The following is a 70,178-nucleotide window of genomic DNA, read 5'->3' as shown; positions in this document are numbered from 1 at the left end:
GCTGCTGTGCTCCCAGGGAAGAGTCATCTCCAGGCAGGGAGAAGCAGGACCTGAAAAGGCCTTGGAGAGTGAAGACACAACTGAAGCCATGAAACTTGCAAGCAAAGAGCAGGAGAGGCACTACAGGAAGCCTGAAGAGACCTGCCAGTGCCAACAGACAAACTCTGCTGCACACCCAGCAGGAAGCAGGAATCCCTTCCCTGGACATGTCTGCTGGACAGAACATCCCATAGGAGCCCTGCAGGAGCCCTGACCCTTGGGTGGTGCCAGCCAGCAGGTTTCTGATGAGGTGGCAGCAGGGCACCAATGCTGCAGAGCCCAGCTGGGCACGACCCTCACACTGAAGTTCAAGGCAGCCTTGTGTCTGTGGGCATGGAATGCTGCAGCCCTCCAGTGACCCTGCAGCTGTGGAGGTGCAGAGTCTAAGGCCAGGCCCTCATAAAGGAGATTTACTCATGCTCAGCTGACTGCTGGTGCCCTTTGAATGGACACATCAACAAGATGAGCTCAGCTGCCTCACCCACTTCCACCGACCCCCCCTCCCCTCCCCCACTACCACTCTGCCAAAGCAAACTGGAAGCAGAGCTGAAAACTCAGACCTGCCAGAGTGAACTTTGCCTGTGGGGTGAACTCTTTACCCTCACAGCTGGACAGCATCACTGCCTGCATCCCAAACCAGCATGACCTGATGGGCTCAGGTGACATCCACTGGCAGTGCAGCACTGGGGAGGGAGCCTGCCACGCACCAACCACTGCCCCTGAGCTGCAAAACCAGGGGAACTGGGCTGCAGCCAGGGAAGGAAGAGAGCAGCACAGGGAGGGATTCAGCCCTGGGTTGGGGCAATCCCAAGCACAGATCCGGGGTGAGGAGTGGCTGAAAGCAGCCTGCAGGAGAAGGCCTTGGGGGTGTCAGGTGGTAACAAACTGCCCAGGAGCCAGCAGTGGTCCCTGGCAGCCCAGCAGGCAGCTGTGTGCTGAGCTGCATCCAGAGCAGGGAGAGCAGCAGCACAGGGAGGGGATTCTGCCCCTCTGCTCTGCTCTGCTCACACCCCACCTGCAGCACTGCCTCCACTGCTGGGCCCCCAGCACAAGAGGGACCTGGAGCTGCTGCAGAGGGTCCAGAGGAGGCCACCAAGATGATCAGAGGCTGCAGAACCTCCCCTGTGGGGCCAGGCTGGGGGAGTTGGGGCTGTTCAGCCTAGAGAAGAGAAGGCTCCAGGGAGACCTCAGAGCAGCTTCCAGTACCTGAAGGGCTCCAGGAGAGCTGGGGAGGGACTTTGGCCAAGGGCTGGGAGTGCCAGGATGAGAGACAATGGCTTGGAGCTGGGAGAGGGGAGATTGAGAGTGGAGAGGAGGAAGAAATTGTTGGCAGTGAGGGTGGGGAGAGACTGGCACAGGTTGCCCAGGAAGGCTGTGGCTGCCTCCTGCCTGGAGGTGTTGAAGGCCAGGCTGGATGAGGCCCTGAGCAAGCTGTGCTGGTGGGAGGTGTCCCTGCCCATGGCAGGGGCTTGAGGCTGGATGAGCTTTGAAGTCCCTTCCAGCCCAGCCCATTCTGTGGTTCCATGAATCTACAAACACCACTCAGCTGTGCTGTGCTCCCCTGCCCAGAGAGGTCACAGGCAGGTGCAGAGCTGCAGTCCCATGTCACTGGTGTGCAGGACAGGGCACTGAAGGATGTGCCCAGGGTGTGACATGAGCTGTTTGCAGCCCTCACTCATGCCTGATGGTACAAACTGTACAGAAGCTGCAGGCTGGCATCTTGCCCCCCCAGGCTCTGTCTCTAGCACAGCAGCCTCCTAGGACAGCTCTGAGCTCTGATACCTTGCACTGTTCTCAATCTGTCCTTCAGAACTCTGGAAGATTTCCCAGGGTGGCTCAGCTGACAGCAGCACAAATCACAGCTTGTGCCCAGAGCCTCCTTTGTGTGAGAGGCAGAGGTGGAGCTGTGGCTGCTGCTGTCTCAGGGCTTGCCTGGAGCAGGGCTGAGCAGCCCTTAGCACACAGCTCACTCCAGTTTATTCCCCTAACAGCTGCACAACTTCAAGTATTTGCTGCAAAAACATTCTGCTCTGCCCTGGAGAGGCCACACCTGGAGTGTTGTGTCCAGTTCTGGGCTCCCCAGGGCAAGAGGGACAGGGAACTGCTGGAGAGAGTCATTGGAGGCTATGAGGATGCTGAAGGGCCTGGAACACTGTGTGAGGAGGAAAGGCTGAGCCCTGGGGCTGGTGAGCCTGGAGAGGAGAAGGCTGAGAGGGGATCTGAGCAATGTCTATAAATATCTGAGGGGTGGGGGTCAGGAAGGGGCCAGGCTCTGTTCCGTGGCAATGGACACAAACTGGAACCCAGGAGGTTCCACCTCAGCATGAAGAGAAACTTCTTTGGTGTGAGGCTGCTGGAGCCTGAACCAGGCTGCCCAGAGAGGTTGTGGAGTCTCCTGCTCTGGAGACTTTCCAAGCCCTCCTGGCTGTGTTCCTGTGTGCCCTGCCCTGGATGCCCTGCTCTGGCAGGGGGTGGGACTGGATGATCCCCAGAGGTCCCTTCCCAGCCCCTGCCACTCTGTGACTTTAGTTTGAGCATCATCCCAGCACAACCCTTCTGAAACCTTCCTTCTGGCACACCAAGATAAAGAGTAACACTCACTGGTGCCAGCCACTGCTACCCAGCCTCCCTGTGCACCACTTTCTCAGGACTGCTGCTGATCAGACACCTTCCCCTGCCCTCCTCCTCCTCATGTCCTTGAGCACTCTGCTCATTATTCCTTGGAAGCCTTCCCAGAGCAGTTCAGCTTACAGCAGGGCTGAGGATCCAGCAGATCAGGAGGGGTTTGTGTCAGATGGGCTGAGATACAGCACATCAGAGGCTGCTTTGGCACAGGCTCAGCTCTACTACAGCCTCTCCTAGGTACCTGAGGGGAAAAAACAAACCACTAAAACATACCCAAAACACACCCAAAACATACCCAAAACATACCCAAACACCAAAACATCCCCAAAACACCAAAACATACCCAAAACACACCCAAAACACCAAAACATACCCCAAACACCAAAACATACCCAAAACACCAAAACATACCCCAAACACCAAAACATACCCAAAACACACCCAAAACACCAAAACATACCCCAAACACCAAAACAACCCAAAACACCAAAACATACCCCAAACACCAAACAACCCAAACACCAAAACATACCCAAACACCAAAACATACCCAAAAACAAAACAACCCAAAACACCAAAACATACCCAAAACACCAAAACATACCCAAACACCAAAACAACCAAAACACACCCAAAACACCAAAACATACCCAAACACCAAAACAACCCAAAACACCAAAACATACCCCAAACACCAAAACATACCCCAAACACCAAAACATACCCCAAACACCAAAACATACCCAAAATACCAAAACATACCCAAAACACCAAAACATACCCAAAACACCAAAACATACCCAAAACACACCCAAAACACCAAAACATACCCCAAACACCAAAACATACCCAAAACACCAAAACATACCCCAAACACCAAACAACCCAAAACACAAAACATACCCAAAACACCAAAACAACCCAAACACCAAACATACCCAAACACCAAAACAACCCCAAAACACCAAAACATACCCCAAACACCAAAACATACCCAAAACACCAAAACATACCCAAACACCAAAACAACCCAAAACACCAAAACATACCCAAACACCAAAACAACCCAAACACAAAACAACCCAAAACACCAAAACATACCCCAAACACCAAAACATACCCAAAACACCAAAACATACCCCAAAACACCAAAACATACCCCAAACACCAAAACATACCCAAAACACCAAAACATACCCAAAACACCAAAACATACCCCAAACACCAAAACATACCCAAAACACCAAAACATACCCCAAACACCAAAACATACCCCAAACACCAAAACATACCCCAAAACACCAAAACATACCCCAAACACCAAAACATACCCAAAACATACCCAAAACACCAAAACATACCCAAAACACCAAAACACACCCAAAACACCAAAACATATCCAAGACACCAAAACATACCCAAGACAACAAAACATATCCCCAAAACAGCAGAACATACCCAAAACAAGAAAAGAGAGGATGGAAGGAATAAAGGAAGAGAGAGGCCAGCAGCAGGAAGCTGCAAACCCTTCTTCCTGTGCTATCCACGCTGCTGGTTTTGGACCTTTTCCTGATTCTGCAGCCTGGGAGGCTGGCTGCAGTGGTTTGGCCTCCTCAAGACCTCCTCAAGGCCTCCACAAGCCCTCCTCAAGGCCTCCTCCTCCTCTGGTTTTCCCTACATGTGTCACTGGAAACACAATCAACTGCTAGGGAAGTGGTCAACCTGCAAGGCCATATCTGAGCCTCTGGAAGCTGCTGGGGCTAGAACTGAGATCTTCACCACAGCAGCTGCAGATTCCTCAGCTGCCCCACGTCCTGTTTTGCCTGACCACTGTCACCACAGTGACTGCAGAAGCTGCTGCTGAGCCACCCTGCAGGACAGGACACGGTGCTGGGAAGTGACTTCAGCTGGGGGAGCAGTGATGGAGTCCTGGGCTGGGGACAGAGCATTGGGAGCAGCCTTGGGGTGCACTGTGTGGAAGAAGCGGTTGGAAAACTCCAAACTGGGAGGGGAGGCTGAGACACCAGAGGCTGTGTGACCAGTCAGAGAGACCTGGCCAGGCTGAGAGCTGGGAATAGGGCAACCTCAGGAGGTTCAACCAGAAAAAGTGCAGGGTCCTGCCCATGGGGAGGAACAGCCTCCTGCAGCAGGACAGCTGAGGGGGGACCTGCTGGAGAGCAGCTCTGTGGAGAAGGACCTGGGAGTGCTGGGGCACAGTAAGTTCTCCACAGGAGAGCAATGTGGCCTGGTGGGCAAGAGGCAAATGGGGTCCTGGGGTGCATTGAGAAAAGAGTGGCCAGCAGGGCAAGGGAGGTTCTGCTCCTGCTCTGCCCTGCCCTGCTGAGACCAAATCTGGAGTATTGTGTCCAGTTCTGGGCTTCCCAGAGCAAGAGGGACAGGGAGAGAGTCCAGCAGAGGCTATGAGGATGCTGAAGGGCCTGGAACACTATGTGAGGAGGAAAGGCTGAGCCCTGGGGCTGGTGAGCCTGGAGAGGAGAAGGCTGAGAGGGGATCTGAGCAATGTCTATAAATATCTGAGGGGTGGGGGTCAGGAAGGGGCCAGGCTCTGCTCAGTGGTGCCCAGGGACAGGACAAGAGGCAATGGACACAAACTGGAACCCAGGAGGTTCCACCCCACCCTGAGGAGAAACTTCTTTGGTGTGAGGGTGCTGGAGCCTGGAGCAGGCTGCCCAGAGAGGTTGTGGAGTCTCCTGCTCTAGAGATCCTCAAGCCCCACCTGGCTGTGTTCCTGTGTGCCCTGCCCTGGGTGCCCTGCTCTGGCAGGGGGCTTGGACTGGATGATCTTTGGGGGTCCCTGCCAACCCCTCCCACTCTGTCATTCAATGCAGTGGGCAGAGGGCCAAACATCTTCACTGAACACCAGGCCCAGAGGGCACTCAAAAGTCCTGCAAGGGTAGGAGAGGAGTCAGAAGGTGAAGGCAGAGGAGCTGAAGGTGAGGAGAACGAAGGCAAGCAGCAGTGACAGCAACAGAGCAAAGGTGGCTGGGCTGGAGCTGGAGGAAGCTGATTCATCCCCCAGCCCTCACGCGTGTGCACTGCTCCCTCTCCTGGGGCAAACCTGCCCCAAAACCGTTAAAAGGAAAATCAACACTCCCCAGAGCACTCCTGAGAGCCAGCAGTGCACCCGCAGGGCTGGCAGGCAGGCAGGCAGCCCCGGCTTGCAAGTTCGAGCTGGACATGCAGGGTGCAGGACCACCACACTGCCCTTCCCAGGGTGCAGGACCCCTATGCTGCCCTTCCCCCTGTGTTCCTGCCCCGGCTGGAGGACCCTCGGTGGTCGGAGAAGCCTCAGCCTGCAGGCTGCAGCGCAGAGCTGAGCACAGACTGCAGCAGCACTGCCTGCTCCCTGCGGTGCTGCTGCTGCCAAGCACCTCCCAGCCTGTCCTGCACCCTCCAGCCAGGGCAGCTGCCCATTGGCACAGGAAGCCGGGAGTCAGGAGCCCTTCTCAGCCGGGATGCTGGGGTGGGAATGCTGCTCTCCTGGGAACTGGTCAGGGATCAGCAGCTGCTGGCACTGGTAGCCAAGGGAACAAACCTCCGAGTCTGTGAGCAGGGAGAAAGGACAATCCTGAAATGCACTCTGGTGGTGAGACACTCACAAGCCACCCACTCCTTGAGTTGAAAGCTGTGGTTAGCTCAGACCTTGCACTAGGATGAGGAGCAGCTGGTGAGAAATGGCCTCTTGCAGCAGGCAGCAACCCCCAGGGGCAGCAGCCCTGCAGGAGTGAAAGGCTGCACTGAGCCCACAGCTGCCCCACACTGCCTGAGGCTGGGCTGTGCCTGAGCCCTTTGGCCTCTTCCTCTGAGCCCTTGTCCAGGGCTCTCTGCTGTAGAAAGGTTGTAGCTGAAATGAAGACATTGGAAATGGGGAGAAGAATCATTTCCCTTGTACAGAGAGGGGAGGGGGGGGGCCAGCAGGGTTGCTGGCAAGCAGGGAGCAGTGGCAGGGCTGTGAGTAACCCTAACACTTCCCAGCTCCTTGGAGTATGACCCAAGTCACCCACCTTGCCCAGCTCCATGTGCTCTGCCAGCTCTGCAGCTCTCATCCTGGTGGGCCAAGGATGTGAAAGAGCCTTGCTGGGTCCTGAAGAGTCTCTGGGAGTCATCACATGATGCCATGTCAGGCCCTCAGGAAGTTTCTAAGGGTCACAAGACCTCCTTGCCATTCCCCTGGCAAGCTTGGCAGCTGCTTTGCACAGCCAGGACTCCTCCTCCTCCTCACACCACTTTGCAGTCAAATGCAGCAGCCTGGGCAGTGCCCCTCAAGCACTGGGCAGCCACACCATGACATCTGGGCTCTGGAAGGGGCACCTGGGCTTTTGTCTACCAAAACCTGGTGGAGCAGGCCCAGAGGAGGCCAAGAAAATGCTCAGGGGGTTGGAGCAGCTCTGCTATGGGGGCAGGCTGAGGGAGCTGGGGGTGTTCAGCCTGGAGAAGAGAAGGCTCCAGGGGGACCTTAGAGCTGCCTGCCGGTACCTGAAGGGGCTACAAGAAGGCTGCAGAGGGACTGCTCCCAAAGGCCTGCAGGGACAGCACCAGAGGCTTCAAACTAGAGCAGAGCAGATTGAGATTGGATGTGAGGAAAAAGTTCTGCACCAGGAGGCTGCTGGAACACTGCAACAGGTTGCCCAGGGAGGTGGTTGAGGCCCCATGCCTGGAGATCTTGAAGGTGAGGCTGGAGAGGGCTCTGGGCAACCTGATCTGGTGGAGGATGTCCCTGCTGAGTGCAGGGGGTTGGACTGGAGGAGCTGTGGAGCTCCCTTCCAGCCCAGAGCACTCTGTGGTTCTGTGACACCACCAAGAGAACCAAAAATCTGATCAGCCTGAGCAGATCCTCACTTCCTGCAGCTGCAGCTGCCTGCCAGCACAGAAGGGATGCAGGTCTCACTCTTATAGCTGGGGTTTGGGGTGGGGGAGGACCTTTTCCAACAGATAAAAAGGATGGAGGAAAGTTACTGCTGTCCTACATCTTTAGCAAGCTAAAAGAGGAATAAGGTCTTCTAATTATTTTGCTCCTCTAACAATAGGAGTCATGGCCACCCAATTCAAGCCTCATCAGGCATCATCAACCTTTGCATGACTGAGAGAAGTCCTTGTCCTGAGGAGCTGCTACAGCTTGGTTAGGCTGGCAGGTAGGACCAGCCCTGTCTTGCAGACAGGACGCAGAGCAGGCACACAGCCTCAAAAGCTTCAGTGCTGTGTAAGGTGAGCCTGGTGGAGGCAGATGTGAAGGACACACAACAACAAAAGTCATCTGTAGGCTGGTAAGGCTGAGACGAAAAACTCCCACCCTCAGCCTGCCCTGAGCCAGGCAGCCAATGCCAGGCACTCAGGCAGCCAATGCCAGGCACTCAGGCTGCTCCTTCATGGAATCACAGAATGGTCTGGGTTGGAAGGGAGCTCCAAAGCTCATCCAGTCCAAGCCCCTGCACTCAGCAGGGACATCCTCCACCAGATCAGGTTGCCCAGAGCCCTCTCCAGCCTCACCTTCAATAGCTCCAGGCATGGGGCCTCAACCACCTCCCTGGGCAACCTGCTGCAGGGTGCTCCAAATCCCCGAGCTTCCCTCATTGTCTATCAGCAGAGGCCTGAATAGAGGAGAGAAGGTGTGAAGCTCTCCCCCCTGCCCTGATGACAGCATCCCACAGGGATTTACCGGTGGGGAGAAGCCCTCTGGGATTTGGAAGTGTGGTAAGGAGGAAAGTTCAGACCTTGTCCTGGACAGATTGTCTGGGAACATACAGCAGGGTGCTCAGAGAGCAGTCAGGGCTCTCAGTCTCACACGGCTCACCCCCGTTTCGGGGATTGCTCATTTCCTCTCTGCCGTTTTGGGCACTCATCTCTTGCCGCTCTTGCTCACTTCACCCCGGACCAGCCCGGCCTGGGACCTGCCCGGTGCCAGCCTGGGACCCGCCTGATGGCAGCCTGGGACCTGCCAGGTGCCAGCCTGGGACCTGCCTGCCACTGCCAGCCTGGGACCTGCCTGGTGCCAGCCTGGGACTTGCCTGCTACTGCCAGCCTGGGACTTGCCTGCCACTGCCTGCCTGGGACCCGCCTGCCACTGCCAGCCTGGGACCTGCCTGCCACTGCCTGCCTAGGACCTGCCTGCCACTGCCAGCCTGGGACCTGCCTGCTACTGCCAGCCTGGGACCTGCCTGCCACTGCCAGCCTGGGACCTGCCTGCCACTGCCTGCCTAGGACCTGCCTGCCACTGCCAGCCTGGGATCTGCCTGCCACTGCCTGCCTAGGACCTGCCTGCCACTGCCAGCCTGGGACCTGCCTGCCACTGCCAGCCTGGGATCTGCCTGCCACTGCCTGCCTAGGACCTGCCTGCCACTGCCAGCCTGGGACCTGCCTGCCACTGCCAGCCTGGGACCTGCCTGCCACTGCCAGCCTGGGACCCGCCTGCCACTGCCAGCCTGGGACCTGCCTGCCACTGCCAGCCTGGGACCTGCCTGCCACTGCCTGCCTAGGACCTGCCTGCCACTGCCAGCCTGGGACCTCCCTGCCACTGCCTGCCTAGGACCTGCCTGCTACTGCCAGCCTGGGACCTGCCTGCCACTGCCTGCCTAGGACCTGCCTGCCACTGCCAGCCTGGGACCTGCCTGCCACTGCCAGCCTGGGACCCGCCTGCTACTGCCAGCCTGGGACCTGCCTGCCACTGCCAGCCTGGGACCTGCCTGCCACTGCCTGCCTAGGACATGCCTGCCACCGCCAGCCTGGGACCTACCTTTCACTCCATCTCGGAATTCCTACTCCGATTTCCATGAGTAAACCCTGGCCTGCTTCTATCTCCCTAAGGGTTATTGGTCAGCCTTTGATTTCTAAGTGGGTGAAGCTATTTGTGACTTAGCCTTTTCCAGTCTCTGAACTCTCTAATTGTGTCCAAAATTGCTGTAAGCATCCTGGAAGGATTCAGGACCGAACAGAAGCTGTAAATCATTGTTTTCAGTTTTGTACAGAGTTTTGGGTGGGGTTTTGGGGAAATAAAAATAACTAGATTTTTATAATTCCTGCCTTGTTAATTTGACCCAAACTAATACACCTGCTCCAGTGTTGCAGCAGCCTCCTGGTGCAGAACTTGTTCTCACCTCCAATCTCAATCTGCTCTGCTGTAGTTTGAAGCCATTGCCACTGGTCCTGTCCCTGCAGGACATTGCACGCAGTCTCTCTGCAGCCTTCCCACCTGGGGCTGTCCCCTCTGCTGCCAGGGATGTGGCATGGGATGGCAGCCAGTGCCCTGTCCCCCAGCTCTGCTGAGACCTCTGCCTGCCAGCTGGGTGCCTGAGGTGGGCTGCAGGCTTCCTGCTTGGCTTCCTTCTCCTGGCAGAGACATTTCTCCTGCTAAGCTCTACCGTCCCGCTAAGCTCAGCTCTCAGGACCGTTACCCAGTGGCATCTGTGGCTACCTTTTCAGTGATGAGGAGCATCTACACATGCTTTGGGTTTGGCAGAGCCTCCTCTGGCTTCACCTCCCTTCCTGAGGCTCCCTCTGACTTTTGTGGATCCAAGCTGGACCCCCAGGGCAGAGCAGCATTTGGGAACTGCTCTGCTCTGTCTCTCTGCAAAAGGAAAATGTGGCTGCTGGGGCCCAGCTGAAGGGCACACAGAGAGCTTTGCACAGCCAGCCAAGCTTTGCTGCAGCTCTGACCGCTGTGGTCCTGCTGGACAAGCCACTCAGTGCCAGGGCATGCTGGAGGCTGCACAGCAGTGCCACAGGGAGGCCTTGCTGTGCCCTCTCAGCAGTGGAGAGCAGAGCAGAGCCATTTCAGAGCTCCCCTGCAGGAGCCAGGTCATATTTCTGTGCCCCAGCTCTTTGCCACTGTAATCCTGAGCTCCTTCCCAGATCACTGTGCTAGGTGGCAGCTTACTGCTGCATTGTTCCTGGCAATTCTGCATCCAAACGAGGCATGGGCAGCACGGGGAGGCCTGAAACTTAAGAGACCTAAGCTCCTTGTGAGAGCAGCAAGCCAGGGCTGCAGAACAAAGAGTCACAGAATAGGAGGCATTGGAAGGGACCTCTGGAGATCATTGAGTCCAAGCCCCTGCCAGAGCAAAGTCAGCCAGGGCAGGGCACACAGGGACACAGCCAGGTGGGGCTTGAAGGGCTCCAGAAGAGACTCCACAACCTCTCTGGGCAGCCTGCTCCAGGCTCCAGCACCCTCACACCAAAGAAATTTCTCCTCATGCTGAGGTGGAACCTCCTGGGTTCCAGTTTGTGTCCATTGCCTCTTGTCCTGTCCCTGGGCACCACTGAGCAGAGCCTGGCCCCTTCCTGACCCCCACCCCTCAGATATTGATGGACATTGCTCAGATCCCCTCTCAGCCTTCTCCTCTCCAGGCTCGCCAGCCCCAGGGCTCTCAGCCTTTCCTCCTCACACAATGTTCCAGGCCCTTCAGCATCCTCAGAGCCTCTGCTGGACTCTCTCCAGCAGTTCCCTGTCCCTCTTGCCCTGGGGAGCCCAGAACTGGACACAATACTCCAGATGTGTCCTCAGCAGGCAGGGCAGAGCAGGGGCAGAGCAGGAAGGTTCAGCTGCATCTTTCTCTCTTTGTATTTCACCACAGACTCTATTAAGAATTCCCAGAAATCCCCCCCTGGAGCAGCTCAGACACCAAATGCTTTGCAGTGTGGGGAAGAGTTTGAAGTAAACCAAGCAGGAGAGTTCAGTACTGCAGAGGGAGGTGCTGAGTAGGTGGCCAGGGCCTTCCTGCTGCTGACAGCACTCAGCAGGGAGCTGCAGGCCCTGAGCAAGCCCTGGTTTGAGAGCCTTGCACAGCCCTGGAGCTGGCAGCTGGCAGCAGCCAGCTTGCTCTCAGTGGCTTTTGGGAGCTGTGAGCCCAGCCAGCAGCCCCTGCCCCCAGCAGCACAGGCAGCATTCCTCAGGCAGTGTTAATGCTGGATCCTGACCAGGGGAGCATTCCTGCAGGCTCAGTGGGATGCTGCCCTGCTTGCCTCTTCCCACTTCCCCCCTAGCCTCACTCTTGCATGGCTCCAGCTCCCAGGACCTTTCACAGGGTGCCAGCAGCACTCAGGCCCTGCCTGCCCATTGCAGGACTGTGCTGGCTGATGGGCAGAGCAGAAACACAAGCAGCAGGGAATCACAGAATCAGTAAGGTTGGAAATGACCTTTAAGGTCATCACTGAGTCCAGCTGTAACCCAGCTCCCATGACCACTCAATTACATCCTGGAGCACCTACAGCTTCTGGAACACCTCCAGCCATGGGGACTCCATCACCTCCCTGGGCAGCCTCTGCCAAGCCCTGACCACTCTTGCAGCCAAGAACTTTTTCCTCAGCTCCAATCTAACCCTCCCCTGGCACAATTTCAAGCCAGTTCCTCTCCTTCTGTCACCTGAGACTAAGGAGAAGAGACCAAGAGACAGCAGCAGGCCCATGGATAGGGCTGGGAAGGGGGAACCTGCTGTTGGGGCCATGCAACAGGATCAGAAGGAGCCAGAGCAGGGCTGCATTCAGCAGGCAGTCCTTCCCTGAGTGCCCTCAGGGAGCACTGCTTGGAGCATCCCCTGCCTGCAGACCATGCTGGCTGGATTCTGCCCCCAGCTACCACTCAGGGGCACTCCTGGGAGGTCTCCCTGTGAAGAGCAGTAAGTGACCAACAGCTCCTCACAGAGGAGGGCTGCAGGGCTGGGCCATGCCTGCCTTGGAATGTCAGTGCCACCTTATGCTGGGAACAGCAACAGGCAGTGGAGAAAGAGCACAGGAGGGAGAAGATCCAGAAGCCATCTTTGGAGCCAAGCTGCATCAGGAGTTCAGGCCTCTGGAGATCTTTCCTCCTGGTCCCCACCAGCAGCACTCTGTCCTGCTGGAAGGCAGATTCTGCTTTGGGAAGGGACAGGTGGGCTGCTGGGAACAGAATTGTTTGGGTTGGAGAATGCCTCTAAGATCATCAAGTCCAACCCTCAACCCAGCATGGCCATCAGACATGTCCCACAGTGCCATGGCCACAGGGCTCCTGAGCACCACCTCCCTGGGCAGCCTGTGCCAGTGTCACAGACTGGGCTGGGCTGGAAGGGACCTCCAAAGCTCATCCAGCCCAACCCTCTGCAGTCAGCAGGGACACCCTGCAGGAGATCAGGCTGCCCAGAGCCCTCTCCAGGCCTGTCAGAGTCTCCCTGAGAGCAAGGGAAGCAGCAGACCTGCGTGGTGGAGCAGGGAGCTTCTGAAGAGGCTCAGGTGGAAGAGGGAAGAAGGCCCTGGCCACTTGGGGAGGTTACAGGAATGCTGCTGGAGTGTGCAGGGATGAAAGGAGGAAAGCCAAAGCCTCCTTGGCACTGAACCTGGCTAGGGATGTCCAGGTCTCCAGGAAGGGTTCCTTCAGCTACATTGGAGGCAAAAGGAAAACTGGATGAGAGGTAAGGCTGCTGAGGAATGAGGCTCTGTGGGGATGGAGGATGCAGAGAAGGTGAAGTTCCTGAATGTCTTCTTTATTTCAGTCTTTGCTGCTCAGGTCAGCCCTCAGCAGTCTCTGGCTTTGGAGAGAGCAGAAACAGCCTGGAGGAAGGAAGCTTTGCCCTTGGTGGGGGAGGACCAAGTCAGAGATCAGTTCAATCAGCTGGACACCCACAAGTCCATGGGTCCTGGTGGGATGCATCCAGGAGTGCTGAGGGATCTGGCAGGAGCCATGGCTGAGATGCTCTCCACAGTGCTTGAAAGATCCTGGAGAGAAGGAGAGCTGCCTGGAGAAAGCCAATGGCACTGCACTCTGCAAAGGGGGCAAGAAGGAGGACCCAGGGATCCCCAAAGCAACCTCACCTCCATCCCAGGAAGGCTGAGGGAGCAAGCTTGTCCTGAGTGTCACAGCAGCACAGAGGAAGTCAGCAAGGACTGAGCAAGGGGAAGTGATGGCTGACTCATCTGACAGCCTCTGCCAGGGCTTGGCTGGTGGAGGGATGAGGGGAGGGCAGTGCTGGTGTCTGCCTTGGCTTCAGCAAGCCTTGGGACAGCATCTCCCACAGCATCCCCATGGGCAAGCTGCGGGGCACGAAGGGACAGGGGTGGGTTGGAAACCAGGGCAGAGAGAGAGCTCAGAGGGTTCTGGTCAGTGGCACAGAGTCTGGATGGAGATCCATAAGAGGTCAGGGCTGGGTCCAGTCTTGTCCAACATCTTCATCAGTGGCCTGGAGGAAGGCACAGAGGGGACCCTCAGCAGTTTGCTGGTGGCTGAGCTGTGCTGCCATCCACACCTGGACAGGCTGAGGGCTGGGCAGGGGGAACCTCAGGAAGTTCAAAAAGGGCAAGTGTGGGGTCCTGCACCTGGGCAGGAAAAGCTCCATGGATCAGAACCAGTTGGGGCTGACCTGCTGGAAGGCAGCTCTGTGGAAAAAGACCTGGGAGTGCTGGGGGACAGCAGGATGCCCATGGGCCAGCAGTGTGCCCTCATGGCCAAGAAGGGCAAGGGTGTCCTGGGGTGCATCAGAAGAGTGTGGCCAACAGGGCAAGGGAGGTTCCCCTCCCCTCCTCTACTCTGCCCTGGTGAGGCTACACCTGGAGTATTGTGTCCAGTCGTGGGCTCCCCAGCTCATGAGGGACAGGGATCTGCTGGAGAGGGTATAGCAAAGGGCTCCAAAGATGAGCAGGGCACAGGAACATCTCTCTGATGAGGAAAGGATGAGGGGTTGGGGCTGTTCAGCCTGGGGCAGAGCAGCCTGAGGGGGAGCTCATCAGTGCTGATCAATTCATCAAGGGTAGGGGTCAGGAGCATGGGACCAGGTTCAGTGGTGCTCAGTGCCAGAACAAGAGATGAGAGGCACAACTTGTACACAGGAACTTCCATCTGAACTTCTTTAATGCAAGGGTGACAGAGTCCTGGAGCAAGCTACCCAGAGAGGTGGTGGAATCTCTGGACTTGAAGCTCACCTTGATGCCATCCTGTGCAACCTGCTCCAGGTGAGCCTGCTCTGGTGGGGGGTTGGACTCCATCTCCAGAGGTCCCTTCTGACCCCTCTCATCCTGTGATTAGCAACCAGTGGGAGCACTGCTCAGGGCTCTGCAGGAGCAGACACAAGCTGTGAGGTGCTCATCCCAGCCGCAGGGCTCCTCTCTCCTCCACTCGCAGGGTAGCAGCTCCAGCTGGCTGCAAGGGAGGGCAGCCTGGTGTTGGGGGCAAGCAGATGGGAGCAGGTGGGCTGTGTGAGCCTTCCCAGCTGGAATGCTGATGCCATTGGTGTGGTGTCCATCAGCTCTGCCTGCAGAGCTGAGAGCAGTGTACCCAGACACTCTAACTCCTGGTTAGCCTAAGGACACTGCTCAGAAGAGCTGAGGGCAACACTCCTAGTGCCAGCACGGCTCAGCCCGGGGAGGAAGGCATGGGACAGCCACCAGCTCAGCCTTCATCTAAGCTGTGTCCTCCCCAGCCCACAGCAACCACTCTCCCTTCCTTCCCTCCTACCAGCACTCCTCACAGCTCTTCCCTCTGGGGGTTTCCTCCTCTTCAAGGCTCTCCCAGTCCTGTCCTGTCTGTCCTGACACACCTCGGATTAGCAAAGCTGTAATGGCTCAGGCTAAAGAAAGTCCTTGGGGCTGAGAGCCTGCAGAAGAGCAGCCCCAGAGGGGAGCTGAGCAATGCTCAGCAAGAGCTAAAGGAGCTGGGGGGGGCAAGAGGCTGGGGCCAGACTCTGCTCAGTGGTGCCCAGGGACAGCACAAGGGGCAAGGGGCACAAAGTGGCACCTAGGAGGTTCCATGTGAGCAGGAGGAGAAAGTTGTTTGTTGTGAGGGTGCTGGAGGTCTGGAGCAGGCTGCCCAGAGAGGTTGTGGAGTCTCCTTGTGTGGAGAGCTTCCAACTCCCCCTGGGCATTGTGCTGCTGGGCAAGCTGCTGTGGGTGCCCTGCTGGGGCAGGGGCTGGGCTGGGTGATCCCAGAGGTCCCTTCCAGCCCCACCCTGCTGGGACTCTGATGATTGGCACAGTGGTTCTGAGCTCTCAGACTCCTTTGTCACAGCACTACTGCCACCATGTCCCCACTGCTGCCTGCAGCTCCCCCAGCACCAAACCCCAGCAGTGGGGTTCCACAGCTGTGGCCACAGCTTCCCCACTGCTGGGTTGCAGATCTAGGAAGTATTAGTATTTTTGGGGTATTTTTTCTACAAACATTAAGATCTAAAGCTCTAGGGATTAATAAAAAGCTTGCACTAGGCTGGGAGGAACCCTCCAAGGGCATCTTGTCCAACCCTCTCTGAAGGCAGCAGGGACACCTCCAGCTGGAGTAGGCTGCACAGGGACACAGCTGAGGGCTTCACTTCAGTCTTTAGACATCAAAACTCTCTTCAGAGGCCTGAAGCAGACACAGCTGTGGTTAGTTTCACCAGAAATCACATTTGTCACCCCCTGCTGTAAATTAAAAGCAGCTCTACCAACAGCTCTGGTCTTTGGGCTGGAAATCTGATAAACCTGAGCAGATTTTCCTTTCCTTACACAACACATTCCCCAAGCTGCCATCCAGCCCCATCAGTCATTTCCTGCAGACAGCTGAATAATCTCTGCTGCTCAGTGCATCCTCAGAGTCCAGTTCCTCCAGTTCCTCCAGGCTTAGACCTTGTGCAGTGCAGCACAGAGCAGCATGGATTCCCTTTTTTGGGGGGTAGGGTGGTGAAACTACTCTCCCACTACAGCTCTCCATTTCAATAAAGAATCACAGAAAAGTCTGGAAGGGAGCTCCAAAGCTCATCCAGTCCAACCCCCTGCACTCAGCAGGGACATCCTCCACCAGATCAGGTTGCCCACAGCCCTGTCCAGCCTCACCTTCAAGATCTCCAGGCATGGGGCCTCAACCACCTCCCTGGGCAACCTGTTGCAGTGTTCCAGCAGCCTCATAGTGAAAAAAAAAAAAAATAAAGTTCAACAAGGCAGCTGAGACAGGACAGGAAAAGGTAGAAGCCTCCTCTGCCTCAAAGCAAATATATTCTTCCCTCTCTCCTCCTCAGCAGAAGGCTTCTGGATGCCACTGCAGATCTAAATGAGCTGGACCCTGAGTGACTTCTCTGTGCCACGCCAAGAAGAAAGTTTCAGAAGCATTTAAATCACTTCAGAGCCTACATCTGGTTGCTAGAAGTGGCTGTGGCCCTGCTCTCACTGCTCCTGCTGAAGGCCTCAGCATGGTCTTTCCTTTCCAAAGGAGTCTGCTGTGAAGTCCCACACCAGGCTGGCTCCTAGAACTTGCTGCAGCCATGAGGCTGAGCAGTGCTGCTGGCTGAGGCACTGTGGCTATGGGCAGGAGACTCCTTCCTGGGCTGTTCCTGTGGGACTGGATGGGCCATGTCCCATGGAGTGGTAGGGGTAGGAAGGGACCTCTGGAGCTTATCCAGTCCAACCCCTGCCAGAGCAGGGCACCCAGGGCAGGGCACACAGAACACATCCAGGGGCGGTTGGAAAGTCTCCAGAGAAGGAGACTCCACAACCTCTCTGGGCAGCCTGCTCCAGGCTCTGGCACCCTCACAGGGACAAAGTTTTCCCTCCTGTTCCTGTGGCACCTCCTCTGCTCCAGCTCACCCCCAGTGCCCCTTGTGCTGTCCTTGGCCATCCCTGAGCAGAGCCTGGCTCCAGCCCTGCACATCTTTATCCCCAGCCATGAGGGCAGCCCTCAGGCTCCTCTGCTCCAAGCTCCACAAAGCTCAACTCATCTTTGGCTCTACAACCTTTCGAGCAGGCTTTGCACTTGAGCTACAGGAGAGGACTCCAGGGCTGGCTCTAGAAAGACTTCCCTTGTGTCTTGGCATGCAGTGTTGGTAGCCCTGATGGAGAATCACCCAGCAGGAGACTGGGCCAGGCCAATGCTGCATACAGATGGATGATGCCAACAGGAACAGAAGCAAGTCCAGCCCAGCACACCTGTCTGTGGTTGTCATTCTCTGCCACAGAACTTCTTCTCTGCACCCAATTCTGCTGTCAAAGGCAGCCCAGACACAGTAACTGGAGCAGAAAAACTATGAATGTAATTACCAAAGAGAATTGACTTTTGATGAACCTCATAAAGCATCAGTGGAAAAATCTATGCTCTGTTGGACCTATTGGGAGCTCCACAGTTGACTGCAACTCACTACTTAACCCATGAAGCTTTGCTCACTAAGCTCAAGCAGGTCCTGAGCTCACCTGAACTGAGCCCATACCTGCTTCAGCACCAACAGATCTGTACCTGCAGCAAGGAGGCTGGAAAGGACCTCAAAGCTCACCCAGTTCCAACCCCCTGCCATGGACAGGGACACCTCCCACCAGCCCAGCTTGCTCAGGGCCTCATCCAGCCTGGCCTTCAACACCTCCAGGCAGGAGGCAGCCACAGCCTTCCTGGGCAACCTGTGCCAGTCTCTCCCCACCCTCACTCTTAACAATTTCTTCCTCCTCTCCACTCTCAATCTCCCCTCTCCCAGCTCCAAGCCATTGTCCCTCATCCTGGCACTCCCAGCCCTTGTCCAAAGTCCCTCCCCAGCTCTCCTGGAGCCCCTTCATGTACTGGAAGCTGCTCTGAGGTCTTCCTGGAGCCTTCTCTTCTCCTAACTGAACAGCCCCAGCTCTCTCAGTCTGTCTCCATCAAGGTCTGCAGTTGTTTCCCATGGCAGGGGACAGCCAGAAGAAGGGTTGTGCAAGCCCTGCCTGCCACACCAACTTGGTTGACAGAAGGAGAGGAAATAGCCTGAAATTGTGCCAGGGGAGGGTTAGGTTGGAGAGGAGGAAACATTTCTTTGCTACAAGAGTGGTCAGGGATTGGCAGAGGCTGCCCAGGGAGGTGGTGGAGTCCCCATGCCTGGAGGTGTTGCAGAAAGCTGTGGCCATGGCACCTGGGGCCATGGTGTGGTGGCCATGGTGGTGCTGGGCTGAAGGCTGAACTGAATCTTAGAAGGCTTTTTCAACCCAAACAACTCCTTGGTTCTATGAATCTATGCTCAGTGTCTGCAACACCTGAAGCTGTGCAGCAGGTCACAGCTGTGAGCCCATCTACCCTGAAATGACTAAAACCTCATCTTTCAAGTTCTCCAAGACAAGAAGGTTGTTCAGTGAGCAGGAGCAATGCAGAGCTCCTGCTGCCCATCCACATCAGACAGAAAGCTCCTCTTAGGGGGTTGGCTGAACTATGAGGCATTAGAAACATCTGCTCCGGGAACTCAGCTTCTTCCTCCACAGGCAGCATTCCCTTGCAGTTTCCTCACCATCTGCTCCCTGGCCATAGAATCACAGAACAGTTTGGCTTGAAAGGGACCTCCAAAATCATCTAGCTCCAACACCTCCTACTAGAGCAGGCTGCTCAAGGCCTCATTCCACCTGGCCTGGAACTCTTTGTGGAGGTGCCAACCCTGGAACCTCTCTGGGCAACCTGTTCCAGTGCCTCACCATCTGCCTTCAGAGCTTGGTGCTGAGCATGCTGGGCAACAGGCACCACCACTCCTTGCCCTGGCAAGGGTTACACTGCATCAGTCCTCTGCTCCTCAGCTCACACAGTCCAGGAGTCCCAGCATGGTGGGAGTTGGAAGGGACCTCTTGAGATCATCCAGTCCAAACTCCTGCCAAAGCAGGGAGCCTGCAAACACATCACTCCTTACTGGACCCAGCAGGCCTGCTAGAGGAGCATTCGGCAGGAGTCTGCAAGAGGGGCAGCAGAGAGAAGGGAGATTCAGCCTGGCAATGCTGTGCCCGGATGAGGGACAATGGCTGTGAGAGGGCAGACTGAGACTGGAGATGAGGAAGAAATTGTTGAGAGGGAGGGTGGGGAGAGACTGGCACAGGTTGCCCAGGAAGGCTGTGGCTGCCTTCTGCCTGGTGGTGCTGAAGGCCATGCTGGATGAGGCCCTGAGCAAGCTGGGCTGGTGGGAGGTGTCCCTGCCCATGGCAGGGGTTGGTGCTGGATGAGCTCTGAGCTCCCTTCCAGCCCAGCCCATTCTGTGATCCCATTTGCTGTGAGCTCCCTGCTTCAAAGCTGTCCTGGCCAGCACAGCCCCTGCCATGTGACCCAACCCCAGAGCCACAGTGCCACCTGCAGTGCCACCAGACAACCCCCCAGCTGCCTACTTACCAGAGCCCTTGTGTCACCTTCTGCCAAGGGGCAGCCCAGGCCTGCCAGGAGAGATGGTGACAGACAGGCTCCCCATGGGCACTGCCAGCCTGAAATCCAGCACTGTCTAACTCCACGCTTAATCCCCTGCCAAGCTCACAGAAGGGAGGGGAGATGAAGGCAGCTTCCATCATCAGCTGATCTGCAGTCTAACAACTGACTGCAATGGGTGCAGAGCATGGAAGCATCTCTGAACCCCTTGGTCTGTAGGGGCCAGAGATGTGCCAAGCCACACCAGCCCCCAGGCAAACTCACCCCTGCTGCCACCAGCACTCTCTCTCAGTTGCTGCTCAGCTGAACTACAGCTCCTGCTTTTCTGGGCAGAGAATCACAGAAACACAGAATGTAGGGACAGGAAGGGACCTCCAGAGATCATCCAGTCCAAGCCCCTGCCGAGCAAAGTCACCCAGGGCAGGGCACACAGGAGCACACCCAGGTAGATCTTCAAAGTCTCCAGAGGAGATGACTCAGCCTCTCTAGGCAGCCTGCTCCAGGCCTCCAGCAGCCTCACACAGCAGCCTCAAGTTGAGTTGGAACCTCCTGGGTTCCAGTTTGTGTCCATTGCCTCCTGTCCTGTCCCTGGGCACCACTGAGCAGAGCCTGGCCCCTTCCTGACCCCCACCCCTCAGATATTTACAGACATTGCTCAGATCCCCTCTCAGCCTTCTCCTCTCCAGGCTCACCAGCCCCAGGGCTCTCAGCCTTTCCTCCTCACACAGTGTTCCAGGCCCTTCAGCATCCTCACAGCCTCTGCTGGACTCTCTCCAGCAGATCCCTGTCCCTCTTGAACTGGGTTCCAGTTTGTGTCCATTGCCCATGGTCCTATCACAGGACACCACTAAAAGAGACCAGTTGGGCTTGCCAGGGGAATGCTCTGCAGCCTCAGCAGATCCAACTCAACCAGCAGCACAGCTTTGATGCTCAGACTTTTGTTCCTATACCCTGCATGCACAAACTCCACCTGGCTGAGTGACCCCAGAGCAGAAAGCTTCTGCTGAGACTTTGGTTCCTAATCCTGCATCCACAAACTCCACCTGGCTGAGTGACCCCAGAGCAGAAAGCTTTTGCTGAGACTTTGGTTCCTAATCCTGCATCCACAAACTCCACCTGGCTGAGTGACCCCAGAGCAGAGGCTTGTGGCAGCCATGCCCCAGAGGCAGGAGCTGTGAAGGAGACTGACACACATGAACAAGTCCATGATGGCCATGAGCTTCCTAACATCCTTTTATTAAAAACCAAAAGTGGCCAAGCTTGCCCTGATGCTCCTCCTGGGCAGAAAGCAGGCTCTGAGAGGCTGACCTGGGTATGAGTGTAGAACTCCAACTGCTGCAGAGTTGACAGCTAGGTTGACAAGTTTCCTATTTTATTGGCATGGATGTGATTTCTAAACTTAAACCCCCCTCCTGGCAAGTTATCCCAAGTTCTTATGACAAAAAAAAAAAAAAAAAAGAAAAAAAAGAAAAGATTCTCTCACAACACACAAATATTTACAACATTTACAGGTTCTTTGTTTCTTTCTTTTCTTTTCAGTCTTTTACAACTGCTGCTTAAAAGACAAACAAGTTCTAGGTTACCACAGAACAAAAGCTGTGACTTTAAATTTGTTTGCTTTTTTTTCTTTTTTTTTAATTTCATAAAACTATCATAAGTTAAAGTGAATAGATTTTTTTTCTCTCTTTAAATTCCTTGTAGTATTTTACAAGTGCAACAGAAAAACAAAACAAAAAAACCAAACCAAAACAAACCCAACCAAAACCCCCAAATGATGAAGATCTGAGGAGAGCTGAAGTTGATTGGATCAATGTTGCCTTGTGGTAATCACAATTATTTTCACAGCAAAGTCTTGAAAAAATAAGCACCAATCATTCTTGCAAAGAACAATTTGTGGTTTGTTTTTTCTTTTTTTTTTTTTATCTAAAAGTATTGAAAAGTGTTAAATACAAGATGGTTTAATTTACAGCACGAGCAATAAATACACCAGACCCAAAACTCCTCTTCTGCAGCCTGCTACCATTTGTACATATAATGTACTACAAAGTCAGCAAATTCTCAACACCTTTGCATTATTAGTATTGGGTTTCCTCCTTTTGTTTTGGAAAGAAACAAATTTGACCTCCAGAAACCAAACCAATCAGTTGGCCTCCAGAAACCAAACCAATCAGTTGGCCTCCAGAAACCAAACTAAATCAGCTGGCCTCCAGAAATCAAACCAGTCAGTTGGCCTCCAGAAACCAAACCAATCAACAGGCCTTCAGAAATCAAACCAGTCAGTTGGCCTCCAGAAACCAAACCAATCAACAGGCCTTCAGAAATCAAACCAGTCAGTTGGCCTCCAGAAACCAAACCAATCAACAGGCCTTCAGAAATCAAACCAGTCAGTTGGCTTCCAGAAAGCAAGTTGGCTTCCAGAGACCAAACCAAGTTGGCTTCCAGAAACCAAACCAAGTTGGCTTCCAGAAACCAAACCAAGTTGGCCTCCAGAACCCAAGCTGACTTCCAACCAACCGACCCAACCAAAGGTTTGCTACTTGAACAAAGGCCACAAACAGCAGGTGTGGGACAGCTTTGACAGTGTTAAAACGGACAAAACTCCAAGGAGAGTGGAGAGTGGGGAAGGGAAAAAAGAAACCAAACCATCTAGCAAAGAAATTGAAAAGCTGTAGATCATTGCTGGTGATATTGACAGGGACTAGAAAACCTTAATTCTGCTACTACTGTGATTGTGTTGGGATCGTTCAGCCAGCCCTCAGAAGAGCAAACCCAATGCTGCTGGCTGAGCAAAGGAACAAAGAAGGATTCTGTAGCCATACTGCATTTTCTCACTGTCCTGCACAGAAAAGAGTTGCTGCAACTTCATCACTTTGCTCCAGCCTTTTTTTTTGTTTTTATTTTACAAGAGAGCAATTTTTTTTTTTAACCTCTAAACTCCAGAATTGCACATTAGGAAGGCTATTAAAAAGTACAATAAAAATCTGCACAAATCAGACTTTTTCAGAAGATGTCAGAATGCTGTACACTTTCTACAAGGTTACTCCCAAGAGGTGAATAAAACAAATACAACCAAGTGCTGCCAACTAGGGTCTTGGGGAAGTTCTTCAGCTGAGAGGAATCATCCAACGGAATTTCTGCTGGGGTTGGGGTGGGTTTTTTTATGCTGTTGGAATAGTTTGTTTGTGTTTTTTATTTCATTTTAATTTATTATTTGTTGTTTGTTTTAAAATGACATCCAGGTCAGTTTAAAGACCTATAGATAAGCTTATGCATTGAGCCTTAAAGACTGATCTTCTCTCCTCCTGGAAGAAATATCGATGTCTATGGAATCTTTGCCAACAATAAGCCTTAACCTCTTCGCTGGAGGAAGAGGGATAAAGTCATCAAATTCATCATCATAATCATCCTCCTCCTCATCATCCTCCTCTGACGAAGATTCATCTGCTGTTTCCTCTTCGTAGTGACCATAATCATCCACCTCCATCCTGGACTCCAGAAGGGAGAGGGTCTCACTGCAGCAGACGCCATTCTCGTGGAGGTCCTCGGGGTAGGGCCCTCGGTTTTCCTCCTCTCGCTTGAGCTGGATTTTCAGTTTAGTTGAGCTGTTGCCTGATCCTGAGTTGAAGCCGTTGTTTAGCTTTGCTACATATAAATTATTATCCTTCTCGTGGTCTTTACTCAGCTTGATGCTGATTTTGGAGGAGCTCATGCCGTCGCTTTCCTGCTCGTTGGCCTTGCTGCTGCTGTCGTGGCGCCGGCGCAGAGTCAGCTTGGGGATCCCGGAGCTGTTTTCCAGGATGAGCTGTGCATCATACCTGGTGATCCGCCTTTTCTTTTTGCTTTTTGCAGTTCTAAAGCTCTCTTTCGCTTTGAAGCTGTCGGATGTGACCAGGGGGCAGCCCCCGGAGGCAGGGACGCAGTCCTTGTAGCCTGCCACCGGCACCTCTGCCGCCTGGTTCCTCTCTGCTGACTCCGTGCGGGAGCTGATCAGGTCTGGGATGTGGTCTTTCCCGGGGTTGTTGTGCATAGCATCAGCCTGCTCTGCTTTTGCAGGGCCCTTCACCAGCCTGCCAAGTCGAGCTTTCTTTCTGGACACGCCTGCCTCACTTTTCTGGCACCTGCCCTCCCCTTTCTGTGCTGGTCCACGGTCGCAGTCGCTGCTGACGTGAGCCTGCTGCTCCATGCCGTCCGCCTGCGTTCTGCTCAAGTTATTCTTGTAGCCATCCAAGGTATTTGGTTCAAGTTTTAGGTCAGAGGTCTCCTTCAAGCTCAGCCTGGTTCTCACTGACCTCCTGGTGATGTAGGTGCAGGGAGGGATGTCCCCATGCTCGTGAGCACCTTTCAGAGAGTTCAGTTTGTGTTCTCTCGCTGCGTGCCTCGTCAGGCACCCGCCGGAGGCCGCAGCTCTCACTGGTCCCTCTGCCTCCTTCTCCTTCTTCAGGGGCAGGTTTTTGTACAAAACCACTTTAGGCTCTTTGAGAACCAAGTTTCCCATCTCGAGCTTTCTGGAAGCACTCTTTTGCTCCGGCCTTTTGCACTGGTTTCTCAACTTGATCTTGGACAGTAAAGGCTTTGCAGGCTTTCTCAGTCTCTTTGGTACCCTGGAATTGTTTAGGTGAGTTAGTTTAGCTGAGGTAGAGTTGGCTGCTGCTGGAATTCTGGCTATCGACTGTCTCGTCGTCAGTGTCCTGCTTTTGCCGTTCTTTTTGATGCCAATTGAAGATTTCCTGTTAGCTGCAAGCAGAACAGAAGTGGGGGTGTTACCACACTGCTTTCTCCTCACCTTCCTCCCCTCCCCAAGGCTGCAGTTACTGCATTTGTTTTAACCACTCCATCACAATCTCTGCATCCTCTAGGAACTGTTCCAGGTTAACATAGAACAGTCTTGCTCCTGTTACAAGTTGCAAATGGGACACAAAAGGAGCTGCCAAAGAGGTCAAAAGCACACCTAATTCCAGGGGCACTTCACTGTCCCCCAGAACACCAACTCTGGGGGGTTACTGAATGTCTACTACTGAGTTCTTCAAAGGCCCAGCCCCACATCACCTATAGCATGATTCCAGGTGAAGAGCTGCATACTCTAGAATTAACCCCAGACTTTTTTCCTACTGAGGGATGAAAAAAGCCCCCAAACTCTTTACTACTGTAATGGTTTCAGCTTTGGGTATCCACTTTTCTGTCACCTTCTGTGGTAAACAAGGGAGTTTTTTCTGGCCAAGCAAAGCTGCCAGTCTGGAGGCCTCCAAGGAGAGATCTGCAGAGGGTTTTTGAGAAGTGCTTTCTTTTTCTTTAAGCATCACAGCAGCCAGGAGCCAGACGGAGCCATCATATTTTCCCTGGCTCCAAAGCTGTCTGCTGCTTAAGTCAAAGTATTATTTATATTTTGGCTTTGCTGAGGGTGGTGGGGTTGGGAAAGGGGGGAAAGAAATAAATGATACTCACTGCTCCATGAAGAGAAATCTCTCAGGAGCATTACAAAGAAAAATCACTTTCAATTTCTTCTGAGATTATTAACAGTACACTTTCATCTCAGAATAGGCACCTGACAAACAGTCCTGCACATGGAGAGGGAACAGCTGCCCAATCCAAAGGCTCTCTAAGGGAAAGGATTATTTAGTGATCTCTGCCAAGGGTATTTTTTAAACAGCTGTTTGCCTACTGGATACAGGTGGCTTAGACTACAGCAGTTTGCCTTCCCAAACCATTGTGGCAGTTTGAGGCTGGTTGCCTTTAAGAAAGCCACAAAGCTGCAGCCCTCCAGGAGGTGGAGTGTCCAGGAAGTGTCCTGCAAAGTGTCATCTTCGTATTTCATTCCCATAAATCCTGCTTCCCTATAAACCTGCCTGCAAAGTTAGTTTCTTCCCTTTTCCCTCTCCTCTCTCCTCCATGCTCTTACCCCTTGTGGAGGAGTGAGGCCTGGGTGTCAGCCCTGGCAATGCTACCAATTAGGCTGGGGTGGCTTAATTGGGGCCTGGAGCTGCCAAGCTGAATTTCGTGCTGTGTCACATTCCCTTTGTGGTATGGAGGGAGAGAGCCTTGGTAGGGAGGGGGCATGAAAGCCTGGATTGGTTTGGCCTGGTGTAAAGGGAATTGTGTGTGAAGCTTTGGCTTGGTGAGTGACTCTTAAGCCCAAACTGTGCATTCTGTGTATTTTATATGCGTTGCTGTGCTCACCACTAGAGACCTGTAGACTGTAGTACATGAACTGCTTTTCCATTTAAACTCTCCAACCCTATCCAGTCCTTTGTGTGGGCATTATGCTTTTGCCCCTTTGGGAGTACTCATTAAACCACCACAAGCACAGTACTGCATGTGAGAGTTTACTGCACTTTGAAATGGCCAGGCTGGGTGAGGCCTTCAGCAACCTGCTCTAGTGGGAGGTGTCCCTGCCCACAGCAGGGGGTTGGAACTGGATGAGCTTTAAGGTCCCATCCAACCCAACCCATTCTGTGCATCCGTGAAATACATAATCACAGGCAGAACTTTAACTGGCAGGTTCAGAAATCCAACACTGCTTGCTTTTGAGGTGACCAAAGGAGACACAAGGAGGTACCAACTACTGTTCTCCAAACACTCTGAGAAAACTGTGAAGTTGCTCTTGAAATCACCTCTAGATTCCCAAAGAAATTCCAGCTGCTGAGCTGCCCCCAGCAGTGCCAGAGGGGTTCCTGCAGAGTGCCTGGATGAAAGCCTCACTCCTGCAGCCCAGGCCTTCCCCTCACTTACTTGCATTAGCTTTTTCCTGAGTGGTGTCTGCGTCGGTGTTGGAGCTGACGGACTGGCTGTCTGAGTTCTTGCTGCTGTCACCCAGCTTTTTCAGCCTGTTCAATCTCTTATCTGTTTCTCTCAGTCCATATTTACTGTTAATCACAGGAGTAGGTGCTGGCAATCCCACTCTTGATTTAAAAGCACCAGTTCCACGTCTAGAAACAAAAGAAGGACCCAACAGATGAGTAGCTCTTAACTCCCAACTCTGTCTCATGGACAACAGTTTGGAACCCAGGGACATGTGGATAAACAATACCAAGAAGCACACCAGCCCTCAGCATTTTGGGGGTCTTTTAAGAAGCTATCTGCATACTCAGCTCCATTTGGCACTATGGGCAGAAAAATCTTCCCTTTTATTTTTTTGCCAAAAGAAAAATGACAACATCAAGTTTCCCTTCCACTGGTTCTACTGTAGTATCATTTCATAGTCACATGTAACAGGTGAAAATTAATTAGGTATGAATTACTCCTTTTATTAGCTTGGATAAACAATTTTTTTCACATCAAGCTAGTGAAAAAAGAGTTGGAAAGTGGAGGAGGCCAAGCTGCAGCACCACCCCCAGTTCTGGGGCCCCCAGCACAAGAAGGACCTGGAGCTGATGGAGAGGGACCAGAGGAAGCCACCAAGATGATCAGAGGGCTGGAGAACTGGGGAGGGACTTGGGACAGGGGATGGGAGTGCCAGGATGAGGGACAATGGCTTGGAGCTGGGAGAGGGGAGATTGAGAGTGGAATGGGGGAAGAAATTGTTGAGAGTGAGGGTGGGAGACACTGGCACAGGTTGCCCAGGGAGGCTGTGGCTGCCTCCTGCCTGGAGGTGTTGAAGGCCAGGCTGGATGAGGCTCTGAGCAAGCTGGGCTGGTGGGAGGAGCCCATGGCAGGGGGTTGGAGCTGGATGAGCTTTGGGGTCCCTTCCAACCCAATCCATTCTGTGAATCTAAGAATTTAACTGTGATTCTACTCAGACTCATCCTTCCATATATCTTAAAGAGAACAGTTCCTGCCATGGAAATAGCAGCTTAGGGAATGGCTTTGGAGCACTATGAAAAATGAGCTAATCTTGTCCCACAGCTCTGTGTCCCTTCATGAGAGATCCCAGCAGGGCTTTCCTATGGCCATTCAATGGCTGGATAAACCTGCAATGTTATTTGTAAGCAAGGACACAAGAGGATGAAGATTCAGCATTCCTCTACTTGTACTTGAAACACCAAGTACCAGGATCCCTTTGACACTTCTAGCAGCCCAGTACTTTGGGGAATTACTAAAGACAACTCCAGTTTGGATTCCAGTGTGTTGGGAGCCAGAAGAAAAACCTACCAATCCTACCCAAAAGTACACAAAAAAAAGAGCAGACAGAGTGTCAAGCTCCAGAGGGTTCATTATTCTGCAGACACAAGGTTTGTTATCAAATTAAGTGGTATTAATTTTGACAGGGAACATACTTCCAGGATTATTTGGAATTCTGCAAATTACAGGCAGCTTCAGGGACTGGCTTGAGCTTAGCAAGAGCAACACCCACTTCAGAGCAGAAAGTAATGGTGCTACAAACAGCAGCAAGCCTTCTGATATGCCATCTTTGCTACCCAGCTGGCTCACTTACCCAGCAGACCCAATCACAGAGAGGACATGCACAGAGGTACAGACATGCAGATTTTATTGGGGATGAGTCCTGGAGGCTTGGAAAAGGAATTGTGCAGTGCCCCTCAGATTCTCAGGAGTCTGGCATTTTAACAGCACAAGTTAACCCCTGCCACAGCATGGGCAGAACTGGGGCAGTTACAGATGCTGGAGCAGGTCCAGAAAGGGGCAAGGAAGCTGGGGAGGGGTCTGGAGAACAGGGCTGGGGAGGAACAGCTGAGGGACCTGGGGGTGTTCAGTGTGGAGAAAAAGAAGCTGAAGGGAAACCTCATTGCTCCCTGAAAGGAGGCTGGAGCCAGTTGGGGGTTGGTCTCTTCTCCCTAGTCTCAGGTGATAGAAGGAGAGAAGATGGCCTGAAATTGTGCCAGGGGAGCGTGAGGTTGGACATGAAAAGAAATTTCAGCACTGGAAGGGCTCTCAAAGCCTGGCACAGGCTGCCCAGGGAGGTGGTTGAATCCCCATCCCTGGAGCTGTTTCCAAGAGGCAGAGCTGTGGTGCTGAGAGCCAGGGTTTAGCCCCAGCCTTGGCAGGGTTAGAGAATAGTTGGACTGCATTACAAAGGTCTTTTCCAGCTGAAGCAACTCTATGATTTTTTTTGTGGTGTCCAAGCAGCAGTTACCTCACCAGTCTGGTAAGGATTCGTTTTCCCTTGCTCAATTTCCCTAAATTCAGATCCCTCACATCTGCTTGCAGCCTTGTGGTGGAAAAGCAAATTCCTGAAGTTAGGCTTACCCAGAAGTTAACTTTAAAATACAACACTGTCATGTACTTAATAGCCAAACATGCCAAGTTAGAGCAATGTTCAACAGGTTTGTCCTGAAGGTGTGTCCATATCACATGGAAATCAACATTCAAAGGCACCTGAGCAAAGAGAAACAGCACTGCAAGCAACAAGGAAGGAACAATCCTGGTGCCCAGCTCTTCAGCAGCTCCCAGACCTGAGGCACATTTGTACTGATGGCTCTCTGGGTGAAGGCTGAGCCTGCACCCTTCACTTGGAATGCCCTACAAACATCAGGTGAGCTTGGAGGGCCACAGCAGGAGGTTTGCCTTTGAACTGCAGGAATTGGTAGTGCCCAAAGCAGCTGGTAAAAATGAAGGTAGGGATGCTGAACTATTTCTATGTAGATGTACTAAGCTATTTTCTCAGCAGGATTATTTTGTCTTTGATGGGATTTTTCTCTCTATAGTTAAGTCAAAAAAGAACACAAGTGTTGAGGTTCTGTGTAGCTCCCCTGGGAACTAGGTGAGGCTCTCACAAATGATGCTGAGCCTCCAAGCTCACAGTTAGAAGAAGTTTCAAGGTGGCAAGTAACACCTCTGAAATTCTTTCAACTGGGTTGGGACCACACAGGTGAAACACAAATCCAACAACCACCTGCCAGCACAGTCCAAACCAGGAGATCTTAACAAATACCCAACCCCCCAGGTTCTAATAACAGAGTGAAAACTGTTTTGCCCATTCCCATTGAAGCAAATTTCAGGTCAACATATAAAACATGACTGAAAAATTGCCTTTTCTAGGGATAAATAAAACAACAAAGTTGGGGGTCAGCTGCTAATGGCCTTGTAGAAGCCACAACTGCTTTTCCTTCCGACCCTGCTTCAGTCAGTACAAATATTTTGAAGAATTGACACAGAAAGTGTCCAAATACCTGACTGCTCATTATTAAGCATTCACAGGAGTGTGTCCAGCAGAGCCAGGGAGGTTCTCCTCCCTCTCTGCTCTGCCCTGCTGAGACCTCACCTGGAATACTGCATCCAGTTCTGGGCTCCCCAGTTCAAGAGGGACAGGGATCTGCTGGAGAGAGTCCAAGGGAGGGCTCCAAGGATGCTGAAGGGACTGGAGACTGCCTGGGGAGGAGAGGCTGAGAGCCCTGGGACTGTTTAGTCTGGAGAGGAGAAGGCTGAGAGGGATCTGATCAATGTCTATCAATAGCTGAGGGCTGGGGGTCAGGAGGGAAGGGACAGGGACAGCCTTTGCTCACTTGTGGCCTGTGACAGGACAAGAGGCAATGGATGGAAACTCCAGCACAGGAGGTTCCACCTCAACAGGAGGAAGAACTTCTTCATTGGGAGGGTCCCAGAGCCCTGGAGCAGGCTGCCCAGAGAAGTTGTGGAGTCTCCTTCTCTGGAGCCTTTCCAGCCCTGTCTGATGTGTACTTGTGTGCCCTGTGCTGGATTCTCTGGTCCTGCTCTGGCAGGGGGGTTGGACTGGAAGATCTCCAGAGGTCCCTTCCACCTCCTAACATCCTGTGAGCCTGTAATCAAGACCTTTCAGTTTCACAAACCATCTCAGGAAGATGCCCAACGCCATCTGAAGCCTCTTCACACCAAGACCTACCTTTCACAGGTGTAACATTCGCAGTATTCATTATTTTCTCCAAAAAACCCATCTCCATAGTAACAAGAGATTTCTTCTCCAGGTTCAATATCTCTCAGAGCTTTCACACAGGCTGTGTCTCTGCCCGTTGATACAAACTGGGGAGGGAGGTGACAGGAAAGGAAGGGGGAGAGAAAAAAAAACAAAATAAGAAAAATTGAATCATCAAGGTTGAAAGAATCTGCCTGAGAAAAAGGAAAGCTGGGGAGGAAAAGGTGCAGGGATAAAGGGAAGAAAATAGGAGGGGTGCTTTAGTGATTGAATTTTAATATCTTGCTTACCTTACAGTTAGGTCTGCAATCTGAAAAAGGTCCAAAAGATAAAGTCAATTAACTGTTGATAAGACCTGAAACATGAATAGTTGTAGATATCTAAAGTAAGGATTCACTCTGACTTCAGCAACTGTAGAACCTCAGCTAAACATTGGGAGTTAGCACTGCACAAAGCTACACATCCAAAGACATCTACTGTGATACCCTTTGGTTTCTGAGTTGCTCCATTTCCCTCCTCTTAAAGGTAACAGCATTCACCTTAAACCCTGACTGCTTTTGCTTCAGCACAGAAACGCAACAGAATCAGTTAAAGTTCTGTGCAAAAGGGGAAAGGAGGTGGAAGAAATTCACGGTGCTCTTGGCTAAGTTCAAACAATTCCAGGGAACCCACAGCATGCTCCAGTAATTTAGCTGCCAGTTCCAAAGACTCCGTGAAGGAAGCAGGAGTCTCTTCCTAGAGCCTTTAGTGAATTTCCCAGTTCACAGCCAATCAGCTGGCCTGGGAAAAGCCCAACAGGATTTTGCCCTCCAGTAATCCAGGCTGCCAGATGCAGCCATTTGCTCTAAGCTGCTGTGCTGCTCAGCTCCCAAGGTTTCTGTGGAGAGCTCATCACGCCCTTTACCAAGGCTCCCATGCCCACTACTCACCATGATTGATAAAGGCAGCAGGACCAAGCCAGAGCTGGGCACAGTTTTTCCTGGTGGAATACATGACACTGAAGTCATTCTCCCCGTGCCTCAGCAGCATGTTCTCCTCCATTTCTGACAGCTCAGCGATGCAGCCCACCAGTAACTCAATTTTATCGTTCCGCTTCCTTCAGCAGCAGCAGAGAGCAGAGCACAGAGGCCAGAGAGAGAAAGGTGCTCAATAACAGCAAGTATTCTGGAAACCATCTCCCCAGCCCTATAAACCTCTCTTGTCATTCAGATAGAGACAGGATTAGAGCCTAAACAGACTTGTTATCAGCCATGGAATGAATACTTTCATGCTGCTGCACAGAATCCATCACACCAGTTCTGACAGATATTCATGGAATGGGTTGGGTTGGAAGGGACCTCAAAGCTCATCCAGCCCCAACCCCCTGCCATGGGCAGGGACACCTCCCACCAGCCCAGCTTGCTCAGGGCCTCATCCAGCCTGGCCCTGAACATCTCCAGGCAGGAGGCAGCCACAGCCTCCCTGGGAAACCTGTGCCAGTGTCTCCCCCCCTCACTCTCAAGAGTTTTTTCCTTGTCTCCAGTCTCAATCTCTCCTCTCCATGCTCAAAGCCATTGTCCCTCATCTTGGCACTACATAGCCAGGCTTAACCTCCCTTCTCCCAGTCTCCCTCCTGGCACTACATAGCCAGGCTCAATCTCCCTTCTCTCTGTCTCCCTCCTGGCACTACATTGTCACCATTGTTCCTAAAATTCCCTGTGACTGCAAGTGAGAAATTGCAAGAGCTGATGAGTTCAGCTTCTGCAGCTGTTCAAATCAAAAGGAAGATTTGAAGATTTTCTTCATTTGTGCACACTCCCTTCCCATCTGCATTTAAGTCACTGTCATTTCCTCCAGCTGCTCCTCTGCATTTCCTACACATCCTCCTTTGGCCAGGGAAACACAGCATCCCCCAGGGCTCAGCACTGCAGCCACTTCTGTTTAGTATCTTCAGTAAGGATCTGGGCACCCTCAGTCAGTTTGCAGTTGCTGGGTGGCAGTGTTGATCTGCTGGACAGTAGGAAAGCTCTGCAAAGGGACCTGGCCAGGTTGGATCATTGTGCTGAGGCCAAGGGAATGAGGTTCAACAAGGCCAAGTGCTGGGTCCTGCACTTGGGTAACAACAACCACATGGAGGCTTCAGGCTTGGGGTGGAGTGGCTGGAAACTGCCCAGCAGAGAAGGCCCTGCAGGGGTGCTGGGTGACAGCAGCTGAAGATGAGCCAGGAGTGCCCAGTTGAGCAAGAAGGCCACCAGCAGCCTGGCCTGGAGCAGCAATGGTGTGGGCAGAAGGAGCAGGGCAGGGATGGTGCCCCTGGACTGGGTACTGGGGAGGACACAGCTTGAGTGCTGGGTTCAGTTCTGGGCCCCTCACTCTCAGAAGGACATTGAGGGGCTGGAGCAGGTCCAAAAGAGCACCAAAGCTGGGGAAGGGTCTGGAGAACAGGGCTGATGAGGAGTGGCAGATAAAATAGCAGCTTGGATATTAGAAGCAGCTTCTTCACTGAAAGGGTTCTGGAAAGACTGGACCAGGCTGCTCAGGGAGGTGGTTGAATCCCCACCCCTGGAGGTGTTTCAAAGAGGCAGACAGGTGGTGCTGAGAGGCCTGGTTTGGCAGCAGCTTCAGCAGGGTTAGAGAATGATCTGAAAGGTCTTCTCCAACCAAACCAGTTCTATGATTCCATGTGCTAGATGCTCAGAACTCCATGGCTTCTGAAAAAAGGTCTAGTGTTGACTCAAAAGCAGGGCAGAACTCATGCAAGATGTTTTCCTCTCTCATTCCTCAGCATCAAAGCTGGTCCTTGAAACAGACCATCTGGGGGGGTTGCCATGCAGACACGAGGCCCAAGAAGCCCAGGGAAACCATGATGTCTCAGTGACAGCCAGCCAGCCTGCCATGACAAACACAGCAGCTGAGAGGCACTGAGCTCCAGCTCGTGGCCAGATTACTCTGAGACAAATGTGGAGATTCTCAATTTCTGCAAAGGACAGAAGCAAGAAGCCAAGTGCAAAATTCTCCTATAGAGAGTGCTGAGAGCTCCTCACTGTGGAGTCTCTGTAGTTTTCCAGATACTGGTGGGGCTGAGAAGCAGCTCTCCTGTCTTGTTCTCTCTCATGTCAGTCAAGATTTTGAGCATGAGAAGTTAATTAATTTTCAACACATCTAAATACAAAACTTCATAGAGTCACAGAATGGGTTGGGTTGGAAGGGACCTCAAAGCTCATCCAGTTCCAACCCCCTGCCATGGGCAGGGACACCTCCCACCAGCCCAGCTTGCTCAGGGCCTCATCCAGCCTGGCCTTCAACACCTCCAGGCAGGAGGCAGCCACAGCCTGCCTGGGCAGCCTATGCCAGTCTTTCCCCACCCCTGCTGCCAAGAACTTCTTCCTCATCTCCACTCTCAGTCTCCCCTCTCTCAGCTCAAAGCCATTGTCCCTCATCCTGGTACTCCCAGCCCTTATCCAAAGTCCCTCCCCAGGTTTCTTGCAGGTCCCAACAGACTGCCCAGACATCCTTTCCCTTCTCCAGATTTGAAATGTGATTTTCATGGATTCACAGAATGCTTTGGCTTGAAGAGACCTTAAAGACAATCCAGTTCCAACCCCCTGCCACAGGCAGGGACACCTCCCACTAGTTACAGAAGGAAAAGGAGCCCATCTAAAAGTTAATGATCCTCATTTTGCACAAAGAAAAAAAAAACAATTTTGACATGAACCTGCACTAAAAAAAACCAATACACATTCAGCAATTTGTCAGCTGGAGGAAATGGGAAACACGAAGAGTTTCTGTGCAAAGCAAACACCTCAACAACTTTACTGGGAGCAGATTTTTTTTTTTCTGTTTTTCATTGCAAATTCTGACCAAGTTGTTCTTTCAAATGTTTGTTATTTACAAACAGTTAAAATCCCCTCAGGTTTCATCACTGGAATTTAAGGTTCTGGACACTTGTTGTGCAATGCTGAATTCTCAGATATTCACAGATGGATTTCTGCAAGATGTCATGTGTTGGGAGGCACTGGGAGGGAGGTACTCCACACAGTGGGTGAGAGCAATCATTATTAGGAATTACTAGGTATTAGGAAGAAATTCCTTCAGGTCTGACACTGATCATTATTATAAAAGCACTACTTTTGTGTTCTGTGTCACACAAAGCCACTCACAACACCTCCAGTTCCAAGGGGCAGTAAAAGTGGGGGGTCACAAGGACAGCTGAAATCCTACAGCACACAACTGGCCAGCAGAGCAGATGCTGGAGTTTGCCTGCAGCAGAAATAATTCTAAGGAAGCTCCTCGTGCTCTCACTCTGTCTAACTCTCAGGGAAAAGTCTGACACAGTATTTTACAGCTGCATTTATGCATTAGTAACTCATTTACTTGGTTTGGATTCACCTTCCTCCTTGCTGCTTCCTCCTCAACAAACACCTTGTGCCTTGGCCTCCCCCTGGGATCTAACCAGGTGCTGCTGCTCTGCTCACAGCACCTAGCAGGCATCTCACAATTCACACTATCCACATGCTCCCCAACCAGGGCTCTTGCAGAAATGCTGCTTGTCAGCAGGTGGGACTAGAGCAAGACTGGATTTTTCTTACACACCTTGTGGTCCAGCTGCTGACAGCTACAGAAACATTGCTGGCAGCTGGTTAGTAACTAAGCTACAAAGTGCAGAAGAGTGAAGAAATAAGAGGAGAGACAAGTGACTTACAAGGGCTTGTGATAGGATGAGAGAGATTTAAACTGAAAGAGGGGAGATTGAGACTGGAGATGAGGAAGAAATTCTTGTCAGTGAGCCTGGGGAGACACTGGTATAGCCCTGAGAGGCTGTGGCTGCCTCCTGCCTGGAGGTGTTGAAGGCCAGGCTGGATGAGGCCCTGAGCAAGCTGGGCTGGTGGGAGGTGTCCCTGCCCATGGCAGGGGGTTGGGGCTGGATGAGCTTTGAGGTCCCTTCCAAACCAACCCATTCTGTGATCCCATGAAAATAACTGACTGCAATGAACTCCTTTCTTACCACTCCTTTGTTGCAACAATCTTGGCTCCGTTCTGCTCTGAGGAGTAGCGGTTACAGGGCAGGATCTCAAACCCACTGTCAGTTGCAAACATTCGTAAATAAATAAATACCTGCAAGGGAAGAGGACAGCACTGCTCTGTTACAGGCAAGACAAAAGCAGTGAGGAACCTTAGATAAAATGGAAATCAGCGAACTGCACAAAAAATCTCACATAAAAATACACAACAGAATCGCGGAATTCCAGCTTGGTGGGGGCTGGAAGGGACCTCTGGAGATCATCCAGTCCAACCCCCCTGCTAAAGCAGGGCACCCACAGCAGCTTGCTCAGGAGCACAATTTCCAGGTGGATTCTTTACCATGTGGGTGGTGGAACACTGAAAGAGGTTGCCCAGGGAGGTAGTTGAGGCCCCATCCCTGGAGTCAGGTTTGACAAGGCCTCTAGTGGAGGATGTCCCTGCTGACTGCAGGGGGATCAGACCAGGTATCTCCAGAGGTCCCTTCCAACCCAAAGCAAAGTGATTATTGCAATGGGATGTGGTTTGCTGAAATGCTCTTCTGTTGTCCTTTGGAGCTACACACATTGTATCTTCAGCTATTTCTTTAGCCTGGCTTGCAGGGATCCTCAGGTGGGCCAGAGTTAAAAGAATTAAAGATACTTCACAGGGTACAAAATTGAGACAACTCAAGAAAAGGGATCATTTCTCCTTAAAGGAGATAATGGATAATTCCTCCTCAAAGGAGCAGTTGGCATTCAACAATTCTCAGCTCTTTACTTCTCAGACCTAACCACCTACAGCACCAAATTTTATCCTTTCCAGTTGTCACAAAGATATTACTGCCATGACCAATCCAGCTGCTAGGCCAATTCTTTTTTGGTTCAAGTGTGGCTGTGTTACTCAAAAAATAAACCAAAAAAAAACACTTTAGGAAAGCAGAGTTTGCTGCCTACTTTATTTTTTTTTCCTCTACACTGCTAGATTTGCTGCACTTTAAAGTAGGCCAAATTCCTTTTGGTTTTATCTGAAAACAATGCTCTCATTCCTGACGTTCTTTTTCCCTACAAAAACACCACCATTTCCTTGCCACTTGGAGAGTCCACAGCCTTCATGCTGGACGCAAAATGGATTTATAGTGTGGCAAAGGGAGGAAGAGGACTTAACGCTCCCACATAAAGCCCCTATGCCCCTAAAAATGAAGCTGTTTTGAGGTAGCAAGGCTCCTCCTCCCTTGTTTTTACCTTTCTTTGCCACACCTTTTGATTTACAATAGCTGCAAGTAAAAAATAATTTTCAAAGGGCACAAAACAAAGAAAAAAACCCAAACAATAAAACAGGAAGGAACTCCTTCCAAAGAATGGAAGAAGTCCTTGGACATAAGGAAGAAGTTCTTTGGACATTAGGAGGAAATTCTTTACAATGAGAGTGGTGAAACACTGGAACAGGTTGCCCAGGGAGGTGGTTGAGGGATGGAGCCACTCAAGAGGGATGGAGCTCCAGGGATGGAGGCACTCCAGATCTGACTTTGTGTGTCCCTGGACAGCCTGCTCAAGCTGGAGGTGTCCCTGCTGCCTGCAGGGGCTTGATCAAGATGCCCTTGGAGGCTCCCTTCCAGCCCAATGCAATCTGTGAATCCTCTCAACTCTTGTCTCCCAGAAGGAGGAAGTCTTCTCTGTTCTGCTTATGATTGAAGCTACCAGGACAAGGGGCAAATGTGTTTTCCTTTCTCCATGTCCTCTAAATAAAAAGCAATGGTAAGTTGCTTTAAAAAAAAAAAAAAAGAAAGAAAAAGAGGAGGAAGGGGGAAGAAAGTTGAATTTCCCAAAGCAGAGGCAGTTTGTGTTACCAAGCAGTCAAACACCACAGCAGAGAGCAGTGGATTACTCTCCTCCTGCTCCATTCCTAAGAATTGCTGACATTTTCTCAGCCTTTCAACCATCTGAAAAAGAAGCACATTAATTACAAATACACCTACATGTTCCTTGAACAACCTTTCCTGCATTTTGTTCTTGTTAAGAAAATAGTGCCGGGCCCAGTCACCTGACGTCAAGGACTTGAAGGCTTTTTCTAAGTGCTCATCTTTCTTAAAGCGTTCGATCACCTCTTTGAGTTCTTCTTGCCTCCCTTTAATGGGCCGGAACCTGAAACACAGAATACAGCTGTTGCAAGTCCACCCGCCGCCATTCTCAAGCCCTCCCCACAGCACCCTAGCATCAACGAACTGGCCACTGTGCAGCCAAACTGGTGCTGAATCACACAGAGTCACAGAGTGTTAGGGGCTGGAAGGGGCCTCCAAAGCTCATCCAGTCCAACCCCCCTGCCAGGGCAGGATCACCTACAGCAGGTCACACAGGAACACATTCAGGTGGGTTTTGAGTATCTCCAGAGAAGGAGAAACCACAGCCCCTCCGGGCAGCCTGGTCCAGTGTTCTGTCACCCTCACAGTGAAAAAAATTCTTCCTCCTGTTCCCATGGAACTTCCTATGCCTCAGCTCCCACCACTGCCCCTTGTGCTGGCATTGGGCATCACCCAGCAGAGCCTGGCTCCAGCCTCTGGGCACTCACCCTGCACATCTTCATCACCAGCAATGAGGTCACCTCTCAGGCTCCTCCTCTCCAAGCTACAGAGCCCTCAGCTCCCTCAGGCTCTCCTAAGGAAGATGTTCCACTCCCTGAATCATCTTTGTGGCTCTGTGCTGGACTCTCTCTAGTAGCTCCCTGTCCCTCTTGAACTAAGGGTACCCCCTGCTTTCCTGAGGGGAAAGGAGAGGTCAAGCCAAGCACTAGCACCATTCAAATTCTCCACTTGTTTATAAACCAAATCTCTGATATCAAAGATTAATCTGCACTGAAAAATATTTCACTGTTCTCAACACCTCTCACTTGGAACAGAGCAGCTGAAGAGCTAACACAATAAAAAGTGTTCCTGGCCTTCCCTTCCCAATCCATTTATTATCATTACAAATGAATGGGCAAACAAAATTGCAGCCAATGAACTGGGTGCTGGAAGCTTCCCCAGTTAGCACTGGTCTGGAGGGATCTATGGCTCTGCAGCTGGGCTGGACAGTGTGATTGGAAGCCCTCTACAATCTCACACTGCTGGTAAAACCAAATCAAATTGTGCAACTGCAAAGCCTGAGTAAGGCATTTCAGAGCAGAGAAAACCTGCAACTGTCTTCAAGAGCTGATTTCAAACCAAGTTTTGCTCAACCTAAATCTTTATTCTCTTGACAAATCCACTGTATGGGTTTGTGTAGATTGCAAACCTAACATCTGCACTCCTACAAACCAGCTCCTAATGACTGCTGCACAAAAAGCATGGAGGAATGGTAACACACAGCCCAGATACTGCATCTGTGGAGGACTGATGTTTCTCAAGTTAATGCAAACAGAAGAATTCCCCCCCAGAATATCTGTTACAGGAAATAGGGTGCTGAAAATTTGGAGTGGATGAAACATGAAATTAAATCCCTGTACACTAGCAGACAATTTTGCCTTCTTCCCACTGTTTGAGATTTAAGCAAAACCATCACTGCTATCTGCTTATGGAAAACCCCTCCAGGACTGCAAGAAGCAGGAGCTGCATTTTTAGCTGCAAAACCATCCAAAGAAAGCAGACCTGAGTTAGAGATGATCCCAAATCTATCACATGCCTTGGGCTGAGCACATAGCCACACAGGCTCTGCTCTGGGGCAGGGCTGGGGTGTGTGTACCTCCAGGTGTATGACACACCCTGGGAACTCACAGAATGGGTTGGCTTGGAAGGGACCTCAAAGATCATCCAATTCCAACCCCCTGCCATGGGCAGGGACACCTCCCACCAGCCCAGGTTGCTCAAGGCCTCATCCAGCCTGGACTTCAACACCTCCAGGGAGGGGAACACTGGATGTTGCAAGTAACTTCTTTTGAGATGCCAAGTAAGATTTGTTGTTTCTATGCAATTTTTATGAAGGAAATAAAATACCTGAAGTGTTTCATGTCCCAACTTGATTTCACCTTGTAAAACAGTTACAAGTTCAATCAGAAACAACCAATATTGATAAGGATTCACCTTCCTCCAATATAAGTAAAATGCTGTCTGTGCTCCTGTTAGAATCAAGACTCCCCCCAGCAGCACCACTTCCAGCAGCAGTGCAGGTTACCAGGGTTCCATGCTGCTGCTTTTACCTATTTCCATCTGAAAACCTTCCCTGGACTAGAATAACTATAAGAGATCTTTTAGATCTTCCTGAATATGGCAAAAACAACCAGCATTAACCTGTAAGCTTTCAGAAGGTACAGGGAACCACTCTGAGAAGACACAGAATCACAGAACTGTCAGGGCTGGAAGGGACCTCAAGGCTCAGCCAGTTCCAACCCCCTGCCATGGGCAGGGACACCTCACACCACAGCAGGTTGCTCACAGCCACATCCAGCCTGGCTGCAAAACCCTCCAGGGATGAGGCTTCCACCACCTCCCTGGGCAACCTCTGCCAGTCTCTCACCACCCTCATGGGGAACAACTTCTTCCTAACAGCCAATCTCAATCTCCCCACTTCTAGTTTTGCTCCATCCCCCCCAGTCCTATCCCTCCCTGACACCCTCAAAAGTCCCTCCCCAGCTTTCTTGGAGCCCCCTTCAGATCCTGGAAGGCCACAAGAAGGTCTCCTGGGAGCTTTCTCCTCTCCAGCCTGCACAACCCCAACTCTCTCAGGCTGTCTCCAGAGCAGAGCAGCTCCAGCCCTCTGCTCCTCCTCATGGCCCTTCTCTGGACACCTTCCAGCACCTCCAGATCCTTCCTGGAACAGTGGCTCCAGAACTGGACACAGAGCTCCAGGAGTGGTCTCAGCAGAGTGGAGCAGAGGGGGAGAATCCCCTCCCTGGCCCTGCTGGCCACACTTCTCCTGCTGCAGCCCAGGCTCTGCTTGGCTCTCTGGGCTGCAAGTGCTCACTGTTGGCTCCTGGGGAGCTTCTCCTCCCCCAGCACCCCCAAGGCCTTTTCTTCAGGGCTGCTCTCAAGCCAGTCCCTGCCCAGCCTGTATCTGTGCCTGGGATGGCCCTGACCCAGCTGCAGGACCTTGCCCTTGGTCTTGTTGAACCTCCTGAGTCTGGCTTGTGCCCAGCTCTGCAGCCTGTCCAGGTCCCTCAGGATGGATCCCTTCTCTCCAGCTGTCAGCAGCACCTCACAGCTTGGTGCTGAGGTTGCCTCAGTGCCACTCTCCATGTAGCCAACACAGATGTTAAACATGACTAGTCCAGTACTGATCCCTGAGGGACTCCACTTGTCACTGGCCTCCACTTAGCCATGGATCCACTGACAGCCACTCTTTGGGTGAGTCTGGGATAGCATCAGACAAGACAGCAGTAGCCAGTCAAGACAGACATGCTCACTGAACAAGGCATGTGCTATGCCAAGAAGTTTTAAATCAAGCTTTTTAGTAAAAAAGATCCTTATCCCATCTCCCCAAAAAGCCAACAAGCTGCTGAGACCTCACCATGGGAGAACAGCAAACTTCTTTGGCATTATCACATGCTGGTTATTTTTGCTCTGTAGCACAGCAGAGTCTCCTTCAACTTGTCAGGCAGATACAAGAAGAGTAGCTCCCTGTTTTCTCCTGAACAGAAAGGGTTCTCCCAGATCTGAGAGTCAATACTCAGAGAGCTTCCTCAGGCAGGCAGGGAGTTTAAAAGGTTATGCACCAGGAGATTGCTGCAACACTGAATAGGCTGCCCAGGGAGGTGGTTGGGGTCCCATCCCTGCAGATATTGAAGGTGAGGCTGGACAGGGCTCTGGGCAACCTGATCTAGTGGAGGATGTCCCTGCTGAGTGCAGAGTCATCTATGATCAGTGGTGAAAAACAAAGGTAAAAAAGGCAGGACAGATGCTAAGCTTGAAGAGCAGCTCTCAAAGCCTACAGGAAAAGAACCTACACTTTCTAGCAGTCTAAGCACATCTCACAGCTCCAGTCTCTCACAACACACCCTTCTCAGGGGCTGGCTATCCAACTACCTTAGGGAGCTCAGAACCTTGGCCCCAAGCCTTTGGAAGTCATCTGCAGACTCCACAGATGACATTCAGCAGATGTTTCTCCAGGCTCTTGCCTTGGGCATTGAACACTGCTGGTGGAACTCCTCTAAGTGTCCAGCAGTAACTGATGTTGTATCATTCCTGAGACACAGCATAGTTTTACTCTATGTCCAGCTCCTGAAAAGGGTAAGAAGAAAGCTGGGAGCAGGAAGAGAGTGAAGAGATCATAAAAAGGCCAAAACTTTGAACGGTCAGATGGATGTCACATGCCCCGAAACCTGAACCAAGTTTTCCAAAGAACACAACTCTCAGCACCTAAGGCTTCAAAAATGAATAGCAAGAACCTCCTGCAGTACCTCTACCAAAACTCTGCACTGATATTGCTGACATGGTGACAAGACAGAGACCACAAGAAAAGATAAAGAGGAACCCAAGCAAGCAAGAAGCGTCCACAAGGACATGGAAGTATGCTGGAAACCAACATCACAGAATCACACAATGGTAGGGGTTGGAAGCAACCCCCAGAGATCATCCAGTCCAACCCCTCCTGCCAGAGCAGGGGCACCCAGGGCAGGGCACACAGGAACACAGCCAGGTAGGTTTTGAAAGTCTCAAGAGAAGGAGACTCCAGCACCTCTCTGGGCAGCCTGCTCCAGGCTCCTGCAGCCTCACACCAAAGAAGTTTCTCCTCATGCTGAGGTGGAACCTTCTGGGTTCTAGCTTATATCCATTATTCCTTGTCCTATCACCAGATGCCCCTGAAAACACCCTGTCCCCTTCCTCCTGAGCCCCACCCCTCAGATATTGATAGACATTGATCAGATCCCCTCTCAGCCTTCTCTTCTCCAGACTCAACAGTCCCAGGGCCCTCAGTCTCTCTTCATAGGAGAGATGTTCAAGTCCCTTTATCATCCTTGTAGCTCTTCACTGGATCCTCTCCAGCAGATCCCTGTCTTTCTGGAACTGGGGAGCCCAAAACTGGATACATGATGATGAAATGCATTCCACTGCAAGGTTCCCAAATCAATGAAACACAGCCATGCTCTGCACCCTTGCCCGAGTCAGGGAGTTCTTCACAGCTTGGCAGCCATAAGCTGCACTGAGAGCACGAGAGATTTATGAGCTAAGTCTGCACCACAACCCAGGCTCCTCACAAAACCTTCTGTACTTTCACAGAGTACCTCCGTATCTGCTTTAAGAGGTAACTTCTGACTGGAGGCACTGAAGAAGCCAATTTAGCTAACATGCCAAGAAAGCCTGGAACAGGGTAGGATGGCAGGGACATCAGAGATCGTTTACACCAACCCCTTGCCATGGGCAGGGACACCTCTCAACTAGAGTTGGGTGCCCAAGGCCTCATCTAAGGTGGCCTTGAACACCTCCAGGCAGGGGGCACCCATAAGCTGTTCCAGAGTCTCACCACCCTCCCACTGAAGAACTTCCTCAGCTCCACTCTAACCCTGCTCTGCCTCAGCTTCAAGCCATTCCCCCTTGGTCTGGCTCCAGACCCCCGCAGCAGAAGTCTCTCTGCAGCCTTCCTGCAGGATCCTTTCAGGTACTGGAAGGCAGCTCTAAGATCCCCTAGAGCCTTCTCCAGGCTGAACACTCCCAGTTCCCTCAGCCTGTCCTCATAGCAGAGGTGCTCCAGGCCTGGGATTGCACTTCTGAACCCCTCTGGACCCACTCCAACAGTTCCATGTCCTTCTCATGATGGGATACCAGAACTGGATGCAGTGTTTGAGGTGGGTTCTCACCAGAGAGGAGCAGAATCCCCTCTCTTGCCCTGCTGGCCACACTCCTCTGGGTGCAGCCCTGGACAGGAGTTTATTGATAGATTCTTGGCTCCTCCCAGGAATATCATGAAGCAGCGGTTTACTCCTTAGTCTTCCTCAGCACTACCTACCAAAATGCTAAGGTTTGAGAAGCAACCTTAAATATTATCACTTTGGTGTCACAGGGCATTCTCCTTTACACTCAGCATTAAAAACATAACCAAAAAATCCAATCTACACATCTCCTGGAAGAGTCTAATGACTGGTTTTGAGCAGCACCATGAAGAGAGTCTGAAAAGACTCCCCAGCTCAATGTGTATTAGCTGAGCCAAAGACACTGGCTTTCAACTGTCAGTAAAATAGGAGACTAGCTCAGAATCACAGAATTGGAGGGGATGGAGGGGACCTCCAGAGATCATCCAGTCCCACCTCCCTGCCAGGAACACAGGAACACATCCAGGGATGTGGAAAATCTCCAGAGAAGGAGACTCCACAACCTCTCTGGGCAGCCTGCTCCAGGCTCTGGCACCCTCACAGGGACAAAGTTTTCCCTCCTGTTCCTGTGGCACCTCCTCTGCTCCAGCTCACCCCCAGTGCCTCTTGTGCTGTCCTTGGCCATCCCTGAGCAGAGCCTGGCTCCAGCCCTGCACATCTTTATCCCCAGCCATGAGGGCAGCCCTAAGAAGAGCAACAGAGACAGAACACAAGGAAGCCAAAAAACCAAGGAGCCAGCCCAGCCTCGAAACAGAGAGGCATTCAAGTCAGAATTGCTTAGGCAGACCTCTGGCCTTTATCAGACTCCATCCTGCAAACTGAAGAAGACACACTGGGGGTTGAATCTGCTCACAGGCACAGAGTCCTTACCCACCCTTCCAACATCTCCAGGGGTCAGGTCTCACAGAGCTCACAGAGCAAGGAGTCTGCCCCAAACAATTTGTTGTAGCAAGTTAGCTAAGAATGAAACACTCAGTTGTGGTGGCATTTTTACAGAAGTAACAACCACCCTTCCTCCTGACAACCTGCACAGCAAAACCTTTCACCCTTTGCTAGGAAATCTTCCTTTTTCCTTAGGCCAGAAGATCCAAACCAGCTGCAGCTATTGCAACTTTAAAATGAGCTGAAAGATGACCTTATCCCAAAAAAAGGCAAACTGAGGTGCTCCAACCAAAGATATAAGGAAATGGCTTGGGCAAGCAAAGCTCTTTCTCTCTCAAATTTCTCTTACCTCAGGAACACTTAATCTTGAAACTCCAAGGTATAAAGCCAAAGGTCAGATTGCCTATAAAGGAAGTTAAAGGAGAGTTTCTGGTAAGTTCAGGAGCACAGGACCTTGCTCAGTCTCAGTCACTGAGAGCAGTGAGTTTGAACAAGGAGACACTGACCCTACAAGAGATCCAGCATGGAACTCCAGCCAGCATCCCAGCACGTGGTCACAATTTTCAACCTATTTCTTATCTTCTGACCAAAGGACATCAAGAGGAGTGCCTTATCAAAACACAGCATCCCAGCAGCCCCTCAACCACAGGAACTTTGCCTGGATGATATTTTTCCTGAAGGGGCTACGTAAAGACAGCAAGTTGCTGTTGAGCTGATAGCAGAGATTCAGCACAGAAGCTGGACAGCAAGGCTGGAAGGCCCCAGGATCTTTAAGGGTCAAAGTTCAAACCAGTATTTGGAATGAAGAAAGCAATTCATGCCGCTTGAACTGCTTGGGCTGAGGCTGCACACACATCAGCGTGGCCAAACCTCCAGCCTGGGACTGAAGACAGATCTGACAGGCACAGCATTTCCCTCCCCTCAGGAGGGATAGAGAATGAATGTTTTTATTAAATAGACATGGGGGACACAAAAATCCTCCTCAGCACTTCCATTCATTCCTACTCTGGCACTCCACACAGGAAGATTCATTTAGCAGGTACCAAAAGAAGGCTCTGGGGAGACCAGGGAGCCTTCCAGTACCTGAAGGGGCTCCAGGAGAGCTGGGGAGGGACTTGGGACAAGGGCTGGGAGTGCCAGGATGAGGGACAATGGCTTGGAGCTGGGAGAGGGGAGATTGAGAGTGGAGAGGAGGAAGAAATTGTTGAGAGGGAGGGTGGGGAGAGACTGGCACAGGTTGCCCAGGGAGGCTGTGGCTGCCTCCTGCCTGGAGGTGCTCCAGGCCAGGCTGGATGAGGCCCTGAGCAAGCTGGGCTGGTGGGAGGTGTCCCTGCCCATGGCAGGGGGTTGGGGCTGGATGAGCTTTGAGGTCCTTTCCAACCCAACCCATTCTGTGATTCTATGACTTATCAGAAAACTTAAAAAAAAAAAAAAAAAGGAAAAAAAAACAGTTAGAGAAAGCAGCTTTTACATGGAAGGCAAACAGAATTACTTTGGGATGTACACAGACCCTGAGGCCTGAAGAATGAAGAACCTTCATTCTTAACCACCATGCCACCAGAGAAGAGCTGCCTACCTCTAATCCAGGATCTCCACAGCACTGCAGCTGAACTAAACATCCACAGCCACATAAGGCTGTGCAGCAGAAGCCATCAAACTTGTTCTAACTCCAAACTCCATTCAAGATACCTTCAATTATTACACTGAAATGAGCTAAGGAGCACAGAGAAGACTCAGCACAGACCAATGAATGAAGTGATCCATAGATTCACAGAATGGGTTGGGTTGGAAGGGAGTTTAAAGCTCATTCAGTTCCAACCCCCTGCCATGGGCAGGGACACCTCCCACCAGCCCAGCTTGCTCAGGGCCTCATCCAGCCTGGCCTGCAACACCTCCAGGCAGGAGGCAGCCACAGCCTCCCTGGGCAACCTGTGCCAGTCTCTCCCCACCCTCCCTCTCAACAATTTCTTCCTCCTCTCCACTCTCAATCTCCCCTCTCCCAGCTCAAAGCCATTGTCCCTCATCCTGACACCCCAAGCCCTTGTCCAAACCCACCTCTTCTCCAGGCTGATATGGAACTGCTTTGCCTTTTGTCTCGTTATTGCACAACAGTGACTCCAAGGGACAAAAGTGCCATCCCCTGTCACACACAGGAATGACTGATGGTTTACACCATGGCCAGGACTTGCTCTTGGTGCATTACTGACAGAAAGCAACTCCCCAGACGTGATGTTTGCTATGGAAAACACATTAGCTCTTAAAGCTTAGGCCTTCACTCTCACCTTATCAGACAAGCTACCAGTGCACTGCCACCAGTGCACTACCACCAGTGCAGAGCAGTTTGGACCTTAACTGGGAGCCAGGAGACAGCCCTAGATTCTTCCAAGACAGACTACAATGCACCTGACTTCCTAGAGCAGTTGCAAACTTGGAAAGCCATTGAACTACTCTCAGTCCTCCCTAGGATGCTGCTGGTGCTTTGGGAAGCAGGAAGCAGTGGTGCCAAGAGCAGCAGTGTGATCAGAAGCCTGGCTCCAGACATAAACCCCAACACATTTGTGTGCAGAATGATGAGGAGTGGCTCAGAGCCCAAGGTGTGTGACCTCACCAGCCAGTGCTCAGCTAGGAAGTGCCACAGCATCACAGAATTGTTAGGGCTGGAAGGGACCTCAAGGCTCAGCCAGTTCCAACCCCCTGCCATGGGCAGGGACACCTCACACCACAGCAGGTTGCTCACAGCCACATCCAGCCTGGCTGCAAAAACCTCCAGGGATGAGGCTTCTACCACCTCCCTGGGCAACCTGTGCCAGTCTCTCACCACCCTCATGGGGAAGAACTTCTTCCTAACATTCAAACTCAATCTCCCCACTTCTAGTTTTGCTCCATCCCCCCGCCTCCTATCACTCCCTTACACCTTCAAAAGTCCCTCCCCAGATTTCTTGTAGCCCCCTTCACATCCTGGAAGGCCACCAGAAAGTCTCCTGGGAGCTGCAAGTAAGAGAGGGGAAGAGCAGCCAGAGCTCACCTGGCTCTTTACAAGGGTCACTTTGCAGCTCTGGTGTCAGGCAGCCTTCAAGCCAGGAAGCAACAGCTTGCAAAATCAGATTTCTTTTGACAAAAAGGACAGGCATGTGAGACTAAGGGAATCTCCCAACCAGAAAGTCTTTGTCACTGAAAAAAAAAGGTCTGATAAAACAGGATTTGTACAAGAAGAACCTAAAGCTCTTGGAACAGCTATACTTGAGAAGATTGCACTTCCCGACACAAGCCATGGCCTTTTTATTAACTGCCAACCTGCTATTTTGTCAAGAGCTATCAACTGAATGAAAGAATGACCACAGGGCTTGTAAAGCAGGCCAGAAGCTCTGAAAATGACTTGCTGCCTTCTGCAAATCACAGAGGAGGAAAAAAAACTGCTTTTAGGTGAAGTCACTGAAGACATTTCCACAGCTCCATTTCATGCCACCCATCAAATTCCTGGTGACAAGAAGACATCTCAGAACACTGGACAAATTCATTGGGGGATTCAACTGTAATCTTTTGAAAAGCAGCCTTCAGCTCTGCCAGATGTTACTGACATGACAGCTTACAGAGCTAACAGCCCAGCTCCCAAGACAGAGGGCATTCAGAAACTGCATTTATAGTTATGGTCCCCAGGGAAAAAAAAAAAGGAAAAGAAAAGAAAAAGAAAAACAATCCTGTTCTTCTCATCACTCTGCTGTAAGATCACTCACTCAGTACAAAGAAGACAGCAAACAAGGATGTTCCAATGATTATTAAGGCACTTTACTGACTGTTATGAGGATTTTTTCCCTCTGATCAGTACATTCTTGGCAATACAAAAGGGCTTTCCAAATTCTTCACCCAAAGGAAGGAATGCTGCTCAGAAAGGGCTTATACAGAAGACACTTAAGAGAAACAAAACCACAGACTCAGCCTCCAAAGTTAGGTAAAGCACAACTTAATTAAGTGGTCATCTACCTACAGTGGGCTACTAGCTGCAAAGATACAAACCTCTTCTGTGCTTCCCCCAGCAAAGCAGGATGGGGACAGAGTCATTGCCACAGCCTATCCCCAACTAAACCAGGAGAAGGCAACAACAGAAGATGTTTGCTTGCATCTCCATGCACAAACAATGTGACTCTCATGACTTCCCCAAGCTGAGGCAGAAGATGTCCCAGCACAGGCTGTTATCTTTCTCTCTACTCCAACCATCTATCTGGGTACTGACAGCTGGTATCTGGAGTCTTTTCACACTTGCTGTCCCTCCCCCTTCCCTGAAAGCCAGACAACAGTTACAGATCTCAGGAGCTCCAGAAAATTTACAGCTTAGTAGATGGAAGGAAGATGATCTAACTGTCACAGCCACAGAAAGAAGCAGATGTCAGCACTGCACCAAAACAAGAACTCTGCTGATGCCTTTATTTTAATTCACTACAAGAACAGAAACTTTCTCTCAATAGGACACTACTGAAGAGGCCAGGTGATGTTTCTGGTAGAGGCTGTAAGCCTCACCCTAAATACTTCCCACAGTGCTCCAAGATTATTAACCACTGCCCCTGAGGGCTGCCTGTAGCTATCCTTCAAGTCTGAGGAGTCCATTAGTAAAAGTGTGTCCAGCAGACCCAGGGAGGTTCTCCTCCTCTTCTACTCTGCCCTGGTGAGACCACATGTGGAATGCTGTGTCCAAGAAAAACAGGGACCTGCTGGAGGGAGTGCAATAGAGAGCTACCAGGAGGATTAAGGGATTGGAACATCTCTGATATGAGCAAAGGCTGAGAGACCTGGGACTGTTGAGTCTGGAGAAAAGAAGGCTGAGAGGGGATCTGATCAATGTCTACAAACACCTGAGGGGTGGGTGTCAGGAGGAGGGGGCCAGGCTCTTTTCAGTGGCACACAGTAATAGGACAAATAATGGATATAAGCTAGAACCCAAGAGGTTACACCTCAAGATGAGGAGAAACTTCTTTGGTGTGAGGGTGCTGGAGCCCTGGAGCAGGCTGCCCACAGAGGCTGTGGAGTCTCCTTCTCTGAAGACTTTCAAATCCAACCTGGCTGTGTTCCTGTGTGCCCTGCCCTGGGTGACTCTGCTCTGGTAGGGGGTTGGACTGGATGGTCTCTGGAGGTCCCTTCCCACCCCTACCACTGTGTGATTCTGTGAAACACATTAAGACAGAGTCTGTGCAGCCTTTTGACTCAGTATTTTGGGTGTTGAAAAGTTATCAGCAGAAAACAACTTTTAAGAAAGTAGCTTCTCCAGCCATTAGACAATGACTCCCAGGTAACAGCCTAACAACTCACCTGCAGACTCCCATCCATGCAACTCAGCTGAGCACAGAGCTCCAGAGGGATGAACTGTTGGAAACACAAAGCCCCTCTGAACTAACTGGGAGGACATCAACCTAGCCACTGCCCTGGGCACACCCTGATAGTGCAACCAAGGCAAGAGGGAACAGGAACATCCTTTTAAAGATGGATGTGGCACTCTCCAACAAAACCAACAGACTCTTTGGGGTAAGTCTTGCACTTACCCTGCTTCAATTTGCCCTGCAACCCAGGCTGTCAGGTTGTACCAGCAAGCACTTATGTCACACCACACCACCAATAAATCCAGCAGGCACTGCTGAAGCAATCACCTTGTCACACACCACCAAAAACCTCCTTCACTGATATGCTACTTATGTGCCCATGCTGCACAGGCAGACTTCTCTTTAAAGACAGCCAGAGCAACAGCCTGGAGGGCTGAGCAGCCTGTTTCCCTTGGTGTCCTGCCTGGAAACCCCAGCTCTTATTACTGCACAGCAAGGTGACCTGCTCAGTGGATGAGGCACAGGCTGTGGGTGTTGTTTACCTGTGCTTCAGCAAGGCATTCTACACAGCACCCCACAGCACCCTCCTGGAGAACCTGGCTGCTCATGGCTTGGATGGGTAAAGGCTTTGCTGAATTTAAAACAGGCTGATGTCCAGGCCCACAGAATGGTGGAGAATGGAGTTAATTCCAGCTGGTGGCTGGTCACCAGTGGTGTTCCCCAGGGCTGAGTCCTGGGGCCAGTTCTCTTCAATATCTTTTTCAGTGATCTGCATGAGGAGACGGAGGCTCCCTCACAAAGTTTGTAGATGACACTAAATTAGGCAGGGGTGTTGAGCTGCTGGAGGGTAGGAAGCCTCTGCAAAGGGATCTGGCCAGGCTGAGGTCAGCTTTTTGAGGTTCAGCAAGGCTAAGTGCTGGGTGCTGCACTTGAGTCACAACAACCCCAGGAAGACTCCAGGCTGGGGGCAGAGTGGCTGGAAACTGCCTGGTGGAAAAGGACCTGGGGGTGTTAGGTGACAGCAGCTGAAGATGAGGCAGCAGTGCCCAGTTGAGCAAGAAGGCCACCAGCAGCCTGGCCTGGATCAGCAATGATGTGGGCAGCAGGAGCAGGGCAGGGATGGTGCCCCTGGGCTGGGCACTGCTGAGGCCACAGCTTGAGCGCTGGGTTCAGTTTTGGGCCCCTCACTCCTAGAAGGACACTGAGAGGCTGGAGCAGGTCCAGAGAAAGGCAACAAAGCTGAGGAATGGTTTGGAGGACAGGGCTGGGGAGGAGCAGCTGAGGGACCTGGGGTTGCTTAGTCTGGAGAAGAACTACATCTTTCTTGTGCTGTCAAAAGGAAGTTAAAAACAAAAGCACCCAGGCAGGTAAAAAACCAGACAAGTCCCCAGTGCTGCCTTCTGTCTTTGAAGCACTTCAAATGGCTGATGGCTCCAAAGTGAAGAGCAGCTCTAAGCTAGGAATGGGTCCATTAACAGGTCTATTCACAACCTGTTCCACAGCACAAGCATGTGCTGGCACCGAGCTCTAGGCCCCAGTTTCCTGTGCAACACCACTTCCAAGCTGGAAGCTACTCACAAATTGCCATTTTCCCAGACTGCTTCCATAAAGGTTCAAGAAATCCCCCAGATCTGCCCTGATTACATCAACCGAAAAGATACAGTTATTTTTCCGAAAAAGAAAACCAAGTTACCTAGTATTCATTTTGTGTGTCTGAAAACCTAAATAGGGATCAAGAACCAAACTAGTTGCTAGGTCATCGTTTTCACACAGCTCCTTGGCAGACATTCCAGAGGAAGGCACATAACGACTCTGACCCTCAAATCCTGCAGCACCGCTACCTGCAAACAAGAGAGGATGAATTAGAGATCATGGGAGGAAAGCCACAAAGCCCAGCTGGGTTCAGGGACAGACAGCCACCAGCTGGAGAGAAGACACATGTCATCATCTTCCTGAACTGGTCTCTACCTGGAGAAGCAGGAGCACAATCAAGGTTTCAACTCTTGCTTTTGTTCATTTATGTAGCAGTCAATGGAGAAAGGATTTTAGAACATATTTTATGGGGGTCTTTGAGTATTTTGGTGTCCTTCTTTCTTCTCCTCCCCAACTCCAAGAATCTTTAGCACTGCACAGTTCAGTCACCTCTGCCTCTAAAATTTCTGACCTATAAACATAATGAGGCCATGAAAATGTCAAACCTGCTTTTCCCAACATCTGCATCAAGGACTTCGGATTTAGTCCTTCATCCCAGACCAGGACAGAACCCCAAACTCCACCTTCCTTAAATCCATTTCAGAATGACTCCTGATGTATGTGACTCCATCCAGAGTGGGGTTTGCACTCACTAAAACCTGGCTGAGTAATTCCAACCAGACCTTCCCACTGACACTGGCTCTCTTGTGGTGCTAACCATGTATGTCCTGCTGGTACCAGTTCAAAATTCCTTCACATCCACTTACTCTCACTTCACTTTCAAATCGATCTGAAGAGATCTACGTGCCTGAAGTGAGCTCAAACATGCAAGAAAAAAACCCAGACACTACTGCTTCTCCTGCTGGCAGACCTCCTTCCTGCCCTGGAAGAAGCCAGCATCCTGGCCTGCAGCCTGCCAGCTGAGCTGCACCCCCCTGTACGTACATCTGCTTGATCTTCTCTCCACTCCATTTTTGCCAGCCTTGGGGTTCTCCTTTCCCACGTGCTGCAGCTTGCTCTGACTCTGGCCATGGTCATTAGACGACTTGTTTCCACTTCTCCTGCCATTCACCACCATGTTCTTGGATTCTCCCAGCCACTTCATGCCCACAGACAGTCTGACTCAGTTGCATTTAGTCACTTTTCAAAAGGCTTGGAGAAGTGGATGAATAAGTTCAGTTCCGATTCCTACTGGAAGCAAAAGAGAAAAGTGATTAGAGCTGCCTGGGAAACTGCTGCTAAGATGCAGATTTGAACAAGAAAAAAGGAGAGAGGAGGAAAGGTGGTGACCTGCATTTGCCTTGGGAAGAAAGAAAACCAGCTGGTTAGCACTGGCACAGGGCACTGTTGCAAATGGAGATATCCACAGGTGGTGTCCTACAACTCACAGCTACACATGGGAGGGCCAGTTCTAAAGGTGATCAATCCCTAAGGACAGCTCAGTGGTAAAAGCTTTACTTACTTACCTGTTTGGACAGACAGATGGCTAAACCCACACCCAAGCTGTGTGACTCCAAACTCACACAAATAAGATTCTATTTCCTCATAACTAACAGCTGTAACCTGTCAGGAACTCTACAGCAAACACCCCAAACACTAAAGATGAACACAGTTAAGAAGAGTGAAAAGGAACCACCAGGAAACTGCTAGGTTTGAATGGGGCTGGGGAAAGATGGCAAATCCTTATTGAAAACTCAAAGTTCAAAAAGCCCTCAGCAATAACCCAAAGCACTACTTTTACTGTTCTGTGTCACACAAAGCCACTCACAACACCTCCAGTTCCAAGGGGCAGTAGAAGTGGGGGGTCACAAGGACAGCTGAAATCCTACAGCACACAACTGGCCAGCAGAGCAGATGCTGGAGTTTGCCTGCAGCAGAAATAATTCTAAGGAAGCTCCTCGTGCTCTCACTCTGTCTAACTCTCAGGGAAAAGTCTGACACAGTATTTTACAGCTGCATTTATGCATTAGTAACTCATTTACTTGGTTTGGATTCACCTTCCTCCTTGCTGCTTCCTCCTCAACAAACACCTTGTGCCTTGGCCTCCCCCTGGGATCTAACCAGGTGCTGCTGCTCTGCTCACAGCACCTAGCAGGCATCTCACAATTCACACTATCCACATGCTCCCCAACCAGGGCTCTTGCAGAAATGCTGCTTGTCAGCAGGTGGGACTAGAGCAAGACTGGATTTTTCTTACACACCTTGTGGTCCAGCTGCTGACAGCTACAGAAACATTGCTGGCAGCTGGTTAGTAACTAAGCTACAAAGTGCAGAAGAGTGAAGAAATAAGAGGAGAGACAAGTGACTTACAAGGGCTTGTGATAGGATGAGAGAGATTTAAACTGAAAGAGGGGAGATTGAGACTGGAGATGAGGAAGAAATTCTTGTCAGTGAGCCTGGGGAGACACTGGTATAGCCCTGAGAGGCTGTGGCTGCCTCCTGCCTGGAGGTGTTGAAGGCCAGGCTGGATGAGGCCCTGAGCAAGCTGGGCTGGTGGGAGGTGTCCCTGCCCATGGCAGGGGGTTGGGGCTGGATGAGCTTTGAGGTCCCTTCCAAACCAACCCATTCTGTCATTCTATGACTTTATGGATTGCCTCAAACCTCTTCCTAAAACTGTCACGCAGAAACTGGCAGGCTTTAGAACCTTTACAAGCTGGCACAGAAGGACAGTAAAGTTATCCACAAGTGTACCAATCACTCTGAGGAGCAGCTGCCTGAACTACTGCCTCAGTATAAAGAAAAAGAATTGAGGTAATTTTGTCAGGCAAGGACTTTTCTTGATGTCAGAAGGGATTGCTTTGACCTCAGGATCACAAAATCTCAAGGTTTAAATGTCAATTGTGGTGCACCAGCAAGTGTGGACACACCTCTTTAACACAGCTGGAACCAAGCAGCTGACTACCAGCAGGCAAAAGTTGCTATGCATGCTGACTGAGGTCTTCAGCAAGTCACCAGATAGAGCATTCAGAGAACAGAGCTGACACTTAAAACTTGCTGGTGGAAACTCTATTTGTTGCATTTAGCTATATGCAGAAGCAGATATTTTCACACAGGACCTCAAACCCCCCTTGGAAATCTTTAGGTAACCTGTTCAGACAACACAAGGCTTTTTTTTTTATTCCCTTGAGAGAGCTTATCTGCTAACATACATTTTAAAAGGAAATGAACAAAGGAAAAACAACAAACCAACCCCCCAAAGCTTTCTTGCTAAGTATGCCACCTGAACTTCCTTCAGGAGACAGGTACCTGCACTATCCTGGAGAATACTAGAGACAGACTTGCTCTTAAACTTCCTTCTTTCAATTAATTTTCCATCCCTACACACACTAATTAACCCCATTCCTTAGTTTGATAGCAGGTAGTAGAGCATTAGAACCAAAAGCTACATGAAAAACCTGCAATGAACTCAGTCTTCTGGTCTCTGTGAGGCAGGACTGAGCTGCACTTTGTGGTCTGCTGCAGTTCAGAGCAGGTACTGGTAAGGGAAGCCCACCTTGAAGTCCAGCTGCAGATGAGTACTGCTATGCCACACCTGGAGGGAAAACATTCAGCCCATGGTGCCTCTCACATCTAACAGGCATGGCAGCTGCACCTTCAGCCACAAGAAGGGGAACTCTGCACAAAGAAGGGAGCTGCTCTTCCCTGAGAGCAGTCTGGGGAGGCTGAGGACTACCTGAGCCAACACATCTCTACCTAACACACACAGTAAGGGCAGGGGAAGCACAACAGCAAAGCTCAGAGGGAATAGCCACAGAACAGTCAAAGAACACCAAGCATTAGGAGAACTAGTTGCTTTTGTTGCAAAATAGACTGACACAGATGCCAACAATAGTCCTCCCAAGCAAAACAGAAATCATTTAGTGATGAAGATGATGAAGGGACTGGAACTTCTCTCTTACAAGAAAAGGCCGAGAGACCTGAGCCTGTTTAGCCTGGAGAAGAGAAGGCTGAGAGAGGACCTCATCAATGTCTACAAACATCTTGGGGGGGGGGCTGTCAGGAGGATGGAGCCAGGCTCTTTTCAGTGATACCCAGTGACAGGACCACAGGCAATGGATGCAAACTCAATCACATGAGGTTCTATGTCAAGATGACAAAAAACTTTTTTACTGTGAGGGTGCTGGAGCCCTGCAGCAGGCTGCCCAGAGAAGCTATGGAGTCTCCTCTGGAGATCTTCCAAGGCCTGCCTGGACATATTCCTGGGTGACATGGCTCTGGCAGGGGGATTTGACCTGATGATCTCTGAGACGATCTCTGGAGGTCCCTTCCAAACCCTAGCACTCTGTGATTCTATGATTCTATGTCTAGCAAATACTGTGAAAAACCACCATCTATTTGAGTCTGGCAGCCTAAGAAGCAAACCCTTTTTCTCCACCTACTGCTGCCTCGTATTTCCTAGGACCAGCAAAATACCAAACTTGACCTCTGCAAGTGTACTTCTTCAGCCTCCACTCCTCCTCCCCAAACACAAACACTGCCTGTAAGAAATGGTGTCAGAAACAAAACAGACAGGATTCCTTTCCCAGTGAGGATTAGAGCTGCTAATGTGACAGAGAACCTAAGGAGGGTAAGAGACAGCCTGTGTGATCACTGCCATGTGATCTCTGATACATCTTCAGATGGGATTTGCTCTCCATGCTCTGTCTACACCAGACTCGTGCTCACAAGTCCTTCAGGAACAGAAGGAGAAAAGGAAGAGATGAACACCATCTACCTAGACAAGGAAAACTTGGATTATACTGACACCTCCACACAGAAGTTCCTGCTAAAGGGCTCTGGCACCAAAGGAAAACAAAACTCAAGTTTCAGTTACCTGTCTAAATTTATTACACCTGTAATTATTTGCATTTCAGTAACATCTGGAAGCACCAAGTAACAACTGAAGCATAAACATAATCAATGCTGACACCACAGGAGATTCCAAGCCAGGTGTAGCACCAGATCGGTATCACATACAGAAAGCCTTGGTCCTTTTACAGGCATTTACTACACTTTGCAGCATGAATTTGAGTCAAGAAGCTCTGTGGCTCTTCTAATGGATCTCAAAAGCTGCCTGAGCCTCCCAAGTTTTGAGCCCTTCCCTGGGAAATCTATGGATTCAGAAAAGCTTTGGGGGGGGGGGGGGGGGGGGAAGCTGCAAAACCCCCTAAACTACACATACAAACATCAGTAGGCATGAGAAATTCAAGAATTATTTTAGTCTTCCAGAAGTTTTTGCATAAAAAGACTTCTAAGTTAACAGACAGGGACAGCTTCTAATCAGAGGCAGTGGATTTTGTTCATCCCTCTCCAGGACACAGACACCAGGCTCAGCAGGATTCAGGTGGGATTGTCCTCTCTTTCCCTACAGCCTCCAGCACACAGGCACTCAGAGAACCTCCTAAAACACAGCTGCTTAATTATAAGAACCCAATTTCTAAACCACTTTGCTTTGGTTGCTTTTAAAATTAACTATAGCTGCAAAAAGCCTTCCTCAGTGAGACAGTGACCTAAAGCAAAGACAAGACACAAAGCAAGAGCCCCAATGCCCACAGGCTCAGCTTTCCCCAACAAACCAGTGCCAGCAGGAGAAAAGCTGTGTGCTTTGTTACTGCAAGCTCTGAAAAAGAAACAACACAGCTCTGAATTTGGGGGTGTCAGGTGGTGACAAACTCCCCAGGAGCCAGCAGTGGTCCCTGGCAGCCCAGCAGGCAGCTGTGTGCTGAGCTGCATCCAGAGCAGGGAGAGCAGCAGCACAGGGAGGGGATTCTGCCCCTCTGCTCTGCTCTGCTCTGCTCACACCCCACCTGCAGCACTGCCTCCACTGCTGGGGCCCCCAGCACAAGAAGGACCTGGAGAGGGTCCAGAGGAGGCAACAAAGATGATCAGAGGCTGCAGAACCTCCCCTGTGGGGCCAGGCTGGGAGAGTTGGGGCTGTTCGGTCTGGGGGAGAGAAGGTTCCAGGAAGCCCTCAGAGCAGCTTCCAGTACCTGAAGGGCTCCAGGAGAGCTGGGGAGGGACTTCGGACAAGGGCTGGGAGTGCCAGGATGAGGGACAACGGCTTGGAGCTGGGAGAGGGGAGATTGAGAGTGGAGAGGAGGAAGAAATTGTTGAGAGTGAGGGTGGGGAGAGACTGGCACAGGTTGCCCAGGGAGGCTGTGGCTGCCTCCTGCCTGGAGGTGTTGAAGGCCAGGCTGGATGAGGCCCTGAGCAAGCTGGGCTGGTGGGAGGTGTCCCTGCCCATGGCAGGGGGTTGGAACTGGATCAGCCTTGAGCTCCCTTCCAACCCAACCCACTCGGTGAATCTATGAATCCAGGAAGCAGAGCACAACTTCACAGCCAGTTTTCCTGTAGGATCAGCAGGCTGTAGGTGATTTCACTACAGCCACCCTGTTTGAATAACCACCACCACTCACCCCTGAAGTGGTCAGGTTTCTAAGAATACTGAAGACTGAGTAACATCAGAGCTGAATGAACACCTGAACAGCCTGAAGGAGTTATTCAGAGCAGCCTCAAATCTGAGTTCCGTTTCTGACAGCTCGGACAGGAACTATTCATCCAGAGAGGAAAGGGAGGCACAGAGTGGCTCACAAGGGGTGTGAAGCCACTGAACTGTCACTTGAGACAGGAACTCAGTGCTCCATGGACTACAAGTTTTTACAGCTGACACACAGCAAAGCCAGGCATGGGACCCTTTGCAGCCACAGAGGGTGACAATAAAAAGAAGGTATTTGGGAGTTTACTTTCCCATAATCCCTGTAGTCCAAGTTGTAACTTAAGGGAAGGTTGGACATTCCCACAGGACTTTAACGATTGCGGAGTGGAGGTTGCAGTTCCTCAGCAGGATAAAGGCCACCCAGGAATGCCTGCTTCAGTCCCACCCCTGCAGATGCTTCACAGCCACGTCTGACTTTCTTTTCCCCCTGGGATGAACTGCTTCAGTAAATTAAACCAGGGAAAGAAACACCACAAAGCAGTGGGGTCTGAGTTCACAGTATCACAGTACCTTAGAGGTTGGAAGGGACCTCCAGAGATCATCAGGTCCAACCCTCCATGCCAGAGCAGGATCACCCAGGGAAGTCCACACAGGAATGCATCCAGGTGGGTTTTGAAAGTCTCCAGAGAAGGAGACTCCACAATCCCCATGGGCAGCCTGTCCAGGGCTCTGTCACCCTCACTGTAAAGAAGTTTCTCCTCCTGTTGTGGTGAAATCTTTTATGTTCAAGCTTGTGCCTCTTGTTCCTTGGCTTATTGCTGTGCACCACTGATAGAGCCTGGCCCCCTTCACTTGACCCTCACCCCTCAGCTGTTGATAGACATTGATCAGATCCCCTCTCAGTCTTCTCTTCTCCACACTAAACAGCCCCAGGACTCTCAGTCTCTCTTCACAGGAGAGATGCTCAAGTCCCCTAAGCATCCTCCTGGCTCTCCCTTGGACTCTCTGTAGCAGGTCTCTGTCTCTCTTGAGCTGAGGAGCTCCAAACTGGACACAGTAGTGCAGGTGTGGTCTCAGCAGGGCAGAGTAGAGGGGGAGGAGGACCTCTCTAAACCTGCTGGCCACACTTTTCTTGCTGCACCTCAGGATCCCATTGGCTCTCAGCCACAAGGCTACATTGCTGTCCCATGCAGAACTTGCTGCCCACCAGCACTCCAAGGTCATTCCCCATGGAGCTGCTTTCCAGCAAGGCAGCCCCTAACCTGTCCTGGTGCCTGTTGTTATTCCTCCCCAGATGCAGGACCCTACACGTGTCCTTATTGAACTTCATGAGGTTTGCCTGCACCCAGCTCCCAGCCTGTCCAGACCTTGCTGGATGGCAGCACAGCCTGACAGGTGTCAGCCAACCCTCAGGGTTGTGTCATCTCAGAACAAGCTCAGTGCAGAGCTGGACACAGCTGAAAAGCAGCACATGGGAGGGTGTAGGACTATGTCAAGAGTGACTGGGGTCAGGGGCAGCAGAGCTGCAGCACAGGATGCAAGCTGTGGGAGCACACAGGGACCCAGCACTGCCCCAGACCCAGGCTTCAACCCTCCCCAGCTCTGTCATTGCCCCCCCCCTCCACACTTCCTCTTGTGCTCATCCAAGCACAACGCAGGCAGAGGACTGTCCCAGTATAAATGGGTGGCAGAGAGGGGATACACAGAGGTGCTTCAGCAGCTCCTACCCACTCTGAAGCTCAGCTGACCTCTCCATCCCTCAATTTAAGCTCATTAACCCAGCAAGTGGGAGAGTAGGTGACTGTCCTGCTGGGTCAGGGTGCTGAGCAGGTTCAGCAAAGAGGGGATGCAGTGCTGGAGCAGCAGCACCAAACAGGGAAAGACAAAAACCAGCTTGCAGTGCTGTGTCCAGTTCTGGGCACTCCCAGTTCAAGATGGACAAGTGCAGGGCCACTGAGCTGCAGAGGGGACTGGGACAGAGGAGAGGCTGAGAGCTGGGGCTGGTTAGCCTGCAGAAGAAAGGGCTGAGGGGGGGGGATCTTATTAATACTTACAAATATCTAAGGGGTAGATGTCAGGGAGATGAGGGCAGACTCTTCTCAGTGGGCCCAACTGACAGGACAAGAGGTAATGAGCACAAGCTTGAACGCAGGAAGTTCCATCTGGACAGAAGAAAATTCTGTACTCTGAGGGTGGCAGAGTCCTGCACCAGGCTACCTGGAGAGGCTGTGGAGTCTCCCTCTCTGGAGACTTTCAAGCCCCACCTGGATGTGTTCCTGCATGACCTGCCCTAGCAGGGGCACAGATAATTTTCAGAGGTCCCTTCCAACCCCTCCCATTCTGTGACTGTATTGTGGCAGCTCAGCTGAGTGAGGTACAGGCTTCCCAGGCAGTTGAGGGCTGACCTGGCTGGCACAAGCAGCACCACCACAGCTCAGCAAAGCCCTCAAACTAAGCTGGCACCAAAGGCAGCCCTGCTGCCCCCTGCCTGCACCCACCTCCATGCCTCCTTCTCTCTGTGCCAGCACAACTGCAGAGCCCAGTGGGGACCAAATCAGGGGAGCAGTCTGAACCTTGCTGGCTTCAGCCTTGGTAGGAGAGGATGTAAGGGCAGGGGGGGAGGGGTCAGGACCACTGCTCCCAAACGCTCTGCCCTCTCACACTGCAGCTCTGGACTCTGTTGGGCACAGCAGCGTGACACCTGGCACCTACTGTGGGAATCTGGGCAGCAGCCTGATGCTGTCTGGAAAGAACGCTGGGAGTTGTAGTCCTGCAGCAAGAGAGTCCTACCAGAGCAAAGCAAGCACTCGGGAGCCCTGCCTGCTCCTGTCACTGGGCACAGGAGGACACACCTCTCCACATCGGGAATACGAACACAGATACAAGTGGTAACCACTGTAAGGAAGGCTCATTCTTGGTGAACTCAAAGGGCATAAAGCAGAGATGTTTGTTTATGTCTATGGGGCTCTAATTAAACAACATAAATCCCATTTTTTCATTCAACTAAGTCATAATTTCCTCACCCAGTGTTACTTGCAATGAAGAAGGCTTAAAGAATTCAGGGCAAAAGTTCATGTTTAATGAAAACAGAAAGAATACATCCACAGCTATGGGGCTCAGAGGATGGGAATGGAACATGACTCTGAACTTGTTCTGGAGTACATTTTAACCCCACCAATTAAAGCCTCCCACTGTGTATTTATAGCTATGCTATCAAACACTCTCTTCAGATTGCCATCTCCTGTGTGATGCCGAATTCAACCCACCAGAAGACTACACCAACTTACATACTTGAGATTCTCATCCTGTTTGTGGCATAACTCAACCAAACCCCAGGCACTCTCCCTGTCCCCCCAGACCAAACCCCAGGCACTCTCCCTGTCCCCACCTCACTCTAACTTTTGCAGAGAGCAACGTGTGTTACATAATTTGACTTTAAAGCTTCAGGTATCGATGCTGGGCAAAGATGTACTTTACCCTTACTCAAGAGCACGTATTTCCCGGTGAAAAATCGCCCAGACCCCAGATACGAGGCGTCTCCCACTAGCTGCAGCAAGCGGCGGGTCCGGCGGAGTCCCTCTCACAAGCGCCAGCAGTACCGACAGGGGTTACAGCCCCGACGCCGGCTCACAGCGAGGAAGCCGCCAGGACCGCTGCCCCCAGACAGCCAAGCAGCTCCCATCCTGCCCCCACGGCTCCCCGCACGCCTCTCCGGGCACAGCCCCAGCGCCCAGCACCGGGCAGGTGGCGGAAGAGCCGGGCCGGGCCGGGCGGAGCTACCTCCCGGCCCCGTGCTGCCCCCTAGGGCTGGCCTCCCGCCGCCGCCCGGCCTCGGCCCCGGCGCGGCCCCCACCTCCCCCGGCACCGCCTGCAGCCGCCCCTCAGTCCTGTGTCTCCGAGCGGCCGCGGGTCCATCCCGGCTTCCGCCGGCCCGCAGCACGGGGTCCGCTCTCAGCCTTGCCCGAAGCGGTGGGGAAGCGGGAGGCCCCAAGCGCTGCCCCCTCCGCCGGCCCGGCGGGAGGAAGAGAGGCAGGCTCCGGGGCAGGACACCGGGCACGGCCCCTCGCGTCCCCCCGCAGCGGAGGGGCGCAACACCCGGGCCGCCCCCTCCTCGCCGCTCGCTGACAGGCGGCCCCCAGCGCCTCCCCCGCGCAGCTCCCAAAGGCGCGCTCCCGACACTCACCTCCCGGCTGCCCTCCGCGCTGGGTCCCCCGGCGATGCCCCAGCCGCCACCGGTGGAAAATGAATCATCCACGGCAAAGGAGCGAGGAGGAGAAAAAAAAAAAGAAAAAAAAAAAGGGAGGAAGACCGCAGAGGGAAAGGAAGCGAAAACTGAGCGAGGAAGGGGCGAACGGGGAAGAAAAACTAAGGCGGGGGAAAAAAAGCAGCGATAGTCATAAAAAATAATTCCGAGTGGGGGGAGGAAAAAAAATGGCGGATTAAAACCCAAGATGGCGGCGCCGAGGGGCGAGCGGTGCAGGGGGGAGGTGACGGGAGAGGCTCCTAGAGATCCCTCCGCCGAGCCCCGCGAGAAAGAGTCCCCCGGGCTCCCTCGCAGAGACCCCGTGGGGCGGCGGCGAGGACCGGCCGCCGCCGCTTCCCTCTCCTTCTCCTTCTTCTCTGCGGGGAGCCCCTTTTCCTCCTGCCTGCCGAGCCAGACCGGCCGCTGCTCCGGCCGCCGCACCGCACTCCGAAGTTTCTTCTGCCTCTTCCCAGCAAAGCCCGCGACCTCCTCGCCCCGTCCGGGAAGACGCCGCCTGCCCCTGCTCTGCCGGCGGCGGAGGGACACGGCGGAGAGGGGCTGCCTTACGCCCGCCGCCGCGGAAGGATACACCATTCAACGGCAACCACCGCCCGCCTGCCCGCCCCTCCCAAAACCTGCGCCGCTCCCCGCCTCCTCCCCCGTTGCCGTTTCACACCGGGCTGCGCAGCGGAAGCCCGCCCGGCCGCCAGCCTCCGCGCCTCGTCCGCGGAGGAGAAACAGCGCGGGCCGCAGTTCCCATGATCCTGAGCTCGGCGCTGGGCCGCCGCGGAAGGATTTCGCAGAGAGAAAACAAGGTCCCGGCTACAGCGCTGCTTGGGCTGCCCGGCAGTGTGTCCGGGAAGAAGTTCCGGCTGCCTCAGACGGTGAAGGGATCCCTCCGCCCGGAGCTGCCCTTTAAACGCGAGGCCTCCCCGCCGCGGGGGGGGTTGGCGGTCGCGTCCTGGTCGCGCTTGTGGGCGTTCAGTGCGGCCTGGCGTCCGTGAGGCGGCGGCGGCGGCGGCGGCGGCGGCGGCGGGCCTTGGCCTGCCGGAGGGAGCGGGCGCCTCAGCCCTAATGCTGTGGAGAGCACCCGGGTTTCGGCACCTGTTTTCACCGCTTCTGCCTGGCAGAGCCATTTAAAAATGGCCCCTGCGGCCTGGAGGGGCTGGGGCGGCAGCTCCGTTCCCGAGCCCGTGTGGGAGCTGGACCGGGCCTCTCACCCCTCCCTTTCGTTGCCGCCGCCGTCAGACCCCCACGCGTGTTCGCGGGGGTGCGGCGGGAGGTGCTGGGGGGTGGTTGGGCTCCTCCTGAGCCTCTCGGAACAAAAGGTTCCGGGCCCGGCAGAGCCTGCGGGGCGGGGACGCCGCCTGGGAGCAGGCGCGGGGCCGATTGAGGGCATTTGGGAGCCGAATCCCTGCTGCTGCCACAGCTCCGGGGTGCTCATGGCTTTACAGGAAGGGGGAAAGTGGAAGGCAAACATATTTCTGCTCAAAGTTCAGGAGTTTTATTGTGTGCTGAGTATTTCTTGTTGGCCTTTTATGCTTCTTGCCTGCTGTTGTGCTGGGCACAAGGCAGACTCTTCACAAACACCACTTTGATTTTTGTAAGTTTCTTAGAGCCTTGGAGTTTGTTTGCATGTGTTTGAAGGTATCCATAAAGACTTGTGGAAGAGGAAAAAGTTTGCCATGGTTTGTCACCCACCAGCAATGCCACATCCTGGCTGTTAGTCACAGTAAGATGCTCAAGATTTTAAGTAAAATAAGATTTTGCATGGCGCTGGAGTTGTGCTTTAATGCTGCAAGTGGGATGAGTCCAAACAAGCCAAAGTGCTTGTTTGGTTTGTTGGTGTCACAGTGGGTGGGTAACAAGAACTTGCCTCTGAAGCTGAGGGGTTTGCACACCCTGTGGATAACCCAGATTCACTCAGAATGGTTTGGGTTGGAAGGGACCTCAGAGATCATCTACTCTAACCCCCTGCCACAGGCAAGGACACCTCTCAACTGGATTTGGCTGCTCAGGGCCTCATCCAGCCTGGCCTTGATCACCTCCAGGCAGGAGGCAGCCACAGCCTCCCTGGGCAACCTGTGCCAGAGTCTCACCACCCTCCCACTCAAGAACTTCTTCCTCAGCTCCACTCTAACCCTGCTCTGCCTCAGCTTCAAACCATTCCCCCTTGGCCTGGCTCCAGACACCTTTAGCAAAAGTCTCTCTGCAGCCTTCCTGCAGGATCCCTTCAGGTCCTGGCAGGCAGCTCTGAGGTCCCCCTGGAGCCTTCTCTTGTGCAGGCTGCACACCCCCAGCTCCCTCAGCCTGTGCTCACAGCAGAGCTGCTCCAGCCTTTGGATCATCCTTATGGCTTCCTCTGGGTTTGGTCCAACATTTTCATATCCTTTCATATCCATATGTCATATTCTACCAACTGGAAGACTTTCACAGCCAACTTGGAGAACTCCAGAAGCTCTGGTGAGGCCACATCTGGAGCATTGTGTCCAGTTCTCGGCTCCCCAGTTCCAGGGGGCAGGGGACTGCTGGAGAGAGTCATTGGAGGCTCTGAGGATGCTGAAGGGCCTGGAACATTGTGTGAGGAGGAAAGGCTGAGAGCCCTGGGGCTGGTGAGCATGGAGAGGAGAAGGCTGAAAGGGATCTGAGCAATGTCTATCAATATCTGAGGGGTGGGGGTCAAGAAGGGGCCAGGATCTGTTCAGTGGTGCCCAGGGACAGGACAAGAGGCAATGGACACAAACTGGAACCCAGGAGGTTCCACCTCAGCATGAGGAGAAACTTCTTTGGTGTGAGGGTGCTGGAGCCTGGAGCAGGCTGCCCAGAGAGGTTGTGGAGTCTCCTTCTGTGGGGACTTTCTAACCCCACCTGGCTGTGTTCCTGGGTGCTCTGCTCTGGTTGGGGTGGGTGATCTCTGAAGGTCCCTTCCAATCCCTCCTCTTCCATGATTCTAACCTGGAAGTTGCCAGCCTCAGTCCTAGCAACAACAAGAGTTTCCCAGAGCTCCAACGTCTGCTGAGTCCTTCATGTAGTTGAAACAGCGGCCAGAACCCCTCTGTGTTCATCCTCACCTTGGCAAAAGCCTTGGCCACTTCTGAAGGGATGTTGTTTTTTTTTTTTTTTTTTTTTTTGCAGGATGCATTAATCTAAAGCTTCTTTCCTCTGCTCTTCTGGTAACAATCATAAAAGTTAAAGGACAAAGAATCCCTGCTCCCAGTGTCATCACAGCTGGAGTTGCTTACCCACTGCAGGGCTTTCAGTCACTGCCCTGGAAGGAAGGAAAAGAGTGAGCACACCATGCTAGGGTGCTCCAGGAATCAAGTTAATCAATAATACATCAATCAGTCATTCTCAGTACCTGGGTTTGGTTCTGGAAGCCAACAGACACAGGGTGATAGCTCCAGCTAAGTAGCATTCCTCTGGGGGAGGACATTAGATCCTGGTCCTGGTCCTGGTCTGCAGCCAGAGGAGTGTGGGCAGCAGGGCAGCAGAGGGGATTCTGCCCTTGGGCTCTGCTCTGCTCAGACCTCACCTCTAATCCTGCCTCCAGCTCTGCTGTCCCCAGCAGCAGAAGGACACAGAGCTGCTGGAGAGAGTCCAGAGGAGGCCACAAAGATGCTCCAAGGGCTGGAGCAGCTCTGCTGTGAGCACAGGCTGAGGGAGCTGGGGGTGTGCAGCCTGCAGAAGAGAAGGCTCCAGGGGGACCTGAGAGCTGCCTGCCAGGACCTGAAGGGATCCTGCAGGAAGGCTGCAGAGAGACTTTTGCTGAGGGTGTCTGGAGCCAGGCCAAGGGGGAATGGTTTGAAGCTGAGGCAGAGCAGGGTTAGAGTGGAGCTGAGGAAGAAGTTCTTGAGTGGGAGGGTGGTGAGACTCTGGCACAGGTTGCCCAGGGAGGCTGTGGCTGCCTCCTGCCTGGAGGTGTTCAAGGCCAGGCTGGATGGATGAGGCCTTGGGCACTGAAGTCTAGTTGAGAGGTGTCCCTGCCCATGGCAGGGTTTGAGGGGTGCTCTCTGAGGTCCCTTCCAACCTGAGCCATTCTATGACTGCATTACCTTTTCAAGGTGTAACAGTGTCCTTTGGTCACACCTTGCTCACTGTGCCCATGGTGATTTGAGAATTCTGCTGGAGATTCCTCTTTGAGCTACAAGACTGAAAGGTTCTGAGCACAGCCCAGGCCGTGGGGCAGTTTGTTTTGGGGAGCATTGACTGCAGAAGGAGGCTGAGAGCAGACCTCATTGCTCTCTACAAGTCCCTGAAAGGAGGCTGCAGCCATGTGGGGGTTGGGCTCTTCTCCCAAGGAACAAGTGACAGAAGGAAGGAAATAGCCTCAGGTTGTGCCAGGGAAGGTTTAGGTTGGACATTAGGAAAAATTTCTTCCCAGAAACAGTTGCCAAGCCCTGGCCCAGGCTGCCCAGGGCAGTGATGCAGTCCCCATCCCTGGAAGGGGTTTCAGAGCCATGGAGATGAGGTGCTGAGGGCCATGGTTCATCAGTGACTTGGTGATGTTGGGTTATGATTTGCCTTTCTGAACTTTTCCAGGCTGAAAGATTCTGTGGTTCTCTGAAAAGTTACCAAAAGAGTTCAGAAAGAGAAAGTTTTGGCAAAAGGGCCAAGAAAGCTTGAACTTGAGCCCTGAGTACCTGGGGCAGCTGCTGCTCACTGCATTGTCTGGGGCTTTGTATTGGTCTCCAGGCTTCTGGTCACAACTGCAGGATCAGAATCCAGCCTTCAGCCTACCTCTTCCAAACCTGCCCTGCAACAAAAGCTCTCATTGATGGGAAGCCAACTCCAGCTCCAGCTGCAAGAGACACAGCTGCTGCTGGGCAGAGGGTAGCCTGGCCCCGTGTGCCCAGTCTTGCTCTCTGTGCAAACCTGACCTCAGTGCTGTGCCAGGGGCTGGCTGGGAGGCCTACAGACATAGAACCACAGTCACAGAGTCATAAAACCATTTGGGCTGGAAAAGATCTTGAAGATCATCCAGTCCAGCACTGCCAGGGCACCACTGAACCATGGCCCTCAGCACCATGTCTACACAGCTTTGAAAGCCCTCCAGGCATGGGGACTCCACCACTGCCCTGGGCAGTGAAAAGACCTTCAGGGTAGAACTTTTCCTTAATGTCCGACCTAAACCTTCCCTGGTGTACCTTGAGGCTGCTTCCTCTTGTGCTATCACTTGTTCCTTGGGGAAGAGCCCAACCCCCACCTCACTGCAGCCTCCCTTCAGGGAGCTGTAGAGAGCAATGAGGTCTCCCCTCAGCCTCTGCTCCACACTAAACACCCCCAGGTCCCTAAGTTGCTCCTCAGAAGAAGGCATTACAAGGAACCTGCTGAGTAGACCATCAGGTGTCCCTAGCTTGCTCTTTTCCCCCTGGCAGTGTTTTATCTCTGGGTTGCAGCAGGCAGATGCTCTCTGGCTGTTACTTTGCACAGTGGGGATGAAATGATGTTCTGTAAAGGGGCAGCAGGTTCCACGTTCATAGAGTCACAGAATGGGTTGGGTTGGAAGGGAGCTCAAAGCTCATCCAGCCCCAACCCCTGCCATGGGCAGGGACACCTCCCACCAGCACAGCTTGCTCAGGGCCTCATCCAGCCTGGCCTTCAACACCTCCAGGCAGGAGGCAGCCACAGCCTCCCTGGGCAACCTGTGCCAGTCTCTCCCCACCCTCACTCTCAACAATTTCTTCCTCCTCTCCACTCTCAATCTCCCCTCTCCCAGCTCCAAGCCATTGTCCCTCATCCTGGCACTCCCAGCCCTTGTCAAAAGTCCCTCCCCAGCTCTCCTGGAGCCCCTTCAGGTACTGGAAGCTGCTCTGAGGTCTCCCTGGAGCCTTCTCCAGACTGAACAGCCCCAACTCTCCCAGCCTGGCCCCACAGGGGAGGTTCTGCAGCCTCTGATCATCTTGGTGGCCTCCTCTGGACCCTCTGCAGCAGCTCCAGGTCCCTCTTGTGCTGGGGGCCCCAGCAGTGGAGGCAGTGCTGCAGGTGGGGTGTGAGCAGAGCAGAGCAGAGGGGCAGAATCCCCTCCCTGTGCTGCTGCTCTCCCTGCTCTGGATGCAGCTCAGCACACAGCTGCCTGCTGGGCTGCCAGGGACCATTGCTGACCTGGTATCATTGTGGGAATCCAGAGAATTTGTTCCCTCTGTGTGCTGAATGAGGAAACATCTCCCTGTGACATCTCTGAGAGGATCAGTCCCTTCCATTTGTGCAGGAGCCTGGCCTTAAACAGCAGCCAGAGTGCTCCAGGAAGCTTGCAGTGAGAGGTGCCATGGCAGGGCAGGTGGCATCATCTCTGCCTCATGTCAGGAGGCAGTTCTCAGGGACTGTTTCCAACCCAGAGCTGAACATGGCCAAGGAAGGTACACAGGTATAAAATTAAAGGTCTTTTCTCTGCAAATCCCAGGAGTTTATCCCAAATGTAGATATTCCTGGTAACAGATGGCCAATAATAGATGATAGATGGCCTCCTCTGTGTGAATTAATGGCTGTAATTCACTTGAGGGGATCTGCTGATGTCATAAGCTGCCAGAGTGCAGCTCAAGTGATTTATTAACAGCTGCAGGAATCCTGGGGTGAATTGCATCCTTGTGTTCCCTCAGTGCCTGCAGACTGTGGCTTATCCAGCACAGAGGTCTGCAGCCCTTTGTCACTGCAGGGCTCTTGGCTGTGGCTCTAATACCACAGCCCAGGACATGAAGGGTGGCTAGAGGAGGATGGAGACTCCCTTGTGACAAGGAGTCCATGGGGCAGACAAGGGCTGGTGGGGACAAGTTACTGCTGGGGACATTCCCATTAGGCTGCAGAAGGAAATGTTTCCCATGAGCACAGCTGGACACTGGAATCATCTCCCAAGGGCAGCAGTGGATGCCCTGCAGTGGGCAGTGTGGAGACTCAGCCTGGCAGGGTGCTGGGCCAGCTCCTGGCAACTGCACCATCACCCAGACAGGTTGGAGCTGAGCCTTGGGGTCCCTTCCCAGCTGGCACTGTGTGGTGCTGTGATTCTAAGAGCAGGGCATGGGGCAGGAGTGATGAGCACCACAGCTCAGCTCCCTGCCTGCAGGTTTCCTCCCCTCATGCAGACCAAGCACCACTCTTTCTTTCATTTTCGAAGTCAGATGATCAATATCTGCAGAGGTTTACTTAAGCCCTGGGCTGTTCCCCCCTCCATCCAATACAAATAGTGTTCAGTATCTTCTGAGGCTCTGCCACTCAGTGTTGTGGTCACTGCCCCTGTGCACATCAGACAACATCCAAACCCAAAAGAGAGAAGAGGGCTGGGTGCTGAACAGGAGAAAGTGCTGTGGGATCATGGAATCATTAAGGTCAGAAAAGCCCTCTGAGAGCATCCAGTCCAACCTTCTACCCAGCACCTCCATGACCACCAGACCATGTCCTCAAGTGGCATGGTCACACCTTTCTTGAACACCTCCAGGGACAGGGCCTCCCCCAGCTCCCTGGGCAGCCTGTTCCAGTGCCTGTCTCTTAATTGTGTCTCTTTCAGGTTGGACATGAGGAACAATTTCATCCCCAAAACGTTGTCAAACCCTGCCCAGGCTGCCCAGGGCAGTGGTGGAGTCCCCATCCCTGGAGGGGTTTCAGAGCTGTGTAGATGTGGTGCTGAGGGCCAGGGTTCAGTGGTGCCCTGGCTGTGCTGGGTTGTTCCTGATGACCTTCAAGGTCTTTGCTACCTAAACAATTCTGAGATTCTAATCCCTGGATTTTCCTGTGTGGGAAGAAGCCAACAGAGCCAGAAGGGTAGAAAAGGCACCTGGAGACCCAAAGCCTTTGTGCCCAGGGAAGAGACCACCCCAGCTCCTGCCACTGTCCCTGTGCAGGGACAAACCCTTCCCTTTCTCCATCAAATTCCTGCATGGTGAAAGGGAAAACTTCCTCAGTGTGGATCCCAGGCTTGTCCCAGCCCTGGAACATGTGAGCATGTGGAGGGAAATGGAACCATGGCCACTGCCAGGTCTTCTTCCCTTCCCCCCAAACCAGGAGGTGATTAGAATGATTTGCAAGCCTGCTCCTCAAGCAAAGAATACATTTCCAAAAAGTAATGCAAGCTGCAGAGGGGGAGGAGAAGGGAGATGAGGATGAGTGCTGCAGAGTTGCAGGGCAGGAAGGAGCAGTTGGTTCCCATTTGCAAATAACCCTGCAGGGGTTTTTGCTGAGCATGCAGAAGGTCTGCAGAGCTCTGAGTGAGTTTGGACACCAGCTTGGTCCTGAGCTGCAGCCAGAGGAGTGTGGGCAGCAGGGCAGCAGAGGGGATTGTGCCCCTTGGCTCTGCTCTGCTCAGACCTCACCTCCAATCCTTCCTCCAGCTCTGCTGTCCCCAGCAGCAGAAGGACACAGAGCTGCAGGAGAGAGTCCAG

At 52.3% G+C, this 70,178-nt stretch overlaps 1 protein-coding gene across 1 annotated transcript; it reads right to left on the bottom strand.

Annotated features, from left to right (window-relative positions):
- Positions 1-22,201: 22,201 nt before the first annotated feature.
- KMT5B (lysine methyltransferase 5B) lies at positions 22,202-61,793 on the bottom strand. Its single transcript, XM_054390313.1, has 10 exons — positions 61,750-61,793; positions 52,097-52,339; positions 51,153-51,300; positions 37,471-37,636; positions 35,500-35,609; positions 31,445-31,611; positions 30,806-30,825; positions 30,486-30,622; positions 26,462-26,658; positions 22,202-24,469 (listed from the first exon to the last, which is right to left on the bottom strand). The coding sequence occupies exons 2-10, from the start codon at positions 52,254-52,256 to the stop codon at positions 23,001-23,003; spliced, it is 2,574 nt and encodes an 857-aa protein (XP_054246288.1). The 5' UTR covers positions 52,257-52,339; positions 61,750-61,793; the 3' UTR covers positions 22,202-23,000.
- Between the last annotated feature and the right edge of the window lie 8,385 nt (positions 61,794-70,178).

This window comes from Indicator indicator, chromosome 21 (genome assembly GCF_027791375.1).
Source record: "Indicator indicator isolate 239-I01 chromosome 21, UM_Iind_1.1, whole genome shotgun sequence".
Lineage (NCBI taxonomy): Eukaryota > Metazoa > Chordata > Aves > Piciformes > Indicatoridae > Indicator > Indicator indicator.
The sequence above is the reverse complement of the archived record's forward strand: the minus strand, read 5'-3'. Positions and strand labels throughout refer to the sequence as shown.

Excerpts from the sequence above, each read along its gene's own strand:
- KMT5B (XM_054390313.1), bottom strand. The coding sequence starts at position 52,256 with ATGAAGTGGCTGGGAGAATCCAAGAACATGGTGGTGAATGGCAGGAGA. Across the intron at positions 31,612-35,499 it reads ATTGTTGCAACAAAGGAGTG|GAAGCGGAACGATAAAATTG; the intron begins GTAAGAAAGGAG and ends CTGCTGCTGAAG. Across the intron at positions 26,659-30,485 it reads GAATGTTACACCTGTGAAAG|ACGTGGAACTGGTGCTTTTA; the intron begins GTAGGTCTTGGT and ends TTTTGTTTCTAG.